The sequence below is a fragment of the Oncorhynchus clarkii genome, chromosome 16, assembly GCF_045791955.1.
Source record: "Oncorhynchus clarkii lewisi isolate Uvic-CL-2024 chromosome 16, UVic_Ocla_1.0, whole genome shotgun sequence".
Classification (NCBI taxonomy): Eukaryota; Metazoa; Chordata; class Actinopteri; order Salmoniformes; family Salmonidae; genus Oncorhynchus; species Oncorhynchus clarkii.
The window spans coordinates 28,529,183-28,601,271 of NC_092162.1; the positions used below are offsets into that span (position 1 = coordinate 28,529,183).

Genomic DNA, 72,089 nt, shown 5'->3' on the forward strand with positions numbered 1-72,089 from the left:
TGCAACCAAGCTTTAACTGATGTCTTGAGATGTTGCTTTAATATATCCACATCATTTTCCTCCCTCATGATGCCATCTATTTTGTGAAGTGCACCAGCCTCTCCTGCAGCAAAGCACCCCCACAACAAATGGCTGCCAACCCCGGAACTTCAAGGTTGGGATGGTGTTCTTCGGCTTGCAAGCCTCCCCCTTTTTCCTCCAAACATAACGATGGTCGTTATGGCCAAACAGTTCTATTTTTGTTTCATCAGACCAGAGGTAATTTATCCTAAAAGTACAATCTTTGTCCCCATGTACAGTTGCAAACCTTAGTCTGGCTTTTTATGGCGGTTTTGGAGCAGTGGCTTCTTCCTTGCTGAGTGGCCTTTCAGGTTATGTCGATATAGGACTCGTTTTACTGTGGATATAGATACCTTTGTACCTGTTTCCTCCAGCATCTTCATAAGACCCGGTTGTTTCTGTTGTTCTGGGATTGATTTGCACTTTTCGCACCAAAGTACCTTCATCTCTAGGAGACAGGACGTGTCTCCTTCCTGAACGGTATGACGACTGCATGATCCCATGGTGTTTATACTTGCGTACTATTGTTTGTACAGATGAAAGTAATACCTTCAGGTGTTTGGAAATTGCTCCCAAGGATGAACCAGACTTGTGGAGGTCTACAATTTTTTGGCTGATTTCTTTTGATTTGCCTTTGATGTCAAGCAAAGAGGCACTGAGTTTGAAGGTAGGCTTTGAAATACATCCACAGGTACACCTCTAATTAACTCAAATGATGTCAATTAGCCTATCAGAAGCTTCTAAAGCCATGACATCATTTTCTAAAAAATTTCAAGCTGTTTAAAGGCACTGTCAACTTAGTGTATGTAAACTTCTGACCCCCTGGAATTGTGATACAATTAATTAAATCTGAAATTATCTGTCTGTAAACAATTGTTGTAAAAATTACAACAATTAGTAGATGTCCTAAAGGCCAAAACTAGTTTGTTATCAAGAAATTTGTGGGGTGGTTGCAAAACAAGTTTTAATAACTCCAACCTAAGTGTATGTAAACTTCCGACTTCAACTGTATTTATATATAAATAAAATGTATAATTTTATGAGAACTAAAGAGAGTGCAAAATGTCTCGCTATTCAAGGAATAATGGGCAGTTAAAATGAGGTTGCTAAGTCACGTGAGCCATTGGACTTCTAAAGTTTCATAAAACCGTGTAAGCACTTAATGAGACCAAAGGACATACTTTGTGTGTCTCTTTGAACAATACAACATTGTTTTGAGGTGTCTCGGTCATGTGATCAACCGGATATTTAATTGTAAGTGTTTTTTATAAATATATATATATTTAATTTAATCATTTTATGAGAAAAACAAAGAGTGTGCAACATGCTGCTCTATGTGAGGAATAATTGACAGTTGAAATGAGGTTGCTAAATGACGCGGTTGAGGAGATATTGCAATTTGTATATTGTGATCATGCACTTTGTTGATGGTCCCTAAATATTAGCTTTCACGTCAAATCCGAACCCAGTTTCATAATCCAACGGAATCGGTCAAATAAAACCTGTGCAATGCTGTACACCTTTTTTCTTTCATAAAGAGCCTAACCTGAGTTATGTAGGTCAAGTCGTTTGCGAGCTGTTGAAGTTTAAACGTCCGAATGTCTGGCCAACATCGAATCTCAAACCAATTTTACCACGGTGCCACACCTTGGCAAAACCAGCGCAGCGCAGAAAAAAGACAAACAATATCACAGTGGATTATGACAATTTCGGATGTATTTTGTGTGATAATAAATAGGGACGTCTCTGCGCAGCCTATCGGATTCCAGGATGAAATATGCATCCAGATGAAAAAACTGCAGTCCTTTCGCTAATCCTTGTCTATCCTTCTTATCTCGGGACTCATAGCAGTCTGATCGCTATGGGACAGCGAAGCCGTGGGACAAAACCGTGCAAATGATATTTCAGTAAATGACAAACGCAGGTCTGTTTGGCTTCAGTGGGTGCTGACTGGGTGCATGCAGGCTGGCTGTTCAGTGCAAGCATACAAGTGGGCCAAAATGTTCCTCGCATTCGTCTTGGGACTCTACCTGGCGACAGGTGCGCTACCCCCCTCGGTGAGCGCGTGCCCGTCACAGTGTAGCTGTTTTTTTCACAACCTAAGTGATGGATCTATGGCCAGGTGAGTAGAAGAAACTAATGACAAAATCAACCAATGTATCGCTTAATGTGCATGTTTTTATTTGTTTGTGCAGACGCATTCCGTTTAATTTAAGAGACTTTTCTCGCACGATTACAGATGTTGGACCTTCACTACGAAATCAGCATGTGGACAAAGTAAATTATTGGGAGTGCATGATGTCCAATTTTATTTAATGCAGGATTATCTTGCAAAGGCACGTTGACCAACTCTCTATCTCTGACAATTTCTCTGAGTTGAGTTTATAGTGAGAGTGTTAGGTCCTACATGTAGGCTTTTGAATTCATTTACTATAATTGGCACAAAGCCTGTATGAAAACCCAATTTGACATTTCACATAAATAATTCACACCAAAAATGTCTGTTTCTTTTTACAAAAAGTTCAAATAATAATAATATTTGTGTTCCTTTCCTCCCACATTTTTTATTTAAACAACATAAGCCTAGGTATAACACATCCCGTTGTTTCCTCAGGAGTGTAATTTGCAATGACCCCGAGATCTCCATTGTGCCTGCCAGTTTCCCCGTGGACACGTCCAAGTTGCGAATCGAGAAAACAGCCATCCATCGTATCCCGAGCGAAGCCTTCAGTTACCTCCCCAATCTGGAGTTCCTCTGGATGTCCTTCAATGTGCTGTCCTCTCTCAAGCCGGACAGTTTCCGTGGGATGCTAAATCTGGAGGAGCTGCGACTGGATGGGAATGCCCTCACCGCGTTCCCCTGGGAGTCTCTTATGGATATGTCCAGCCTCACGCTGCTCGACTTGCACAACAACCAGTTGACCTCAGTTCCCGCAGACGCCACAATTTATTTAAAAAACCTGACCTACCTGGATCTGTCCAGCAACAACCTTCTGACTGTTCCGGCTGAGGTGCTCGCCACCTGGCTAACAGTTAAACCTGTGCAGGGCCCAGAGAACTCCAAAATGATACTTGGTAAGGGAGAGAGATTTGTTAACATTTCTTTTCCTTTTTCCTTTTTTTCCTCACAATTTACCAGGTGATCGCATGTACCGTTGAGATGCACTCTCATTTACAAGGGAGATGTGGCTAGAAGTCATCCCTAATATAAAACCACAAGACAATCATTCATTCAGATCAGGCATGTTTTCCATCATAAATAATTGCTTAAGTAAAGTAAGCCACATCTTTTTCAGTCACTCAGAGTTGTTGGTTGAAAAATCCCTCGAAATGGAGAAAAAAGGAGATACTGTATACAAACGAATGTGTGATATGTTTCCAAATCCTCTGAAAAAGTCAACATGATCTAAGTATTGTGAAATCACTCCCTAAATCTCAATTTAACCATCATCATCGCCGTCGTCATCATCATTGTCATCATCGTTGGCCAGCAGCATACTAACCTGCATACCACTGCTGGCTTGCCTCTAAAGCTAAGCATGGTTGGACCTAGTTGGTCCCTGGATGGGAGACCAGATGCTGCTGGTAAGTGGTGTTGGAGGGCCAGTAGAAGGTAATCTTACCACTGGTCAAAAAAAAATCTAATACCCCAGGGCAGTGATTGGGAGCATTTCCCTGTGTAGGGTGTCTTCTTTTGAATGGGATGTTAATTAAACTGGTGTCCTGACTTTCTGTTGTCTCTAAAGATCCCATGGCACTCATTGTAAGAGTAGGGGTGTTAGCTCTGGTGTTCTGGCTAAATTTCCAAACTGGCCAACTAATCATCCTCAGCTTCCATTTGGCTCATTCATCTCCCCTGTAACTATTCCCCAGGTTGTTGCTGTAAATGAGAATGTGTTCTCAGTCAACTTACCAACCCTAAAAACACTTGAGTTAAAAAAAATGGCTTAAGTAAACTACATCTATTTTAGTCACTCAGAGTTGTTGATTGAAAAATCCCTCGAAATTGAGAAAAAAAGAGATATAAAGACAAATGTGTGTGCTAAGTTCCTAAATCTTCTGATATAAAGACAAATGTGTGTGCTAAGTTCCTAAATCTTCTGAAATAGCCAACATGATCTGAATATTGTTCAATAACTGCCTAAATACCAATTTAACCATCATCGTCGCCGTCGTCATTATCGTTGTCATCACCACACCCGTCATTGTAGTTTATTCTAGAATGTAAGTAATCCTCACACAGACATCCACAGCAGTCATCTGTAGCCATATGTGTAACCAGAGAGACACTGTCATTCCTTTCATTCACGATGTGTTTGTAAACAGACCAGGCCAAGGAGTTTTTCATGACCTAACCAGGAAAAACTCTGGGCCCTTCTTATATCGTGTACCCCACTTCATACTGTAACTCTTAGGTTCTCCTCTGACCCCACCAATCCCCATTAGTATCCTTTTTTATTTTATTAATCACAGAATTCAGAGTTCAATTTTATTTTGCCATGTGATTTAATGAGTTGACCTTGAACCATCCAGGTCTCCATGACAATCCCTGGCTGTGTGACTGCCGCCTGTATGACCTGGTCCAGTTCCAGAAGTTGCCAACGTTCTCTGTGGCATTAATCGACACACGCCTCCGCTGTGCAGCTCCCGAGAGCCTGTCAGGTGTTCTGTTCAGCGATGCCGAGCTGCGGAGGTGCCAGGCGCCACGCGTCCACACAGCGGTGGCACACGTCCGCAGCGCCGTGGGAAACAACGTGCTGCTGCGCTGCGGGACCATTGGCGTTCCCAGCCCGGATCTGGCCTGGCGCAGGGCGGAAGGGAAAGCCCTGAACGGGACAGGTGAGTCAGCAAGGGATTTGTGTATGTTTGCTTCTCTTCCTTTCTCTCTCTGTCTGTGTGACTGTAACACTTCAGCTCCACTATAACGCTTTAGCTCCACTACACACGTTGCATTTCTTTGCCATCAGCGTCGTATCAATGTGCTGTTCTACCTGCTGCACAGAGCACGATGTTTTGAGAGCGGAGAGGAGCACAGGGGAAGAGCAGGTTTATTATATTATCTACTGTACCATATCCATCGATTATGCATAACTACAATATATTTTGTCCAGTGTTTTTCAAATACTCATTCAATTGTTGCTAGTGTTTGTACTAAATTATCCTCTAATTACACAAGTTGCTTTTGTTTACATTGTGAACCTAGCTAATCTACTAGCTAGCTAGTAGTCCTAGCTTCTTGACTTCATAAATCTTACTAAAATAAGCAGTGATGCATACTGCCCTACAAATGGCAAAATGCAGTAAAAGCCTTTTTTAAGCTTTTTTTTCTAGCCAGCTAAATATGTTGTAGGTAGTTAAGTGATAATGCACTCATGTATCATCTCATTATTAAGTAATTTTTATGCATATCAACTTAAAATGATCCACACACAAGTGCACGGTTGTGAAGAAGGCAAGACAGCACATTTTACCCCTCAGGTGGTTAAAAAGGTTTTGCGGCTGTACAATTTAGAGCATTTTTTTCCTGCTGCACCCATGCTTGGTATGGCAATAGCACCGCCCTCGATCACATGGTGCTACAGAGGGTGGTGCAGACAGCCCAGTACATCACTGGGCTTAAACTCCCTGCCATCCAGGGAAGTCTGCTTCCGTATGGCAACCGGTACCGGTGCATCAAGTCTGACACCAAAAGGCTCCTGAAGAGCTTCTATCCACAAGCCATAAGACTACTAAATGGCTAACTAAATAGCGAACAACTGGCTACACGGACGATCTGAGTTGACCCTTGTATTTATTTTATTTTTTTGCTCTGTCTCTATACACACTCATAGGGCCCTACACACTCACACAAACTGACACAACAACACACACAGACAAACACTCACTCCATCATTATCTAACACACACATAATATTCACATACATTTATACTGACTCACATACAATCATCATATACACTGCTGCTACTCTGTTTATCATATATCATTGTCATGATGTGACTATCATTAAAGTGAAGACTGTTATATTATCAAATCAATTCTCCATGTGTAATTATTATGTGATTAAATTAATCATGTACACATTAATTAACTAGGAAGTCGGGGCACCATGGGAAAATGTTGTTTAAAGAGTTATTATTTCCCGAATTTAACTCTTCAGATATTTTCATATCTTATCGATTACAGTGTATTAATGTATTATTACCTCATCAGTCATTGTGAACCTCGTAATTTCCTGTAGTCTGCACTTTATTGATGAATCAGCGATACACAAATTGGCTCAATTATTTATTTACTAACTAATTAAACAATTACAAAATACACACTAACGTAAATAGTCTCTCGAAGATTAACAGAACAGTTTGGTTATACACGGTGGAGATTTCAGAGAGAGGAGGGGGAGGAAAAGGGAGACAAAGGAGAAACTATGGGAGGCTACGCTAAGAGGCTAAGACTATGGGAGGCTACGCTCATGAAAATAAAACATCTTAATAATTTTAAGCACTCTAATAACCGCTCATTCGGAAAAAGGAATGCAATTTATACATTCACGATTGAGCTGTCCTTGATCGTCCAAATCCTTTGGTCACAGAGTTGTCGGGTGTACGACTCTGGTTCGGCCACCAGAGATCAACACACAGTGCCTTGCGAAAGTATTCGGCCCCCTTGAACTTTGCGACCTTTTGCCACATTTCAGGCTTCAAACATAAAGATATAAAACTGTATTTCTTTGTGAAGAATCAACAACAAGTGGGACACAATCATGAAGTGGAACGACATTTATTGGATATTTCAAACTTTTTTAACAAATCAAACACAGAAAAATTGGGCGTGCAAAATTATTCAGCCCCCTTAAGTTAATACTTTGTAGCGCCACCTTTTGCTGCGATTACAGCTGTAAGTCGCTTGGGGTATGTCTCTATCAGTTTTGCACATCGAGAGACTGACATTTTTTCCCATTCCTCCTTGCAAAACAGCTCGAGCTCAATGAGGTTGGATGGAGAGCATTTGTGAACAGCAGTTTTCAGTTCTTTCCACAGATTCTCGATTGGATTCAGGTCTGGACTTTGACTTGGCCATTCTAACACCTGGATATGTTTATTTTTGAACCATTCCATTGTAGATTTTGCTTTATGTTTTGGATCATTGTCTTGTTGGAAGACAAATCTCCGTCCCAGTCTCAGGTCTTTTGCAGACTCCATCAGGTTTTCTTCCAGAATGGTCCTGTATTTGGCTCCATTCATCTTCCCATCAATTTTAACCATCTTCCCTGTCCCTGCTGAAGAAAAGCAGGCCCAAATCATGATGCTGCCACCACCATGTTTGACAGTGGGGATGGTGTGTTCAGGGTGATGAGCTGTGTTGCTTTTACGCCAAACATAACGTTTTGCATTGTTGCCAAAAAGTTCAATTTTGGTTTCATCTGACCAGAGCACCTTCTTCCACATGTTTGGTGTGTCTCCCAGGTGGCTTGTGGCAAACTTTAAACGACACATTTTATGGATATCTTTAAGTTAATTAAGCCTACCCCCTCCTTTTTCGAACATTCTGTTAAAAATGCGCAACTTTTCAGCGTCCTGCTACTCATGCCAGGAATATAGTATATGCATATGATTAGTATGTGTGGATAGAAAACCCTCTGAAGTTTCTAAAACTGGTTAAATCACGGTTGTGACTATAACAGATCGTGTGTTTCATCGAAAAGCGCAAGAAAAACTGCTCACTGAAAGCTAAAAATAATGTCCATGCGTCACTTTCATGGATTGTTAAAAGGGCACAAAATTAATTATGGACCTGCATGCAATTCCTACAGATTCCACACGATGTCGCCATTGTCGTCATTATCCGGGGAGTTTTTTGTTGGTAAATCCAACTAACTGGATTCCATTTCTTCCGGTCTCCGCCAGGATGTTTTGAAGTGCACATTGTCGGCCATTGATTTGAAGACGAGGAGCTATTGAATACACATCGCCCTGTAATCATTTTGATAGATTATAAACGTTTACTAATACCTAAAGTTGGATTACAAAAGTATTTCGAAGTGTTTTGTGAAAGTTTATCGTCGACTTTTTTAATTTAAAAAAAATGACGCTGTGTTTTAAAACAATGTTTTTTTCTGAATTACACAGCTTCCATAGATGGCTATTTTGGGTATATATGGACCGATTTAATCGAAAAAAAGACCCAATAGTGATGTTTATGGGGCATATAGGAGTGCCAAGAAAGAAGCTCGTCAAAGGTAATGAATGTTTTATATTTTATTTCTGCGTTTGTGTATCGCCGGCTACGCTAAATCTTTTGTTTACGTCGCATTCAGGCATTTTGGGGTGTTGCATGCTATCAGATAATAGCTTCTCATGCTTTCGCCGAAAAGCATTTTAAAAATCTGACTTGTTGGCTAGATTCACAACGAGTGTAGCTTTAATTCTATACCCTGCATGTGTATTTTGATGAACGTTTGAGTTTTAACGAGTACATTTAGCATTTAGCGTAGCGCATTTGCATTTCCAGGTGCCTAGTTGAGACATCTGCGTCTCAAGTAGGATCAAGAAGTTAAGAAATGGCTTTCTTCTTGCCACTCTTCCATAAAGGCCAGATTTGTGCAATATACGACTGATTGTTGTCCTATGGACAGAGTCTCCCACCTCAGCTGTAGATCTCTGCAGTTCATCCAGAGTGATCATGGGCCTCTTGGCTGCATCTCTGATCAGTCTTCTCCTTGTTTGAGCTGAAAGTTTAGAGGGACGGCCAGGTCTTGGTAGATTTTCAGTGGTCTGATACTCCTTCCATTTCAATATTATCGCTTGCACAGTGCTCCTTGGGATGTTTAAAGCTTGGGAAATATTTTTGTATCCAAATCCGGCTTTAAACTTCTTCACAACAGTATCTCGGACCTGCCTGGTGTGTTCCTTGTTCTTCATGATGCTCTCTGCGCTTTTAACGGACCTCTGAGACTATCACAGTGTAGGTGCATTTATACGGAGACTTGATTACACACAGGTGGATTGTATTTATCATCATTAGTCATTTAGGTCAACATTGGATCATTCAGAGATCCTCACTGAACTTCTGGAGAGAGTTTGCTACACTGAAAGTAAAGGGGCTGAATAATTTTGCACGCCCAATTTTTCTGTTTTTGATTTGTTACAAAAGTTTGAAATATCCAATAAATGTCGTTCCACTTCATGATTGTGTCCCACTTGTTGTTGATTCTTCACAAAAAAATACAGTTTTATATCTTTATGTTTGAAGCCTGAAATGTGGCAAAAGGTCGCAAAGTTCAAGGGGGCCGAATACTTTCGCAATGCACTGTATCCTTAGGTAGAGCTCCTGCTCATGGTGGTGGTAAGAATAGATACTTCGACATAACCTGTACAGTAGTTCTTTTGAGTTCATCCCGTTAGAATGCTTCAGAGGTTGTTGGTGTTCTCATCCTAGGCTACAGACGTTTTCATCTTCAGACTGATAACGCAATGTCTAGGATTTGCTTCTTCTGTAGTGATCGATAGTTTCAGAGTTTATAACCATTTTGCAACATTCGGCTTATACCTCAGTCTGTTTGGTCTATAAAGTGGTAAACATTTCAATGTGGGGACCAGGGTCCTCACGTTCTCTAGTCTTGTCCTTTGGGAGAGTTGTAGTTTTAAACCATTTTGCAACATCCCGTTCACGTCTTAGTCTGCTTGGTCTATAGAGTGGTAGATTTCTTAACCATTTGTAATGTATTCAGCTGGCGATACACGTGCAGTTGAAGTCGGAAGTTTAAATACACCTTAGCCAAATACATTTAAACTCAGTTTTTCACAATTCCTGACATTTTAATCCTAGTAACAATTCCCTGTCTTAGGTCAGTTAGGATCACCACTTTGTTTTAAGAATGTGAAATGTATATAATAAGAATAAGAGTAGAGAATGATTTATTTCAGCTTTTATTTCTTTCATCACATTCCCAGTGGGTCAGAAGTTTACATACACTCAATTAGTATTTGGTAGCATTGCCATTAAATTGTTTAACTTGGGTCAAACGTTTCGTATAGTCTTCCATAAGCTTCCCACAAAAAGTTGGGTGAATTTTGGCCCATTCCTCCTGACAGAGCTGGTGTAACGCACGCAGTCAGGTTTTAGGCCTCCTTGCTCGCACACGCTTTTTCAGTTCTGCCCACACATTTTCTTTGGGATTGAGGTCAGGGCTTTGTAATGGCCACTCCAATACCTTGACTTTGTTGTCCTTAACTTCTTATTAAGGCATAGGGGGCAGCATTTTCACTTTTGGATAAATAGCATGCCCAATTTCAACTTCCTGCTACTCATGCCAAGAATATAAGATATGCATATTTTTGGATAGAAAACACTCTGAAGTTTCTAAAACTGTTTGAATCATGTCTGTGAGTATAACAGAACTTATGTAGCAGGTAAAACCCTGAGGACTAACAGAAATTCTCATTGGCAAACGATATTTCTTAGGAACTTGTTTTCAGTTCCTACCACTTCCACTGGATGTCACCAGTCTTTGCAATTTGGTTGAGGTTTTTTCATTTGTGCAATGAAGAAGTAGGGCCATCCTGGAAAAGGGTAATGCTGTTGAGAGTTGGCCAAGACTTGAAAATTAGCGTTAGTTTCCTCTCGTCCTCTAATGAAAACAGATAGACCCGTCTTCAATTTGATCGATTATTAACGTTTAAAAATACCTAAAGTTGTATTACAAAAGTAGTTTGAAATATTTTGGCAAAGTTTCTAGGCAATTTTTGAAATATTTTGTAGTGACTTTGCGCATTTTGGAAGCTGTGTTTTTCTGGATCAAACGCGTCAAATAAATTGACATTTTGGACATATATGGACGGAATTAATCGAACAAAAGGACCAATTGTGATGTTTATGGGACATATTGGAGTGCCAACAAAAGAAGCTCGTCAAAGGTAAGGAATGTTTTATATTTTATTTCTGCGTTTTGTGTAGCACCTGCAGGGTTGAAATATGCTACCCTCTTTTTTTACTGGCTGGATTCACAACGAGTGTAGCTTTAATTGAGTATCTTACATGTGTGATTTAATGAAAGTTAGATTTTTATATCAATTTATTTTAATTTGCCGCGCTGCAGTTTCCCTGTTTTTTGGCCAAGTGGGACGCAAGCGTCCCCTATACCATAAGAAGTTAAGTCATTTTGCCACAACTTTGGAAGTATGCTTGGGGTCATTTTTCATTTGGAAGATCCATTTGCGACCAAGCTTTAACTTCCTCACTGATGTCTTGTGATGTTGCTTCTATATATCCACATCATTTTCCTCCCTCATCATGCCATCTATTTTGTGAATTGCACCAGTCCCTCCCACAGTAAAGCACCCCACAACATGATGCTGCCACCCCCGTGCTTCACGGTTGGGATGGTGTTCTTCTGCTTGCAATCCTCCCCCTTTTTCCTCCAAACATAATGATGGTCATTATGGCCAAACAGTTCTATTTTTGTTTAATCAGACCAGAGGACATTTCTCCTTGTGGAGGTGTACAATTTTTGTCTGAGGTCTTGGCTGATTTATTTTGATTTTCCCATGATGTCAAGCAAAGAGTCTGAAGGAAGGCCTTGAAATACAACCACAGGTAGTGTAGACAGGGTCAGTTCGTGACACCAAAGGTGCGGACTCCGGCCGCAAAACCTGAACCTATAGGGGAGGGTCTGGATGGGCATCTATCCACGGTGGCGGCTCTGGTACGGGACGTGGACCCTCGCCGCTGACCCCGGACTGGGGACCCTTGCAGCGGGCCCCGGACAGGTGGTTGACTCTGGCAGCTCCGGACAGGAGGGCGACTCTGGCAGCACCGGACAGGAGGGCGACTCTGGCAGCACCGGACAGGAGGGCGACTCTGGCAGCACCGGACAGGAGGGCGACTCTGGCAGCACCGGACAGGAGGGCGACTCTGGCAGCACCGGACAGGAGGGCGACTCTGGCAGCACCGGACAGGAGGGCGACTCTGGCAGCACCGGACAGGAGGGCGACTCTGGCAGCACCGGACAGGAGGGCGACTCTGGCAGCACCGGACAGGAGGGCGACTCTGGCAGCTCCGGACAGGAGGGCGACTCTGGCAGCTCCGGACAGGAGGGCGACTCTGGCAGCTCCGGACAGGAGTGCGACTCTGGCTCTGGGAGCAGGCACAGGACTCACCAGGCTGGGGAGACATCCATGAGGCCTCTTGCTTGGCCGAGGCACAGGATTCACTGGGCTGCCTCTCGGGCTTCCTTGCCGGCCATTTTCGTGTCGCCAACACCATTCTCCGGTATCCCTACTCGCACTGTTCTAGAGAATCCCAGGCGGGCTCCGGCACTCTCCCTGGGTCAATCGACCACCTCTCTATCTCCTCCTAGGTTGTCTCATACTCCAGATAGCGCTGCTCATCTGTCCAGGAGTCCCTTTCACCACGCTGCTTGTTCCTTTGGTGGTGGGAGGTTCTGTCACGGCTGTTGGAAGGAGCGGACCACCGTGCGGCGTGGTGAGCGTACATGTTCTTTAATTAAGAAAAGCCGCCGAACAAAACAATACACACTACATAACAAAACCGTGAAGCTTAAGGCTAAGTGCCATAAAGAATGTCAACCTCCCACACACACACAGGTGGGAAAAGGGTACCTAAGTATGGTTACCAATCAAAGACAACGATAGACAGCTGTCCCTGATTGAGAACCATACCCAGCCAAACACAAAGAAATAGAAAACATAGAATGCCCACCCCAACTCACGCCCTGACCAAAACAAAATAGAGACATAAAAAGGATTTCTAAGGTCAGGGCGTGACACAATGCCTCGTCGCAATTAGTTATTCCCCTTTATTTGGGGCTCCCGAGTGGCACAGTGGTCTAAGGCACTGCATCTAAGGCACTGCACAGAGAGGCTGCTGCCTACATACTGTGACGGCCCTGAATTATTTTGAGCCGTCTCAGTGCTTCTCCTTCCAATAGGGTGCTTTCCCTTTAATTCCCAATTAAATAGCCAGCATCAGCTGCGCAAAAGTGGCGTTTGTGATGGAGACGTGACTGAGGATGTGTTCCCGAAGCTTCTCTATTCCGGTTGTTTTGTTGCTGTTAAACGTGTGTTTTGTAGCCTGAGAGTTTACCCAGGATCGGATCCACTCTTTGCGTCCGTGGACTACTCCTCTCTATTCTTCGTGGCCTTTCTCCGCTGGAGATCTGTTGGCGGATTGGATTGTCTGACTGACCGACTGACTACCACCTTTTTTGTATACGGTATTTCATTTGTTTTGATATGATGTATACGGTGATGATTTATGTAGTTAGATGTAGTTGAGGAATTAGTAAGAGCAGATACGCTTTAAAGTTCTGTGGTAAAATGGTTATATTGATTGTATGATTTAATACTGGGTTTACGCTACACGGAATGAACGGACCAACATTGCGTGACCAAAGTCACTTGAGTTCACTGAACTCCTTTACCGGGCGGGACTCTTTTTAGGCCCGAGGTACAGGACATTTCTGGAGGAACCAGAACTCATTGTGTTATATTATTATGTGTGTGTAATCCATTGATGTTGCTAATACAACCCACGCAAAAGAATAGTTGTTTTTGAAGTTCTTTCAATGTTTTAAGGGTTTATGAAAAGTTGATTTCCCTTCTGACGTTTACATAAGTCCTTTGTATGGTGTAGACTTGACGGACCAGATGGGACTCATTCCCTCCCAAACTAAAAGGAGAAACCAATGTTTTCTCTGGTAGGCACAACCTACCTGGCACCCCTATAAAAAAATAACCTCAAGTCAAAACCGTTACATAAAAAATGGCACCCCAGATGGGACAGCACAACATTGAGAACTAACCAAAGCAAATCTTTTGTGTGGAATTAAAACAATGGATTCACCCCAAGATAATGTGCTCATCCATGTCATACCTGTCAATGGGAATATACAGGGCCATTCTGACCATCAAGCTGACAATACAAATCATAATGTGAATGGAGATAATGGAGTTGATTTGGGCCAGAGCCCTGGGAATCTGAATGCTCGGTCTGAACCACAGGCCACAGGAGGTCTAACCAGTTACTCACTTATTGACATGGATCTGTGTGGAAGTACTGAGCTAGCCCTCCCTCTGACACCCAACCTTCTTCCATTGTCTGGTTTATCTCCAGAGGTGGGAGTCTTACAACTTCAAGGTGACATCCTTGATATTCGTCGGACTCAACAACATCTCCAAACTCTTATCCACGATAAATGTAAATGTCTGAGGGAAGAGCAACAACAGAGTGCCATGGAATTCAGAAACTCACTGAGCACTCTAACCCACACACTGACAGAGCTCAGTGAGAGTGGAAGACGGGAAATTACTGGTGCCATGGACAGGCAGTTTGACTACCAACGAAACCAACTCACTGCCACTCTCCAATGGCGCCTGCAACATCATCACACTGAGGTCCTCAAGGACGTTAATTCAGTTTTTTCTCCCATGGTTAACACTGTAGACCACTTGCAAACAGAGCTCTCTAATTGTGTTAAAATGTTGGATGACGTGTCTGTGGACATGGCCTCCATTAGGCACAACTCCTTACACAGAGTTTCTCTGGTGTCCACTTCTGTTCAGACCACTGAGGGCCAAGCTGGCACCTCTGAAGAGCCAAGACAAGGCCATGCTACAGCCACCCCTTGCAGGATGCAATCCACCATGCATCCTGGTGTTAATTTTCATTGTCCGATAACGCCCTCCCCCTCTACTTCCTCAATCCCTCCTAGCTCGTTTGTTCATGGTGAATTGAGTAGACGTCATGTGGGGGCGATGCCCATTAAATTGCAATTTCCCACCTTTGGGAAAAAAGATGACAGTCCGGATCCGCTAATGTACCTAGAAAGATGTCGTGACTTTCTTGCCCTCAATCCCCTGGCTGACGAAGAACTCCTTGCCACATTGAGGAATGTGTTGCATGGGACAGCTCGAGACTGGTGGGATGTGGCACGTCTCACCACTACCTCCTGGGCTGACTTTGAGGCCAAGTTTTCCTCTGCATTTCTGTCTGAGGACTACACAGATGAGCTGGCAGACAGAGTCAGGAATCGAGTGCAAAGCGAGAAAGAGGGTATCCGTGACTTTGCATACGGTTACCACTCCCTGTGCAGAAGGTGGAAACCTGGCATTGAGGAGGAAGAGGTCATTAAATTGATTTTGAAGAACATCAACCCACTACTAGCCAGTCAACTCCGAGAACGAGTCACCACTGTCGATGGACTGGTTCGCTTGGGACAGCAGTTTGAGAAGGACAGAGAATGCCAACAGCAATATGACCAAAGAAAGAAACAGACACCCAAACAGTTACCCAAGACAGACCATCAACAACAGCTAGAGTCTCCAGCCAAGACCCCTCTCATGTTCTGTTGGAGATGTAACCAAAAGGGACATTCTTCAGCTACATGTCCAAGACCGTATCAAGAAAACCCTTCCAGAAACCACAAATCACAACAGGCCAACACACCTAACTCTCTTCGCAGGAATGACCATCCTTCTCTGGGTGCTTTAACCAGAGCTGAAATCCCAAGAGTCACTGCCTACGCCCCCCCATCGACATCCCCTTCCTTTCAGTTCATACCGCACCAACTGGTGTTACCCCTGTCCATAGGCCCATGGACAGGAAGAGCCATCCTGGACACCGGGTCATCCTACACACTGCTCAATGAGAAACTGTGGAAGGAGGTTAAAGGTCCGCAATACAACTTGAAGCCGTGGACAGAAGGTCCACTCTATCTGGCTGATGGTGAGGCTAAACGACCACTTGGATGGAGTGAGGTAGAGTTCCGCCTGTGTAACCGCTCCTATATGATTCCTTCGGTTATCCTACAAACCAAGAACCTTGCTTTTCCTGTCGTGTTGGGAATTGATTTCATGTACTTCAGTGGTGTCCAGATTGATATCGCACACAATTGCTACTGGTTTCCATACAATCCGAGCAAGAAGCATTTCTTCCAATCAGAAGCTACGAAGTTACATGATTGGGGTTCAAATGTGGCAGTCTTCTCTGCCGTTGCTCCGTTACCACTAACCCTTGATAATCCTTTTGACGATCTCCTTTTACAGGCTGTAAGAAGAGCTCAGCTGGAACATCCAGAGGAGTTAAGGCTGTTGGAACAGCTGCAGAATAATGCTGATGTATGTACTTCAAGGCTAGGACGCACCGGGCTCCTGAAGCACAAAATATTCCTTACACAGGAAATGCCGATCAAGCAAAAGCCATATCGTTTGTCCCCAGCGAAGCTAATCATCCAAAAGGGACTCATTAATGATATGTTAACACAAGATATAATAGAACGTTCCTCCTCTCCTTGGGCTGCTCCTGTTGTCCTCATCCCAAAAAAGACTGGTGGTCTTAGATTTTGTGTGGACTATAGGAAGACCAACAATGTTTCCCAGACTGATGCCTATCCTTTTCCTACCATCCACGAGATCCTGGAGTCATTGTCTGGCGCTGTTGTGTTCACTACCCTTGACCTCAATAGTGGTTATTGGCAAGTTGAGATGGACCAGGAAAGCAAGGACAAGACTGCTTTTGTCTGTGCTGAGGGCTTGTTTTCCTTTAAGGTGATGCCTTTTGGATTAAAGAATGCACCTGCCACTTTCCAAAGACTGATGGAGATTGCGTTAGGTGAGCTCAAAGGGAAGCTCTGTTTCGTCTACCTGGACGATATAATTATCTACTCCCAGAACAGAGAACAACACTTTCAAGATCTTCAAGCAGTGTTGGACAAGCTAAGAGAAGCTGGTCTGACCGTGAATATGAAGAAGAGCAACTTCTGCCAAACTTCCCTGAAGTTCCTTGGCCATATTGTGTCTTTCGACGGCATTCATGTGGATCCTGAAAAGACCAAGGCGGTACAAGATTTTCCTGTGCCAACCACACTCAAGGCCCTTCAACGCTTCCTTGGGATGGCTGGATGGTACCATCGGTTTGTGTCGAACTTCTCCCAGGTGGCAGAACCCCTCAACGCGTTGAAGTGAAAAGGAGTGAAATTCCTATGGACGGCAGAGTGCCAGACATCCTTTGAAACCCTGAAACGACACCTCGTCACACCTCCCATTTTAGGTCATCCCAACTTTGATTCCCCTTTTGTTGTTTACACTGATGCAAGTGATGTTGGACTTGGTGCTGTCCTAGTCCAACAGACTGGACTTGGCACTGAAGAAGTGCTAGCGTTCGCCAGTCGGACATTGAATGGAGCAGAACGGAACTACTCCACAACCGAGCAAGAGTGCCTTGCAGTTGTCTGGGCTTTGGAAAAGTGGAGGTACTACCTGGAGGGAAGACACTTCACTGTGGTCACTGACCATTCCTCCCTTGTGTGGGTGTTCAAGACCAACAAACCAAGCACCAGACTCATAAGATGGGCTCTACGGTTGCAAGAGTTCACCTTTGCAGTAGAATACAGGAAAGGAAAATACAACACTGTTCCAGATGCCTTATCCAGGGCTCCTGCTTGTGATAACGGTGGCCCTCATTTTACATGTGCTACTGTCCTGTCAAGCAGTCGAGACTCGCCCAAAACAGACTTTCCCATCTCTGATGAGACCATATGGAAAGCCCAACAGGATGATCCAGAAGTACAGGCTTTGTACCAGACTATCCTGGAAGATGGAGAAAAGATGGTCAATCCTACCACAAAGCTGACCATCCTGGAAGACAAAGTCTACCGTGTTGTACAACTACCACACAGAACCCTCTACCAATTGTACATACCTGAAACTCTACGCCTACAACTGCTTCAACATTTCCATGAAGACCCATTAGCTGGTCATTTGGGCAGGTTCAAAACCTACAAGCGGTTGCAAGCGTTACTGTACTGGCCACATCTGAGCATGGATGTGAAGTCACACATCCGAAACTGTCAGGTTTGTCAAATGTACAAACCAGAAGGTAGAAAGCCTGCTGGCAAGTTGCAGCAAACGGTGGTTACCCGACCTTGGGAAATGCTAGGAGTAGATTTGATGGGTCCATTTCCTAGAAGCTCCAATCAGAATGTGTACATGCTTGTGTTTGTTGATTATTATTCAAAGTGGGTGGAACTCTTTTCCCTGCGTCAGGCCACAGCAAGGACCGTCTCTAACATCCTTACGAAAGAGATCCTGACTCGCTGGGGAGTGCCTGATTACATCCTGTCTGATCGAGGTTCCCAATTTGTCTCTGATCTCTTTGAGGAGACCTGCCAAAGATGGAACCTGAGACAGAAGTTGACCACGGCCTATCACCCACAGACCAATCTCACTGAGAGAGTAAATCGAACCTTGAAGACAATGATTGCTTCCTATGTAGGGACCCAGCACAAACACTGGGACAAGCACCTTCACGAGTTTCGATTTGCCCTGAATTCTGCTGTGCAAGAGTCCACTGGAGTCACACCTGCAGAGCTGAACCTAAGTCGTCCCCTCCGAGGACCCTTGGATATGGTGCTACAGCCCCAGCAGATTACTCCAGACGCTGCTTGCTATGACCAGGTAGTCCATCTCCATGACTTGAGAGCTCTTGTCTCAAAGAACATGACCCAGGCTCGACTCAAGCAGAAGAGAAATTATGATAAGAACAGACGAGACATGCAGTTTCAGCTTCGTGATCGGGTGTGGCTTCGCTCTCATCCTTACTCGAAAGCTGAACAATTCTTCTCTGCCAAGCTCGCTCCTAAATGGCAAGGACCATATAGGATTGTGGAGCAGATGGGCCCTTTGAACTACCGAGTGGTGAAAGAGGACACAGGTGAAGATATGCGCGTTGTCCATGTCTCACGCCTTAAGGCCTGTTACCCTCGGCTGAGGAATTGGAGGCGATTGAGCGCCGCAAGATCTTGGATATCTTTGAAGAGGAAAGTGAGGAGACTTTTCTCGGATTCCCAGACCCAGAAGTCTCACACCTTAAGGCCTGTGACCCCTCAGCTGAGGAGCGTGAGCTCCAAAAAGTCATGAGAATTTTTGTAGAGGAAAGTGATGAGGAGACCTTTCTCGGTTACCCCGACCAAGATGTGCCTTCCAGGGCAATGGTCGGCTTTTTCCAGGGGAGGGGGTGTGTGACGGCCCTGAATTATTTTGAGCCGTCTCAGTGCTTCTCCTTCCAATAGGGTGCTTTCCCTTTAATTCCCAATTAAATAGCCAGCATCAGCTGCGCAAAAGTGGCGTTTGTGATGGAGACGTGACTGAGGATGTGTTCCCGAAGCTTCTCTATTCCGGTTGTTTTGTTGCTGTTAAACGTGTGTTTTGTAGCCTGAGAGTTTACCCAGGATCGGATCCACTCTTTGCGTCCGTGGACTACTCCTCTCTATTCTTCGTGGCCTTTCTCCGCTGGAGATCTGTTGGCGGATTGGATTGTCTGACTGACCGACTGACTACCACCTTTTTTGTATACGGTATTTCATTTGTTTTGATATGATGTATACGGTGATGATTTATGTAGTTAGATGTAGTTGAGGAATTAGTAAGAGCAGATACGCTTTAAAGTTCTGTGGTAAAATGGTTATATTGATTGTATGATTTAATACTGGGTTTACGCTACACGGAATGAACGGACCAACATTGCGTGACCAAAGTCACTTGAGTTCACTGAACTCCTTTACCGGGCGGGACTCTTTTTAGGCCCGAGGTACAGGACATTTCTGGAGGAACCAGAACTCATTGTGTTATATTATTATGTGTGTGTAATCCATTGATGTTGCTAATACAACCCACGCAAAAGAATAGTTGTTTTTGAAGTTCTTTCAATGTTTTAAGGGTTTATGAAAAGTTGATTTCCCTTCTGACGTTTACATAAGTCCTTTGTATGGTGTAGACTTGACGGACCAGATGGGACTCATTCCCTCCCAAACTAAAAGGAGAAACCAATGTTTTCTCTGGTAGGCACAACCTACCTGGCACCCCTATAAAAAAATAACCTCAAGTCAAAACCGTTACAATACAGACTTGAAATAATTGGCCACTTTAATAAATGGAACAGTAGTCACTTTAATAGTGCCACTTTAATAATGTTTACGTATCTTGCTTTACTCACCTCATATAGTAAATAATACAATATATATATATATATATATATATATATATATATACTGTATTATTCACTATCTATTGCATCTTAGCCTATGCCGCTCTGACATTGCTCATCCATATATTTATATATTCTTATTCCATTCCTTTACTTAGATGTGTGTGTATTAGGTATTTGTTGTGGAATTGTTAGATATTACTTGTTAGATATTGCTCCACTGTCGGAACTAGAAGCACAAGCATTTTGCTACACTTGCAATAACATGTGTATGTGACCAATACAATTTGATTTGATCTCAGCGCAAGATCTCAGTGCTGTCACTAAAGACCCTGATTTGATCCCAGACTGTATCATGATTGGGAGTCCCATAGGGCGGCACACAATCTGCCTAGCGTTGGTGTGTTAGGGGCGGGTTTGACTGGGGTAGGCCGTCATTATAAAATAATAATTTGTTTTCAACTGACTTGTCTAGTTAAATAAAGGTTAAATAAAAACAAAACAAATTTGCAACAATGTCAATGAGCATCATCACTATCTTTCCTTTGTAGTACCTTAAACTGTCATGATTACCAGCTGAGATAGACTTTAACGAATTGATATTATTCAGAGTTTGTCTTAAAAGGTTTTAACAGGATTCCTAGGACCTTTTCTGAGACGCTTTGTGGATATGGCCCCTGCATTAAAAAACACTTTAAATGGGAATCTCCCCTGTCTTTGTATTACTTTTTAGTATTTAGATTTTTTTACTCTGACTAATAATGTGTCCATGTCTCTTCTCTTGCTCTACAGTCCAGCAGGAGAACTCCAAGGAAGGCATTATCTGGTCCATCCTCAGTGTCCCAGCCGTGTCCTACCGTGACTCAGGGAAGTATGTCTGCAAGGCCACTAACTACGCCGGAAATGCAGAGACCATCATCTCCCTGGTTGTCTCTGACGCTCCCCCAGAACCCGACAATAACAACAACCAAACCAGCGTGGTTGCTGCTACTGTAAAAAAAAACAAAGTCAACAAACCCAACGGGATGGGGAAGGCAGCATACCAGGAGAAACTGGTGGATAGGTTAGTGGTTCCCACCCCCAACCCTCAACCCCCATCTGCTGTTGTGGACTCCAGCCCTGAGCCTGAAGGTGTGGTAGTGGGAAGTGTGGCAGATAGAGCCACCCCTGGACCAGCCAAGTTGCCCAGTCCAGACGGACTCCTGGAGCTGGAGAAGACCAACCTGAGCAACCTGGCCCAGGCCCAGTATGACCCGGACCGGATAGTTCGCTCGGTCAAGGTGTTGGGCGATACGGAGAACACCATCACCCTGAACTGGCGGGCGCCCAAGGCCAAGAACACCACAGCCTTCAGTGTGCTCTATGCCGTCTTCGGCGAAAGAGACATGCGCAAGATCAACGTGGCAGCGGGTCAGAATCGGGTCTTCATCGAGGGCCTGGTGCCCAAGACTAAGTACATTGCCTGCGTGTGTGTCCGGGGCCTGATCCCCAAGAAGGAGCAGTGTGTCATCTTCTCCACCGACGAGGCGGCCAGTGCCGCTGGGACCCAGAAGCTCATCAACGTCATCGTGATTACCGTGGCTTGTGTCATTGCTGTGCCACTCACCGTAATCGTCTGCTGTGGTGCGCTCAAGAGGCGCATCCAGAAGATTTGGGGCAAGAAGTCCAAGGACATCCAGGACTCATATGTGACTTTTGAGACGCTGTCCCCCGGAACCAAGGCTAAAGGGTTGGAGGGTGAGTACCTGACCAGACTCAACCCTGAGGAGTCCAACCGGCTGCTGTCGGCCCGATCCAGTTTGGACTCTGAGGCCACGGCAAAGATAGAGGGTCAGCCCAACGAGTACTTCTGCTGACTTCATGCTCCAGCTCCCTCCCCATGCCATCTCCCACACTCGCACCCTCTGGCTCAACACATCTCCACACACACAACTCCTCTACAGCATAGCCTCAGACACACACATCATCCCCATCATAGCCCCAGACACACACATCATCCCCATCATAGCCCCACACACACACATCATCCCCATCATAGCCCCACACACACACCTCATCTTCATCATAGCCCCACACACACACCTCATCTTCATCATAGTCCCACACACACACCCCATCTTCATCATAGCCCCACACACACACCCCATCTTCATCATAGCCCCACACACACATCTCATCCTCACCATTGCTCCACACACACTCCTCTCCCTCACCATAGCTCCACACACACTCCTCACCCTCACCATAGCCCCACACACAAACCTCGTCCCCACACACCTAATCCTTTCTCTCAGCCTCACCAAAGCCACCCACACATATCCTATACTCTCCCTCACTCTCTGCACAGTCCTACACACACATCTCATCTTCACCATAGCCCCAGACACATACATCGTCCTCACCCCAACCACAGCCCCATACACAAACCTCACCCTCTCACTAAGTTTCACCACAGCCCCACACACACACCTTGTCGAAATGCTCATCACAGTCCAACACACATATCTGGTTGTCTCCCTTTCTCTCACCGTGTTCCCCCCCACACACACAGGGCACAGGACTCTCCCCCACCTCTCCCACCATGTTGGGTGCCACCATATCGGGGGTTATATGAGAGGACGCTTGGACGATGCACCATCATGGAAATATCCGTTTAAAGGAGTTTTGACATTTTTATCCTTAATTTTTTCACATCTGAAATGTATACTATTTCAACAGAGAGAATGCTAATGATGTAATTTGTTTTTACACTTCTTGGGGACTATCAGTTGTAAATGAGCCCTCAAATGAGCCCTACAGATTTATCTTAGTTAAGTTATCAAGTAAAAGTCTGAAAGAAGGACATCTGGGCCAATATTCATTAGTCTCAAAGGAGTGCTGCTCTAGGAACACTTTAGCCTTTTGGATCATAATAAATGAGATAACATGGACAGGGGGGACCTGGGGCCATATCCACAAAGTGTTCCAGAAAAGGGCCTTGGAATCCTGTTAAAACACGTTTTAAGACAATAATAAAAAAAATCCCAGCTCAGAGTAGGTTTAAACTACGAAAATCAACTCAGAAAAGTTTATCTCAACTGGTAATTACACAAAGAAAATATAGTCATGACACTCATTGACATTATTGCGAATTGGGGGAATAACCAATCACGTGTCACCGTCTGTGAAATCTATAGCACACTTCAGACCCCCACAGTGTATGTCACTGTACATCAAGTAATATGAATTTGAAATTATTTTAAAAAATGCAAGAGATACTGGTGCAGGTACTTCTAGATAATTTATGGGTTGCTTATATAAAAATATCAAAACATTCTTTCATCAACTCCAAAGCAATTTTCTGTATAGCTAGTTAGGACCGCACATATGATCTCCTAAATATCTGTCGACTAGGTAGGACTCTTCCCACTGGGCACAGGCGTCAATTCAACATCTAGTTGTGATTTAATTTTGGTTGAGTTGTCACCTAACTTGAATTGAACAAAAAATGGCACCATGTCATTGGATTTAGGTTAGGTGAAAAAGAGTTGGGTGAAAAAAAATACAAAATTCCCTTACGTTGACCACTTCATCTCATTTCTTTGTTGAAATGATGTGGAAACAACATTGATTCAACCAGTTTTTGCCCAGTGGGTTATGACTAAAATGGCTTCATGCATAGATTTGTGGATACAGCCCCTGTTTCTAGATTAGAACTCCTACTCTGAAGGGCTTTATGAATCCTGGCCCTGGGCCCGAATCCAAAAAGCATCTCCGAAAAGTTAATAGGAATCCTGTTATTTTATTTAACCTTTATTTTAACATGGAAGACATATTGAGTCCTAGGTCTCTTTTACAAATGTGCCCTGTATATACAACATAAATATACACATTATACCAAAACTATACAGTATCAGTCAAAAGTTTGGACACACCTACTCATTCCAGGGTTTTTCTTTTATTTTTACTATTTTCCACATTGTAGAATAATAGTGAAGATATCATCACTATGAAAAAACACATATGGCATCATGTAGTAACCAATTTTCTTTAAAACAAATCAAAATACATTTTATATCTGAGATTCTTCAAAGTAGCCACCCTTTGCCTTGATGACAGCTTTGCACAATCTTGGCATTCTCTCAACCAGTTTCTTGATGCATTCACCTGGAATGCATTTCAATTAACAGGTATTTGTATTTATTATGGATCCCCATAATAAATGGTGTTCTTCCTTGGCCTAGCGTTGTCCAGGCTTGGCCAGAGTAGGCCGTCATTGTAAATAAGATTTTTTCTTTACTGACTTGCCTAGTTAAATAAAGGTGCAATTTTAAAATTTAATTTAAAAAATATATATAATCAATTTCTCTCAGCCAATCATCTGTCATTTGTGTAAGTGCCATGCTTGTTGAATGTTCCCTATATGTGTGCTGAGCCAGTAAAGGTGGCTTTACTATTCTTGGGTAGCAGAATTACTTTAGCTTCCCTCCAGAACTGAGGGCACACAATTTCTAGTAGGCTTAAATTGAAGATGTGGTAATATCGTCTGCTATTATCCTCAGTAATTTTCCATCCAGATTGTCAGACCCCAGTGGGTTGTCATGGTTGATAGACAACAATTTTTTCACCTCTTCCACACTGACTTTACAGAATTCAAAAGTACAATTCTTGTCTTTCAAAATTTGGTCAGATATACTTGGATGTGTAGTGTCAGCATTTGTTGCTGGCATGTCATCCCTAAGTTTGTTTATCATGCCAATGAAAAAGTAATTAAAGTAGTTGTGCCTTGTAAAAGTAAATTTGTGGAATTTCTTTCCTTGTTAATGCATTTTAGCCTATCAGTTGTGTTGTGACAAGGTAGGGATGGTATATAGAAGTTATCCCTATTTGGTAAAAGACCAAGTCCATATTATGGCAAGAACAGCTCAAATAAGCAAAGAGAAATGGCAGTCCATCATTACTTTAAGACATGAAGGTCAGTCAATACGGAAAATGTTAAGAACTTTAAAAGTTTCTTCAAGTGCAGTCGCAAAAAACATCCAGCGCTGTGATGAAACTGGCTCTCATGATGACAGCCACAGGAAAGGAAGACCAAGAGTGTCCTCTGCTGCAGGGGATAAGTTCATTAGAGTTAACTGCACCTCAGATTGCAGCCCAAATAAATGCTTCACAGAGTTCAAGTAGCAGACTCATCTCAACATCAACTGCTCAGAGGAGACTGTGTGAATCAGGCCTTTGTGGTCGATTGCTGCAAAGAAACCACTACCAAAGGACACCAATAATAAGAAGAGACTTGCTTGGGCCAAGAAACACGAGCAATGGACATTCAACTGGTGGAAATCTGTCCTTTGGTCTGATAGTCCAGAGTCCAAATTTGAGATTTTTGGTTCCAACCGCTGTGTCTTTGTGAGATGCAGCGTAGGTGAATGGATGATCTCTGCATGTGTCGTTCACACCGTGAAGCATGGAGGAGGAGGTGTGATGGTGTGGGGGGGGTGTTTTGCTGGTGACACTGCCAGTGATTTATTTAGATACGTCATCCCATCTGGTTTGCGCTTTGTGGGACTATAATTTGTTTTTCAACAGGACAATGACCCAACACACCTCCAGGCTGTATAAGGGCTATTTGACCAAGAAGGAGAGTGATGAAGTGCTGCATTAGATGACCTGGCCTCCACAATCATCTGACCTCAACCCAATCGAGATGGTTTGGGTTGGACCGCAAAGTGAAGGAAAAGCAGCCAACAAGTTCTCAGCATATGTGGGAACTCCTTCAAAGCTGTTGGAAAAGCATTCCTCATAAAGCAGATTGAGAGAATGCAAAGAGTGTGCAAAGCCATCATCAAGGCAAAGGTTGGCTACTTTGAAGAATCTCAAATATAAAATGTATTTTGATTTGTTTGATTTGTTAGATTTGCTTAACACTTTTTTTGTTGCTACATGATTCCATGTGTTATTTAAACTCAGTTTTTCACAATTCCTGACATTTAATCCTTTTAAAAATTCCTTGTCTTAGGTCAGTTAGGATCACCACTTTATTTTAAGAATGTGAAATGTCAGAATAATAGTAGAGATAAAGCTTTTATTTCTTTCATCACGTTCCGAGTGGGTCAGAAGTTTACATACACTCAATTAGTATTTGGTAGGATTGCCTCTAAATTCTTTAACTTGGGTCAAATATTTTGGGTAGCCTTCCACAAGCTTTCCACAATAAGTTGAGTGAATTTTGGCCCATTCCTCCTGACCAGAGCTGGTGTAACGGAGTCAGGTTGTAGGCCTCCTTGCTCGCACACGCTTTTTCAGTTCTGCCCAAAAATGGGATTCACTTTGTTGGGATTGCCTTTGGAAGTATGCTTGCCGTCATTGTACATTTGGAAAACCCATTTGCGACAAGCTTTAACTTCCTGACTGTCTTGAGATGTTGCTTCAATATATCCACATCATTTTCCTCCCTCATGAAGCCATCTATTTTGTGAAGTGCACCAGTCCCTCCTGCAGCAAAGCACCCCCACAACATGATGCTGCCACCCCCGTGCTTCACGGTTGGGATGGTGTTCTTCAGCTTGCAAACCTCCCCCTTTTTCCTCCAAACATAACAATGGTCATTATGGCCAAACAGTTATATTTTTGTTTCATCAGACCAGAGGACATTTCTACAAAAAGTACGATCTTTGTCCCCATGTGCAGTTGCAAACCTTAGTCTGGCTTTTTTTATGGCGGTTTTGGAGCAGTGGCTTCTTTCTTTCAGGTTATGTCGATATAGGTCTCGCTTTACTGTGGATATAGATACTTTTGTACCTGTTTCCTCCAGCATCTTCACAAGGTCCATTGCTGTTGTTCTGGGATTGATTTTCACTTTTCACACCAAAGTACGTTCATCTCTAGGAGACAGAATGAGTCTCCTTCCTGAGCGGTATGACGGCTGCGTGGTCCCATGGTGTTTATACTTACGTACTATTGTTCGTACAGATGAAAGTGGTACCTTCAGGCGTTTGGAAATTGCTACCAAGGATGAATCAGACTTGTGGTGGTCTACAATTTTTTTGTGAGGTTTTGGCTGATTTATTTTGATTTTTCCCTTGATTTTAAGCAAAGAGGCACTGTGTTTGACGGTAGGCCTTGAAATACATCCACAGGTACACCTCCAATTGACTCAAATGATGTCAATTATTCTTTGAAAAGCTTCTAAAGCCGTGGCATAATTGTCTGGATTTTTCCAAGCTGTTTAAAGGCACAGTCAACATAGTGTATGTAAACTTCTGACCCACTGGAATTGTGATACAGTGAAATAATCTGTCTGTAAACAATTGTTGGAAAAATGGATTGTGTCATGCACAAAGTAGATATCCTAACCGACTTGCCAAAACTATAGTTTGTTAACAAGAAATTAATTGAGTGGTTGAAAAAATTGTTTTAATGAATCCAAAGTGTTTGTAAACTTCTGACTTCCAATGTAAATGGCAATTTCAACTCCAACTACAACCCCTTAGGATAACCGTCTCCCAACTGACATGCTTAAAAGGGAACTTATTGACATCATTGTTTTTTTCTTTGTTAATTGTATATGATATGTATGTGTATGATTTGTAAATCATTGTCTGTACGATTTAAACTTACATTTATAAACATATGCATCTGTATTTTTCAATTGTATGTTCTTGAAGAAGATATACAAAGGCATGGTTCATCACAATGAGGAATGGAAGAATGCTGGCTGGAGCTGGAGTGAAGTACACAACAGACTGAAATATGTAAATAAATAAGGTGAAAATTATGCATGATGAGAGTTGTTTAGGATTGAAAAAAACATAGAACTATCAAAACGATGTATTTCTACTTTACCTGTTTTGTCACCTACATTTCAATGCATAATTATCCATTGTATGTATTCCAAATATGCTATTTTAATTTAAATATATTAAAATACACTTTTATATTTATTTATTCAGCATCTGTTGTGTTTTTATACCCCACATATTTTCCGCAAACATTTTCAATCTCAATCAGTGGCCCTAACTTCCAATTTAATAATGTGAAATTACAATTAAAGAGGAATGATTCCAATGTGAAATGTCCGAGTCCTACAATTAAAGGGGAATTAATTCAATTTGAACCGTTGGAGGCCTAAACTAAAACGAATCTTCTGTCAATATCAGAATATGATTAGAGAGCTCTAGTTAGTACTGAACGTGGTTAGTAGCTTTTGACTGCATGCTGACAGTGCATTACCAGTCAAATGTTTGGACACACCTACTCATTCAAGGGTTTTTCTTAATTTTTTTTGCTATTTTCTACATTGTAGAATGATAGTGAAGACGTTGAAACTATGAAATAACCCATATGGAATCATGTAGTAACAAAAAAAGTGTTAACCTCTGACAGCTCCCCCCTACTTTGTGCAATTTCCGCCTGAAGACATACCCAAATCTAACAGCCTGTAGCTCAGGCACAGAACCAAGGATATGCATATTCTTGGTACCATTTGAAAGAAAACACTCTGAAGTTTGTGTACATGTGAATTGAATGTAGGAGAATATAACACAATATATCTGGTTTAGGTAAAACAATGAAAAAAACATACATTTTTATTTTTGTATCATCATCTTTAAAATGAACAAGATAAAACAAACATTCAGATAGGATGATGGGGACAATTTCAGTGAACAAATATAAGAGGGCAACAGTACTTGTGCAAAGTTTCAGAATGATAACTTCCAAAATGAGTGTGCTACATGACATTTATCATGAAGTCACCCAGGTGTCCCACACAAGTAGGCCAAATGTACCCAAGTGGCCAAATTGGTGAAGGTATACATTTTGAAACAAATAACTATATACAAAATACCAAATGGTATTCTAACACACCCCCCCCCCCCAAAAAAAAAACAATTTGAAAAATAAATGGAAAAAAAATAATGGAAAAAGATAATTATTGATTAAAAAAACTATGAAAAAAATAAATATACAGTGCCTTGCGAAAGTCTTCGCCCCCCTTGAACTTTGCGACCTTTTGCCACATTTCAGGCTTCAAACATAAAGATATAAAACTGTATTTTTTTGTGAAGAATCAACAACAAGTGGGACACAATCATGAAGTGGAACGACATTTATTGGATATTTCAAACTTTTTTAACAAATCAAAAACTGAAAAATTGGGCGTGCAAAATTATTCAGCCCCCTTAAGTTAATACTTTGTAGCGCCACATTTTGCTGTGATTACAGCTGTAAATCGCTTGGGGTATGTCTCTATCAGTTTTGCACATCGAGAGACTGAAATGTTTTCCCATTCCTCCTTGCAAAACAGCTCGAGCTCAGTGAGGTTGGATGGAGAGCATTTGTGAACAGCAGTTTTCAGGTCTTTCCACAGATTCTCGATTGGATTCAGGTCTGGTCAAATTAATTTTTAACAAGACACACCTGTTAATTGAAATGCATTCTAGGTGATTGCCTCATGAAACTGGTTGAGAGAATGCCAAGCGTGTGCAAAGCTGTCATCAAGGCAAACGGTGGCTACTGAAGTATCTCAAATATAAAATGTATTTTGATTTGTTTGACACTTTTTTGGTTACTACATGATTCCATATGTGTTATTTCATAGTTGGGATGTCTTCACTATTATTCTACAATGTAGAAAATAGTAAAAATAAAGAAAAACCCTGGAATGAGTAGGTGTGTTCGTACTTTTGACAAGTACTGTAATTGTATATTAAAAGCACAGTTTGAAATCAGTGTGAGTGGTTTAAAGTAACTGTCCATTGAAAATCCTATTTTAAAATGGTAATATTCCGTTAACTCATACCCAGATAATGTTGCTGACTGGTCCTTTACTTGTAGTTGTGGCCAAAGCCTAAATTAGAGAAAAACTCATCAGCAAAACCTTATCTTAAACTTGTTTTTTAAACCGTTTCAAAACATGCTTAAAATTTGCTTGGAATATGACATCATCCTCTTTGGCTCAGGCCTGTATTGTGCTTGGTCCAGCAGCTTTTTCCTTTTTGTAGACTGGTGGAGACAAAGGCTCAGGAGGGCACAAGCTTACTAGCAAGCCAAGCAATCCACAGGTGATATTATCTAAAAGGACAATATACAACAACTATCTCGCCAGTCACTTCTATTTCAAATCCTGTGGTTTGAGGAAGAGAGCGGAAACCTAGGTATCAGTTGTTGACTGATATACTGTAGATAGCAGCAGTAAATACCTAGTACGCCCAAAATGTCCTCCTGCTTTCTATTTTGCACTTTCCCTACACCCAAGACTCTAAATTCCTTCCGCCAATCATTTGCAACTCTGGCAGGTAGCCCCAATTAAAAAGACCTCTGCATGCCGCTTTTGCATCTCTGGCAAGTTGCCTCAACTCAGAGAACTGCTATAAACTCTCAGCAAGTAATCTAACCTTGAGTTCATTTGAAAAACAATAGCAAGTAATTTCTCTCATCTCAAGTTCGGCCTGCCACCTTTCAGCTAAACATGGCCAGCCAGAGGGTGCAAGCTGTTTTTGTTTTTATAAATACCTTACATTTGTTGTGATTTTAATTTGATTATATTTATTTTCAATTTAAAAACACAATACAAACACGTGGACATAATGCATTTAAAATCATAGAGGATGACACAAAAAAAGTTATACACCTCATAAATTACAGTTTAGGTAGATTAATGATATATTGATTATGCCCAGAAATATTTGTAATTTATTTGATATAGGCTACAATATTTGAGGCAATACAAACTGTTATTTTCTAGCAATAAATAGATTTTTTTTCTTAAAAGATGTCACTCCCTAAACCGCTTCAGCCACTTGAAGAAAGGTGTCATTGTCATTAAGGGTGAAATTGTCTATGGCCATGAAACCAATACTAGCCTATTAGGCCATTAATTCGTAGCCTACAAGAAAATGTCATTAGTAAATTGCATTTCTTCAAGCTAGGTTCACATCGAAGCCACATCCACATCCACAAATAAATCATTTACATTGGAAGTTTTTCAATGATGAATCCATAGCCATTTCATTGGGAGGATGGCAGCCTTTTGAACTGTGACCAATAATAGTGGTCTACCCACGTTTTACCCTCATTTGCCCACGTATGTCACGCCCTGGCCTTAGTTATCTGAGTTTTCTTAATTATTTTTGTTAGGCCAGGGGTGATTTATTGTGTTTTGTCTTGTCTAGGGGTTTATTAGATTTGTTATGGGGTTGTGTTCAGTGTAGTTGTCTAGGTAAGTCTATGGTTGCCTAGAGTGGTTCTCAATCAGAGGCAGGTGTTTATCGTTGTCTCTGATTGGGGACCATATTTAGGCAGCCATATTCTTTGGGTATTTGGTGGGTGGTTGTTCCTGTCTCTGTTTTTTGCACCAGTTAGGACTGTTTCAGTTTTCCCACGGTTTCATATTTTGTATAGTGTTCAGGTTTTCATCTTTCATTAAAGATGTTTATAAATAACCACGCTGCATTTTGGTCCTCCTCTCCTTCCCAGGAAGAAAACCGTTACAGAACCACCCACCAACTTAGGACCACGCAGCATGGTAACGAGCAGCAGCAACAGCGGCCGAAGAATCAAGACTCTTGGACATGGGAGGAAATCCTCGACGGGAGAGGACCCTAGGCAAAGCCAGGGGAGTGTAGCTGCCCCAAGGTGCAGCAGGAGAAGTGGCAGCAGGAGCAGCGCAAAGAGGAATGGACATGGGAGGACGAATTGGACGGTAAAGGACCCTGGGCACAGCCAGGAGAATATCGCCGCCCCAAAGAAGAGCTGGAGGCAGCGAAGGCGGGGAGGCGCTGGTATCAGGAGGCAGCACGGCGGCGTGGATGGAAGCCCGAGAGTCAGCCCCAAAAATGTATTGGGGGGTGGCACACAGGGAGTATGACGAAGCCAGGTAGGAGACCTGCGCCAACTTCCTGTGCTTACCGGGGGGCGAGAGAGACCGGGCAGGCACCGTGTAATTGCTGTGGAGGACACAGTGTCCCCAGTGCGGGTGCATAGCCCGGTGCGGTACATACCAGCTCCTCGTATCGGCCAGGCTAGAGTGGGCATCGAGCCAAGTGCCATATGAAGCCGGCTCTAAGTATCTGGTCTCCAGCGTGTCTCCTTTGGCCGGAGTACATGGCACCAGCCTTACGCATGGTGTCCCCGGTTCGCCTGCACAGCCCAGTGCGGGCTATTTCACCTCGCCGCACTGGCAGGGCGACCGGGAGCATTCAACCAGGTAAGGTTGGGCAGGCTCGGTGCTCAAGAGCTGCAGTGCGCCTGCACGGTCCGGTCTATCCAGTACCACCTCCACGCATTATCCCTCCGGTGGCAGCTCCCAGCACCAGGCTTCCTGTGCGTGTCCTCGGCCCAGTACCACCAGTGCCAGCACCACGCACCAGGCCTACAGTGCGCTTCGCCTCTCCAGCGCTAGTAGAGTCTCCCGTCTGTCCAGAGCCGCCAGAGTCTCCCGTCTGTCCAGAGCCGCCAGAGTCTCCCGTCTGTACAGAGCCGCCAGAGTCTCCCGTCTGTCCTGAGCCGCCAGAGTCTCCCGTCTGTCCTGAGCCGCCAGAGTCTCCCGTCTGTCCTGAGCCGCCAGAGTCTCCCGTCTGTCCTGAGCCGCCAGAGTCTCCCGTCTGTCCTGAGCCGCCAGAGTCTCAAGTCTGTCCTGAGCCGCCAGAGTCTCCCGTCTGTGCTGAGCCGCCAGAGTCTCCCGTCTGTGCTGAGCCGCCAGAGTCTCCCGTCTGTGCTGAGCCGCCAGAGTCTCCCGTCTGTGCTGAGCCGCCAGAGTCTCCCGTCTGTGCTGAGCCGCCAGAGTCTCCCGTCTGTGCTGAGCCGCCAGAGTCTCCCGTCTGTGCGGAGCCGCCAGAGTCTCCCGTCTGTGCTGAGCCGCCAGAGTCTCCCGTCTGTGCTGAGCCGCCAGAGTCTCCCGTCTGTGCTGAGCCGCCAGAGTCTCCCGTCTGTCCTGAGCCGCCAGAGTATCCCGTCTGTCCTGAGCCGCCAGAGTCTCCCGTCTGTCCTGAGCCGCCAGAGTCTCCCGTCTGTCCTGAGCCGCCAGAGTCTCCCGTCTGTCCTGAGCCGCCAGAGTCTCCCGTCTGCCCTGAGCCGCCAGAGTCTCCCGTCTGCCCTGAGCCGCCGGCGATGCTGGAATCTCCCTCCTGTCCAGAGCTGCCAGAGCCGCTCCTCAGTCCAGAGGCGCCTTTCCGTCCAGTGGCGCCCTCTACGATGATCTTCAGTCCGGGGCCCGCTGCGAGGGTCCACGTCCCGCACCTGAGCCGCCGCCATGAAAAATTCCCACCCGGACCCTCCCCTTTAGATTAGGTTTTTGCGGCCGGAGTCCGCACCTTTGTGGGGGGGTACTGTCATGCCCTGACCTGAGTATTCTTTGTTTTCTTTATATATTTTGGTTTGGTCAGGGTGTGACGAGGGTGGTATGTGTGTTTTTGTCTCATCTAGGGTTTTTTGTATGTCTAGCTGTGTGTGTCTAATCTAGGCATATTGTAGGTCTATGGTGGCCTGGATTGGTTCCCAATCAGAGGCAGCTGTTTATCGTTGTCTCTGATTGGGGATCCTATTTAGGTTGCCATTTTCCAGTTTGGGTTTGTGGATTATTGTCTATGTTATGTTGCATGTTAGCACAGAGTTTCTGTAGCGGTCACGTTCGTCTGGTTAGTTTGTTTTGTTTGTTTAGTGTACTTTTAGTGTTTTTTCGTCTTTATTAAAAGTATGTATTCACACCATGCTGCGCTTTGGTCTCCTCAATACGACGATCGTGACAGAAATGCTTACTTACAAGCTCTTAACCAATGATGCAGTTTTAATAAAAACCAGTGTTAAAGTATTTACTAAATTAAATTGAAGTTAAAAATAAAATGCAAATAGTCTGGGTAGCCATTTTAATGAGCTTTTCAGGAGTCTTTTGGCTTGTGGTAGAAGCCCGGCCCTCATTTTCCTGTTGTCCACAATCATCAAATTTTTCTTGATTACATTGAGAGGGTGTTATCCTGGCACCACGCTGCCAGGTCTCTGACCTCCTCGCTATAGGCTGTCTCGTCATTGTCGGTGATCAGTTGTGTTGTCGGCAAACTTAATAATGATGGTGTTGGAGTCATGCTTCACCATTCAGTCATGTGTGAACAGGCAGTACAGGACTGGACGGAGCACACACCCCTGAAGGGCCCCCGTGTTGAGAATCAGCGTGGAAGATGTTGTTACCTACCCTTACCACCTGGGAGTGGCTTTTCAGGAAGTCCAGGATCCAGTTTTAGTGGTAGGTGTTTAGTCCCAGGGTCCTTAGCTTAGTGATGAGCTTTGAGGGCACTATGGTGTTGAACGCTGAGCTGTAGTCAATGAATAGCATTCTCATGTAGATATTCATTTTGTCCAGGTGAGAAAGGGCAGTGTGGAGTGCAGTAGAGATTGCACTGTGGATATGTAAGAGTGGGTCTAGGGTTTCTGGGATAATGGTGTTGATGTGAGCCATGACCAGCCTTTCAAAGCACTTCATGGCTACAGACGTGAGTGCTACGGGTTGGTAGTCATTTAGGCAGGTTACCTTGGTGTTCATGGGCACAGGGACTAAGGTGGTCTGCTTGAAACATGTTGGTATTACAAACTCGGTCAGGGACTGGTTGAAAATGTCAGTGAAGACACTTGCCAATTGGTCAGGGCAAGCTCGGAGTACACATCCTGGTATTGTGTCTGGACCTGCGGCCTTGTGAAAGTTGACCTGTTTAAAGGTCTTAATGACCTTGGTTAAAGAGAGTGTTATCACACAGTCATCTGGAACAGCTGGTGCTCTCATGCATGCTTCGGTGTTGCTTGCATCGAAGCGAGCATAGAAGTAATTTAGCTCGTCTGGTAGGCTCCTGTCACTTGGGCAGCTCGTGGCTGTGCTTCCCTTTGTAGTCCGTAATGGTTTAACCCTGCCACATCCGATGAGCATCGGAGCGGATTTAGTACGATTCACTCTTAGTCCTGTATTGATGCTTGCCTTTTTGATGGCTCGGAGGTGGGCATAGCAGGATTTCTTATAAGCATTTGGGTCCTTGAAAGCGGCAGCACTACCCTATAGCTCAGTGCGGATGGTCCCTGTAATCAATGGCTTCTGGTTGGGGTATGTACAGTTGAAGACGGAAGTTTTCATACTCTTAGGTTGGAGTTATTAAAACTCGTTTTTCAACCACTCCACAAATTTCTTGTTAACATACAATAGTTTGGGCAAGTCGGTTAGGACATCTACTTTGTGCATGACACATAATTTTTCCAACAGTTGTTTACAGACAGATTATTTCACTTATAGTTCACTGTATCAGCTTGGACAAATCCAGAAAATGATGTCATGGCTTTAGAAGCTTCTGATAGGCTAATTGACATAATTTGAGTCAATTGGAGGTGTACCTGTGGGTGTATTTCAAGGCCTACCTTCAAACTCAGTGCCTCTTTGCTTGACATCATGGGAAAATCTAAAGAAATCAGCCAAGATCTCAGAAAAAAAGTGTCAACCTCTACAAGTCTGGTTCATCCCTGGGAGCAATTTCCAAATGCCTGAAGGTACCACGCCTGTCTGTTCAAACAATAGTACGCAAGTATAAACACCATGGGACCACAGAGCCGTCATACCGCTCAGGTAGGAGACGCGTTCTGTCTCCTAGAGATGAATGTACTTTGGTGAGAAAAGTGCAAATCAATCCCAGAACAACAGCAATGGACCTTGTGAAGATGCTGGAGGAAACAGTTACAAAAGTATCTATATCCACAGCAAAACGAGTCCTATATCGACATAATCTGAAAGGCCGCTCGGCAAGGAAGAAGCCACTGCTCCAAAACCGCCATAAAAAAAGCCAGACTACAGTTTGCAACTGCACATTGGGACAAAGATCGTACTTTTTGTAGAAATGTCCTCTGGTCTGATGAAACAAAAATAGAACTCTTTGGCCATGATGACCATCATTATGTTTGGAGGAAAAAGGGGAATGCTTGCAAGCCGAAGAACACCATCCCAACCGTGAGCACGGGGGTGGCAGCATCATGTTGTGGGGGTGCTTTGCTGCAGGAGGGACTGGTGCACTTCACAAAATAGATGCCATCATGAGGGAGGAAAATTATGTGGATATATTGAAGCAACACCTCAAGACATTAGTCAGGAAGTTAAAGCTTGGTCGCAAATTGGTCTTCCAAATGACCACAAGCATACTTCCAAAGTTGTGGCAAAATGTCTTAGGGACAATAATGCCCTGACCTCAATCCTATAGAAAATGTGCGGGCAGAACTGAAAAGAAGCGTGCGATCAAGGAGGCCTACAAACCTGACTCAATTAAACCAGCTCTGTCAAACTAAAACCTTTGACCCAAGTCAAGCAATTTAAAGGCTGTGCTACCAAATATTAATTGAGTGTATGTAACCTTCTGACCCAATGGGAATGTGATGAAAGAAATAAAAGCTGAAATAAACCACTCTCTACTATTTTCTCTACTATTTCACATTTTTAAAATAAAGTGGTGATCCTAACTGACCTAAGACAGGGATTTTTACAAGGATAAAATGTCAGGTATTGTGAAAAACTGAGTTTAAATGTATTTGGGTGAACTTCCAACTTTAACTGTGTCTGTGTCCAGTATGAAGAAAGTTAGAGGTAGTTTCACAAGCCAATGCTATCAGATACCATAGACTTCCAATCATTGTGCTCATTGTGCTAATGCTAGTTAGCAATTGCACTTGCGCTAGTAAGCAGTTTCCTTCAAATTACATGCATAGACATAAAATGGTATCCATAAGTTCATCTGACTCTGGGGAAGTAGATAAAGGGCTTCATTGCCAAAATCTTATAGTACCTTTTAGGTATTTCCACAATTTCCCCATACACCATTTTACCTAGCCTAACTGGCTGTAGTAGGCTGCGTAGTAAATTAAATGTCTTTGGCCCATTTCTCAAAAAAATGTTGGCACAATTTTTTCCTCATTGCCATTGGCAAGAACAAAATATTCAAACTGTTCTCTTGAGTTTCATAACCACATCTTTGTAACAATTAAATAACGACAAGACGGGAATCAGTTCAACCATTTATCTAGAAAGTGCTCATCTCACATTGTGCTGTGCAGCACAACCCCAATACACCAAATGTTTCATTGTATTTTGCAGCTAAATTTCACTAATGCTACACATAGTGGCAGATCCCGAGGAGACAGCCATACCCTCTGCCCGAGAGGATAGCGGGGAGCCGGGGTCGGTGGTGAGCTCTCTTCCAGGTACGCCAACAGCGGCGCTCGAACATCTGGGCAGAGGTTATGTTGACCTCTTGCTCCGGGAAGAGTGGGGACTGATAACGCACGGCGCACTCGAAGGGCGAGAGCCCAGTGGCCGAGCAGGGAAGAGTGTACCGGGCGTACTCCACCCACACGGGTTGCTGACTCCAGGTGGTAGGGTTGGTCGGGACGAGGCACCGAAGAGTCGTCTCCAGGTCCTAATTGGCATGCTCAGACTGGCCGTTGGATTGGGGATGAAACCCGGGGGACAGGCTGACCGACGACCCAATGAGTGTGCAGAATGCCTTCCAGGACGAGAACTGAGGACAATGGTCGAAAACCATGAACACAGAAAGTCCATGGATCCAGAAGTCGTGTTGCACCATGAGCTGGGCCGTCTCCTTGGCTGATGGTTGCACCATGAGCTGGGCCGTCTCCTTGGCTGATGGTAGCGTTGGGAGGGGAATGAAATGGGCGGCTTTTGAAAACCTGGCCACCACCATGAGGATAGTGGTGTTGCCATCAGACGGAAGGAGACCAGTGATATTTGAAGTCCAGGGATGTTTGTGACCAGGGACAGAAGAGGTTGAAGGAGGCCAGACGAAGCTTGCCAAGGAGTCTGTTCTGAGCACAGACAGCGCAGTTGGCGATGAACGTGGAAACGTCCGGAACCATCGTGGGACACCAAAAGCATTGTCGCACAAAGGTCAGGGTCCAACGGGAGCCAGGGTAGCAGGCAAGCCTGGAGGTATGAGCCCATTCCAGGACTGGGGAGCAGGCAGCATCTGGGTCAAACATCCAGGTTCCTGGACACATGCAGATGGGTAGGAGTAGTATTGTGGGTAACCCTGCCTATAGAGCACCCATCCAATGTTATAACATCCAGGGGACAGGAGAGGGAACTCGGGTAAGCTCGCAGTCTCTCGGGGACGTAGACACCGGGGACTTCCGGAGTTCCTCGTAGGCAAGTTGGGATCCTTGGCCTAGAGATTGGGATTGGAATCAAACCTCTCCCTCCTATGTTCCCGTAGCCGCCCATTGATCCAGATGGTCAAGGCGAGGAGCGACTCAAGATCCGTAGGCAGCTCCCGGGCAGCAAGCTTGTCCTTAACCTCTCTGGGATCATTCGGGACGCTAGCGTCCCACCTCGCCAACAGCCAGTGAAATTGCAGAGCGCCAACATCAAAACAATAGAAATCTCATGATTAAAATTCCTCAACCATACAAGTATTTTACACCATTTTAAATATACACTTCTCGTTAATCCAACCATAGTGTCCGATTTCAAAAAGGCTTTTCGGCGAAAGCAGAACATATTAGGTCAGCAACTAGTCACAGAAAGCATTCAGCCATTTTCCAACCAAAGAGAGGTGTCACAAAAAGCAGAAATATAGAAAAAAAATGTATCACTAACCTTTGACGATCTTCATCAGATGACACTCCCAGGACTCAATGTTACACAATACATGTATGTTTTGTTCGATCAAGTTCATATTTATATCCAAAAACCTCAGTTTACATTGGCGCCATGTTCAGAAATGCCTCCAAAACATCCAGAGAAATTGCAGAGAGCCACATCAAAGAACATAAATACTCATCATAAACTTTGATGAAAGATACATGTTTTACATAGAATTAAAGATAAACTTGTTCTTAATGCAACCGCTGTGTCAGATTTCAAAAAAGCTTTACGGCAAAAGCACAACATTCAATCATCTGAGAACCGCATTCAGCCACTAAAGCAAGCCATACAGTTACCTGTCAAATTGTGGAGTCAACAAAAGTCATAAATAGCATTATAAATCTTCACTTACCTTTACTGATCTTCGTCGGAATGCACTCCCACAAGTAATTTCATTTTGTTAGATTACGTGCATATTTATATCCAAATACCTCAGTTTTTTTCACACGTTTAGTTCACTACTCCAAAGGCACAATGCGCGAGCACAAAATCCAGACGAAAAGGTAAAAGAGTTCCATTTACAGTTTGTAGAAACATGTCAAACGATGTTTACAATCAATCCTTAGGGTCTTTTCATAATAAATCTTCAATAATATTCCAACCGGACAATAGCAAATTCATTACAGAAGAAAAAGAAGGAACGGCGCACCTGCGTGACCAAGGCAGTAAACAACTGATTGGCCTCAGCCTAGTCCACTTGTTGAAACAGCTCTTATTTGACACCCTTCCACAATAGAAGCCTCAAACAACTTTTGACATCTGCTGGAAGCCTTGGGAAGTGCAATCTGGCCCCATAGACATAGTATATTGGATAGGCAATCACTTAAATGAAACTAAAAACCTCAGATTTCCCACTTCCTGGTTGGACTTGTCTCAGGTTTTCACCTGCCATATGAGTTCTGTTATACCTCACAGACATCATTCAAACCGTTTTAGAAACTTCAGAGTGTTTTTCTATCCAATACTAATAATAAAATGCATATATTAGCATCTGTGACAGAGTAGCAGGCAGTTTACTCTGGGCACCTTATTCATCCAAGCTACTCAATACTGCCCCCCTGTCACCAAGAAGTTAACCTCTTCCGATAATCCATGAAGGAATGTTTCGAAAAGGGATTCTGGATTCCAGGCACTCTCGGCAGCAGACGTGCGGAAATCAACCGCATAGTCCGCCACAGTCTTGGCGAAGCTGGAGTAACTCCTGGGCAGCCTCTCTCCCGGACAATGAATAATCAAAAAACTTTTTCACCTCAGCCACAAACTCCTCCAGGCTGAAACGGCAAATTGTTGTTCCCACACCGCAGGAGCCCAGGCTGAGAACCCTCCCAGACATTAGTGTTAAGAGATACGCTATCTTCGAGTGGTCTGAAGGGAAGGACGAGGGCTGCACCCCAAGATGAGAGAACACTGGGAGAGAAACGCCCAACAGGTTCCTGACCCTCCAGCGAAGCATTCCAGATGAGGTAAGTGGGGTTCTCGGGAAGCCGGGATGGCCTGGAGATACATACTGCTGACAGCAGTGTTACTGGGGGCTGGGAGGCTACTAATCGTGGCCGGCGGCCTCACAGATATCTGCGGAATTGCTCCGGCAATGTAATCAAGTCACAGTCATGGCGTTCTGCCAAGGTCTGGAATCCGTTCATAAGATCTCAGAGTAACACTTTGTGTGTACCAATGGTGGCTCCTTTGGAGGAGATGGTTTTGCAGAGCTGGTGAGTCAGTTATGTTCGTACTATCAGACCTCAGGATAAGACCCAGATGCAGACCGTTCGAAGTAACAAAAGTTTATTACAAAAACAGGGGGCAGGCAAACGACAGGTAAAGGGCAGGCAGAGGTCAGTAATCCAGAGCAGAGTCTGAACGGTACAAATGGCAGGCAGGCTCAGGGTCAGGGCAGGCAGAATGGTCAAAACTGGGAAAACTAGAAAACAGGGACTAGAAAGAAAAACAGAAGTACAGGAAAAACGCTGATAGGCTTGACAAGACAAAACCACTGGCAACAGACAAACAAAAACACAGCTATAAAGGCACAGGGGATAATGGGGGAAATGGGCGACAACTGGAGGGGGGTGGAGATGAGCACAAGACAGGTGAAATAGATCAAGGTGTGAAAATACCATCAAGTAAAATCTAATGAGAATGAATTATTAGTGTTTAATTAAACATTAAATCAGTAAATAGATTTAGGCTATTGTTCCTATTACTCTATGCTTGAAGTGTTATTTTCTGAATTGCGATGATATTGTCCAGTTTCGCCTCAAGAGCATCTCTTTTGGTCTTTTTGGGGGGTTGAGTGCGGGGATTAGTGTTAGCATGAGGGTTATAGGGTGTTTTAGTAGAGGGAGAGGGTGTCAGTGTTATTATAGGGTGTTTGTGGAGGTGCTGGGTCGAGTGACAGTGTAATTAGTATTGTGTGTGTGTGTGTGTATTGATGTTGGTGTTGCAGTGTGAGTCTTCTGGGTGACAGTGTGAGTATTGCATGTGGGAAAAGATTACATAATGACTGCAGAGGTCACCATGATGGAGTAGAACTCCCACTTCCTTCTCCCCTGCCCCATCTTCTGATGCCCATCAATGATATATTTATTTATTTAACTAGGCAAGTCAGTTAAGAACAAATTCTTATTTTCAATGACGGCCTAGGAACAGTGTGTTAATTGTCTTGATTAGGGGCAGACCTCTGGGATTTGATCTTGCAACCTTTCGGTTAATAGTCTAACACTCTAACCACTAGGCTACTTGGATGGTTTTTGTAAAGCTGACTGTTTTCATATACTTTTATTTTATTTTGGATCATGCGGCTCTGTTGAGCTTAGTTTCTGTGAGTGCTGCTGTCTGTCCAGAAATCCCTCCAGAATCCACAGAGAGGGAGAGACATGGAAGCCCAGCTAGCCTAGCTGGCTTGGCGGTCTCAAATGTAGATCGCTATTGAACTTTACCAGCACTGCAGGAGCTGTGTTTACTTTTTTCCGGAACAATGTGGACCAGGCTGACATTCAATGTACTAACTGCTTGCTTGTGGAGGACTACAGGGACGAAGTGGCTACTCTTAGCAAGCATGTAGCAAACCTACACAATTTACTGCGGAATTCACGCCCGCCTCCTTTTTATTTTTCTTCCACCCCAGTTGCCAGACGCCGCTCTGGTCTTGTGGAAGTGTTGCCACCGTGTCGGCTCTCCACAGCCGACTGGCCGGTGCTCAGTAGGGTTCCATCCCCGAAGGGGTCTCCCCCTTCCCTGGAGAACAGAGCTGTTCTCCACCCAACCAACCAGCCATGGAGATACGTCATCTGCTGTGGAAGTCGAAGACAGCGTCCTCTTAGATAATACCTTTGATGATACAGTGGTAGCAATACATGGTTATAACATAACCGGAAAGACAGAAATGCCAACGATGGCGGTGTTGCGGTCTATATATAGACACATTCCTGTAAACCTTAGAGACATACGGCAATGTTAAATACTGTTGAAGTAATATGGCTACAGGTTCATCTGCTTTACCTAAAGTCCATTCTTGTGGGAAGCTGCTATAGACCACCAAGTGCTAAGTCAGTATCTGGGTAATATGTGTGAAATGCTTGATAATGTATGTGATATCAACAGAGAAGTATATTTTCTGGGTGATTTAAATATTGACTGGCTCTCATCAAGCTGCACACTCAAGAAAAAACTTCAAACTATAACCAGTGCCTGCCACATGGTTCAGGTTGTCAGTCAACCTACCAGGGTATTCACAAACAGCACAGGAATAAAATCCTTAACATGTATTGATCACATCTTTACTAATGCTGCAGAAATTGCTTTAAAGCAGTATCCAAATCCATAGGATGTAGTGATCACAATATAATAGCCATGTCTAGGAAAACCAAAGTTCCAAAGGCTGGGTCTAATACAGTGTATTAGTTTGTGTGAAAGAGGTGAAACAATTATTGTTGTCTATTAACAATGACATGCCACCGGGTTCTGACAATCTGGATGGAAAAATACTGAGGATAATGGAGGATGATATTGCCAAATCTTCAATTTAAGCCTACAAGAAAGTGTGCCCTCAGGCCTGGACGGAAGCCAAAGTCATTCCGCTACCCAAGAATAGTAAAGCCCCTAACTGGCTCAAATAGCAGACCAATCAACCTGTTACCAACCCTTAGTAAACTTCGGGATAAAATGGTATTTGACCAGATACAATGCTATTTCACAGTAAACAAATTGACAAAAGACTTTCAGCACGCTTTCAGCACCGGGGCAGCAGGTAGCCAAGTGGTTAAAGAATTGGACTAGTAACCGAAAGTTTGCAAGATTGAATCCCTGAGCTGACGAGGTAAAAAGAATAAAAATAATTCTGCCTCTGAACAAAGCAGTTAACCCACTGTTCCTAGGCCGTCATTGAAAATAAGAATTTGTTCTTAACTGACTTGCCTAGTTAAATAAAGGTAAATATATATATATACAGTGCCTTGCGAAAGTATTCGGCCCCCTTGAACTTTGCGACCTTTTGCCACATTTCAGGCTTCAAACATAAAGATATAAAACTTTATTTTTTTGTGAAGAATCAACAACAAGTGGGACACAATCATGAAGTGGAACGACATTTATTGGATATTTCAAACTTTTTTAACAAATCAAAAACAGACAAATTGGGCGTGCAAAATTATTCAGCCCCCTTAAGTTAATACTTTGTAGCGCCACCTTTTGCTGCGATTACAGCTGTAAGTCGCTTGGGGTATGTCTCTATCAGTTTTGCACATCGAGAGACTGACATTTTTTCCCATTCCTCCTTGCAAAACAGCTCGAGCTCAGTGAGGTTGGATGGAGAGCATTTGTGAACAGCAGTTTTCAGTTCTTTCCACAGATTCTCGATTGGATTCAGGTCTGGACTTTGACTTGGCCATTCTAACACCTGGATATGTTTATTTTTGAACCATTCCATTGTAGATTTTGCTTTATGTTTTGGATCATTGTCTTGTTGGAAGACAAATCTCCGTCCCAGTCTCAGGTCTTTTGCAGACTCCATCAGGTTTTCTTCCAGAATGGTCCTGTATTTGGCTCCATCCATCTTCCCTTCAATTTCAACCATCTTCCCTGTCCCTGCTGAAGAAAAGCAGGTCCAAACCATGATGCTGCCACCACCATGTTTGACAGTGGGGATGGTGTGTTCAGCTGTGTTGCTTTTACACCAAACATAATGTTTTGCATTGTTGCCAAAAAGTTCAATTTTGGTTTCATCTGACCAGAGCACCTTCTTCCACATGTTTGGTGTGTCTCCCAGGTGGCTTATGGCAAACTTTAAACGACACTTTTTATGGATATCTTTAAGAAATGGCTTTCTTCTTGCCACTCTTCCATAAAGGCCAGATTTGTGCAATATACGACTGATTGTTGTCCTATGGACAGAGTCTCCCACCTCAGCTGTAGATCTCTGCAGTTCATCCAGGGTGATCATGGGCCTCTTGGCTGCATCTCTGATCAGTGTTCTCCTTGTATTAGCTGAAAGTTTAGAGGGACGGCCAGGTCTTGGTAGATTTGCAGTGGTCTGATACTCCTTGCATTTCAATATTATCACTTGCACAGTGCTCCTGATTCTTCACAAAAAAATACAGTTTTATATCTTTATGTTTGAAGCCTGAAATGTGGCAAAAGGTCGCAAAGTTCAAGGGGGCTGAATACTTTCGCAAGGCACTGTATATATATATACGCTGCTCAAAAAAATAAAGGGAACACTAAAATAACACATCCTAGATCTGAATGAATGAAATATTCTTATTAAATACTTTTTCTTTACATAGTTGAATGTGCTGACCACAAAATTACACTAAAATGAGGGTTATCAATGGAAATCACATTTATCAACCCATGGAGGTCTGGATTTGGAGTCACACTCAAAATTAAAGTGAAAAACCACACTACAGGCTGATCCAACTTTGATGTAATGTCCTTAAAACAAGTCAAAATGAGGCTCAGTAGTGTGTGTGGCCTCCACATGCCTGTATGACCTCCCTACAATGCCTGGGCATGCTCCTGATGAGGTGGCGGAAGGTCTCTTGAGGGATCTCCTCCCAGACCTGGACTAAAGCATCCGCCAACTCCTGGACAGTCTTTGGTGCAACATGGCGTTGGTGGATGGAGCAAGACATGATGTCCCAGATGTGCTCAATTGGATTCAGGTCTGGGGAATGGGCGGGCCAGTCCATAGCATCAATGCCTTCCTCTTGCAGGAACTGCTGACAGACTCCAGCCACATGAGGTCTAGCATTGTCTTGCATTAGGAGGAACCCAGGGCCAACCGCACCAGCATATGGTCTCACAAGGTGTCTGAGAATCTCATCTCGGTACCTAATGGCCCTCCAAAGAAATGCCACCAGACACCATGACTGACCCACCGCCAAACCGGTCATGCTGGAGGATGTTGCAGGCAGCAGAACGTTTTCCACGGCGTCTCCAGACTCTGTCACGTCTGTCACGTGCTCAGTGTGAACCTCTCCCTTTTTTAAAAATCTGACACAGCGGTTGCATTAACAAACTATAGTTTTGGGAAGTCTGTTAGGACATCTACTTTGTGCATGACGCATTGTTTAGACAGAGTATTTAATTTATAATTCACTGTATCACAATTCCAGTGGGTCAGAAGTTTACATACACTAAGTTATCTGTTGGCTAGACGTGCTGCTTGCGGCACTCAACAACATCCGGTGAAATTGCAGATCGCGAAATTCAAAATACAAAATTTGTAATATTAAACATTCATGAAAATACAAGTGTCTTACATCATTTAGAAGTTTAACTTCTTGTTATTCCAGCCGCCTTGTCAGATTTCAAAAAGGCTTTACAGCGAAACCATACCATGCGATTATCTGAGGACAGCGCCCCGCGTACAAAAGCATTGAACATTTTCCAAACCAGCAGAGGCGTCATGAAAGTCAGAAATAGCGAAGAAATAAATCACTTATCTTTGAAGATCTTCCTCTGTTTGCAATCCCAAGAGTCCCAGCTACATAGCAAATGGTTGTTTTGTTCGACAAAGTCCTTCTTTATATCCCAAAAAAGTCAGTTTAGTTGGCGCGCTTGATTCAGTAATCCACCTGTTCCCCTCGTTCAAAAATAAACTTCATCCAAACAAGTCAAACAATCTTTCTAATCAATCCTCAGGTACCCTAATATGTAAATACATGAAAAAATTTAAGACAGAGAATAGTGTGTTCAATACCGGAGATAAATAACGAAGTGAGCGCCCTCATCCACACGCGCCACAACACTACAGTCAAAATGAGAGCCACCTAGAACAAATCCTAGATAATTTATCAAAAAACAAGCCTGAAACCCTTTCTAAAGACTGTTGACATCTAGTGGAAGCCATAGGAACTGCAAACTGAGAGGTAGTGTCCCACCTCCCCAAAATAGAATAAACAGGGATTTGAATGGGCTGTTACCTCCAAAAAAAAAAATCTGGATAGATTCTCCTCGAGTTTTCGCCTGCCATATCAGTTCTGTTATACTCACAGACAATATTTTAACCATTTTAGAAACTTCAGAGTGTTTTCTTTCCAATACTCCAATTATATGCATATCATAGCTTCTGGGCCTAAGTGACAGGCAGTTAACTTTGGGCACCTCAGTCATCTGAACGTCAAAATACTGCCCCCTAGCCCAAAGAAGTAAACTGTGCCTTTAAACAGCTTGGACAATTCCAAATTATGCCATGGCTTTAGAAGCTTCTGCTAGGCTAATTTATATCATTTGAGTCAATTGGAGGTGTACGTGTGGATGTATTTCAAGGCCTACCTTCAAACTCAGTGCCTCTTTGCTTAATATCATGGGCAAATCAAAAGAAGTCAGCCAAGACCTCAGAAAAAGAAATAGATGGCATCATGCAGGAGGAAAATTATGTGGATATATTGAAGCAACATCTCAAGACATCAGCCAGGAAGTTAAAGCTTGGTCACAAATGGGTCTTCCAAATGGACAATGACTCCAAAGCATACTTCCAAAGTTGTGGCAAAATGGCTTAAGGACAACAAAGTCAAGGTATTGGAGTGGCCATCACAAAGCCCTGACCTCAATCCTATTGAAAATGTGTGGGCAGAACTGAAAAGGAGTGTGCGATCAAGGAGGCCTACAAACGTGACTCAATTACACCAGCTCTGTCAGGAGGAATGGGCCAAAATTCACCCAACTTATTGTGGGAAGCTTGTAGAAGGCTACCCGACACGTTTGAAATTAAACAATTTAAAGGCAATGCTACCAAATCCTAATTGAGTGTATGTAAACTTCGTTCCCACTGGGAATGTGATGAAATAAATTAAAGCTGAAATAAATCATTCTCTCTACTATTATTGACATTTCACATTCTTAAAATAACGTGGTGATCCTAACTGACCTAATACAGGAATTTTACTAGGAATAAATGTCATTGCTACATCATTGTTTGGTTCTTGTAGAGAGTGCACATACCATTTATTCCTAAGAGGACTTTATGTTTCCCATGGCCAACATGGATGGTGCTTGTCAGGCAACAATAATATCACCTCTGGTGCAATGGTAAAAAACTATCTAGGGACAATATGTTATACTACAATAAACAAGAATACATTTTAACTTTGATATAATACATTCAGCCGCAAAAAAATATATAAAACACACCCTGTTCATGAAGTGAATATTTGCCATCACTGTGGAGAGAGATGGCTGTGGTTGGAGGAAGGGGTGTGTAGAATTCCTTGATCATGGACTTTCTGTTGTGCAAGGGGAACTTTACATGTGTAGCGACATCGCAGTAAAGCTGTTAACTTCTCAGCGAAGTATGGCTTTTTTGCAAACACAATAAAAATGGGAAAAGGATTCAATTAAGAAACGTAAGTAGGTGACAGCAAATATATCTCTGCAGATTCTATGGTGTGACAAGCCAAAAACCTCAGCTTTGATTCTACAGTAAATTAAATTACAGGGCAGACCAAAATATTGAGTATTAGGTCTAAAATGGAATATCAAACAATAGAACTTGATCCCATTGTCGAATAGAAATTCAGAATGTTCTTAAAACAGCAAAAACACACTGAGTGTACAAAACATTCTCTTTCCCTGACAAACTGACCAGATGAAAGCTATGATCCATTATTGATGTCACCTGTTAAATCCACTTCGGTGTAGGTAAAAGGGGAGGAGACAGGTTAAAGGAGGATGTTAAAGCCTTGAGACAATTGAGACATGGATGTGTGCCATTCAAAAGGTGAATGGGCAAAACAAAATATTTAAGTGCCTTTGAATGGTGTATGGTAGTCGATGCCAGGTCCAACGGTTTGTTTCAAGAACTGCAACCCTGCTGTGTTTTTCACGATCAACAGGTTCCAGTGTATTTCATGAATGGTCCACAACCCAAAGGAGGCATTTGAGGGGAGGGGGCATTTGAGGCATTTGAGTCAACGTGGATCCCTGTGGAACGCTTTTGACATCTTGTAGTCCATGCCCTGATGAATTGAGGCTGTTCTGAGGGCAAAAGGGAGTGCAACTCAATATTAGGAATATTTTGTACACTCAGTGTATTTTGACTACAGAGTAAACTCTCCTCAAAGGCAAATGCTTCCACAATTACAGACAGTGGTTGCAAAAGGAAAGACACTGTGTAAACATTCCAATAGTGGATTTGAATGAATTCAACTAAGACTATGGCAGATTGCTTCATATTAAAGGAAATGTGCAGGAAAAAACTTTGCCAGGATGTTGTTATTGCACTCCCCTACAGAAGTATTTGGACAGTGATGCTAAAATGTTGAAATTGTCTCTATACCCTAGCATTTTGAATTGCATTGTTGAGAAACAACCTGCAAGTAAGCATTTTGTTGGATGATGTTACCATCAGCATCCTGTAAATCCAAGTAATACAACTTACAACTAGCCCCACCATTTGACAATGTCATAAGTATTTAGACACATTTCATGTATGTATTAAAGTTGTTAAAAGTTTAGTATTTAGACCCATATTCCAAAAACACAATGACTACATCAAGCTTGTGAATCTACAAACTTGTTGGATACATTTACAGCTTGTTGTGGTTGTGTTTCAGATTATATTGTGCCCAATAGGAAATTAATGGTGAATAATTTACGTCATTTTGTAGTCACTTTTATTGTGAGTAAGAATAGAATATCTTGATGTAGTCATTGTGTGCAAGGAATATGGGACCAAATACTAAACTTGTGACAACTTAAACCCAGTAAGTAATACAGTGGGGCAAAAAAGTATTTAGTCAGCCACCAATTGTGCAAGTTCTCCCACTTAAAAAGATGAGAGAGGCCTGCAATTTTCATCATAGGTACACTTCAACTATGACAGACAAAATGAGAAAAAAAATCCAGAAAATCACATTGTAGGATTTTTAATGAATTTATTTGAAAATAATGTTGGAAAATAAGTATTTGGTCAATGACAAAAGTTTATCTCAATACTTTGTTATATACCCTCTGTTGGCAATGACAGAGGTCAAACGTTTTCTGTAAGTCTTAACAAGGTTTCACACACTGTTGCTGGTATTTTGGCCCATTCCTACATGCAGATCTCCTCTAGAGCAGTGATGGGGCTGTTGCGGGTCAACACGGACTTTCAACTCCCTCCAAAGATTTTCTATGGGGTTGAGATCTGGAGACTGGCTAGGTCACTCCAGGACCTTGAAATGCTTCTTACGAAGCTACTCCTTCGTTGCCCGGGCGGTGTGTTTGGGATCATTGTCATGCTGAAAGACCCAGCCACGTTTCATATTCAATGCCCTTGCTGATGGAAGGAGGTTTTCACTCAAAATCTCACGATACATGGCCCCATTCATTCTTTCCTTTACACGGATCAGTCGTCCTGGTCCCTTTGCAGAAAAACAGCCCCAAAGCATGATGTTTCCACCCCCATGCTTCACAGTAGGTATGGTGTTCTTTGGATGCAACTCAGCATTCTTTGTCCTCCAAACACGACGAGTTGAGTTTTTACCAAAAAGTTATATTTTGGTTTCATCTGACCATATGACATTCTCTCAATCTTCTTCTGGATCATCCAAATGCTCTCTAGCAAACTCAGACGGGCCTGGACATGTACTGGCTTAAGCAGGGGCACACGTCTGGCACTGCAGGATTTGAGTCCCTGGCGGCGTAGTGTGTTACTGATGGTAGGCTTTGTTACTTTGGTCCCAGCTGTCTGCAGGTCATTCACTAGGTCCCCCCGTGTGGTTCTGGGATTTTTGCTCACCGTTCTTGTGATCATTTTGACCCCACGGGGTGAGATCTTGCGTGGAGTCCCAGATTGAGTGAGATTATCAGTGGTCTTGTATGTCTTCCATTTCCTAATAATTGCTCCCACAGTTGATTTCTTCAAACAAAGCTGCTTACCTATTGCAGATTCAGTCTTCCCAGCCTGGTGCAGGTCTACAATTTTGTTTCTGGTGTCCTTTGACAGCTCTTTGGTCTTGGCCATAGTGAAGTTAGGAGTGTGACTGTTTTAGGTTGTGGACAGGTGTTTTTTATACTGATAACAAGTTCAAACAGGTGCCATTAATACAGGTAATGAGTGGAGGACAGAGGAGCCTCTTAAAGAAGAAGTTACAGGTCTGTGAGAGCCAGAATTCTTGCTTGTTTGTTGGTGACCAAATACTTATTTTCCACCATAATTTGCAAATAAATTCATAAAAAATCCTACAATGTGATTTTCTGGATTTTTTTTTCATTTAGTCTGTCATAGTTGAAGTGTACCTATGATGAACATTACAGGCCTCCCTCATCTTTTTAAGTGGGAGAACTTGCACACTTGGTGGCTGACTAAATACTTTTTTGCCAAGGCAACCAGCATTTCGCCCAGCTCCTATTTTTCCTAGTCTCTGTTTTTTCCTAGCCCTCCTGGTTTTGACCCTTGCTTGTCCTGACGCAGTATCCGCCTGCCTGACCACTCTGCCTGTTTAATAAGGATTAAAGACAAAAATGTCTATATATTCCTAACGTTAAAATAAATATGGGCTATCATGTCTGTGGTAGTTGCAAAGGCTTGTGTGTAGACCAATGTTTAAAATTGTATATTTTTGCACAAATTATGTAAAACATAAATTAGTGTATTTTCTCATGAATTAAACCACACAAAAATTCACAAAATCTGCTGAAATACGTTATGTACATATATGCACAAATTGAATCTGAGGTTGGGCTGAAAAAGCATACCTCCATAGAGACCTCCAATGTATTTATGTATAGAAGCTGCATTGACCTACTGTACTACGTGTCCCTCCTATACAGGAAGGAGGGCAAAAACTGGTGCAGGGTGAAGTTGCCTCTTGACGCTGATCTTGTGTCAGTTTAGCATTTTCCCTACTTATGGTTAAGGGAATTTATAGGCTACATATCTCTGGATGCTCCTGGAAGATTTCACTGTGCCTTCTGTTTTCACACTAAGCACTCCCTCCCTTGAGGTTGGCCTTATAGTGAAACCAGTGAAGACAGTTTGTTAGTTGCTACTTTCCACATCTATTGACTGAAAATTATCCCTAAATGTTACAATTTCCCTAATCTGGGGCCGTGCTGATCTAGTATCAGGTCCCACCTGCCTGTGTAAACTTACCAACAAACCAACAAACAAACAAGCAACGAAAAGGCAACGAAAAGGCTAAACTAATCCTAAATCATCACTCTGACTCTGAAGAGTTTGCTACAATACAGCCCCCTGCTTTTGGGTTCAATATTTCCCACAATATGGCAACTAGGAGTCCCCATAGACATACACATTTTTTTATGAATAATAACCTTCATGAAGCAAACCTCTACAACACAATATGTAGGAATTCCTGCTGTTCAATAGTAATTTAGTTTAAAAATATAGTCATTGTCTTTTGATGTTGATAAAAAACATTATGCGTTTAAGGTTCTTGCCCTATCTTAACCACAGATCTTAGGTTGTATTACTATGGTTTTGTCTGTGTAAACAAAAAATGTATAGCTTTAAAATATGTTATGTCGAACGGTCCTGTCATCCTGTCGAACGGTCCTGTTTTCTTTATTATGTTGTTTAGGTCAGGGTGTGACAAGGGTGGTCTGTTTAGTTTTTGTACTGGCTAGGGGTTTTTGTATGTCATGGGGTTTTTCTAGGTCTAGGTGTTTCTATGTCTATGGTTGCCTAGATTGGTTCTCAATCAGAGGCAGCTGTTTATCGTTATCTCTGATTGGGGACCATATTTAGGTAGCCATATTCTTTGGATAGTTTGTGGGTTGTTATTCTATGTTTAGTTGCCTGTTCTGCACTAGCCATATAGCTTCACGGTCGTTTGTTTAGTGTTCTTTTTTTATTTATTAATAAACATAATGTGAATATTCAAAATACTGAGTTATAGTTGTGGAAAATACTTGTGACTTTTATGACATCCTCACCAAGAGGATTTATTGGCCAATTATAGCTTTACTTTTTTCTAATTCAGTGTCATGTGTTCATAATGTAGTGTTGAATAATCCAATACGGATTATAATTGATGATACCATCACTATGTAGGGCATTTAATCTTGAGATATATTGTCCATGCATAGTACCCAAATAAATAAAAATATTCTAAAATTATTCTAAATATAACCATAACTTTGTACATTATGTGCATCAAATATTATCCATATCTTCACGCATTTGTGTAATACCGGGAACTGTAGTCATTGACATCCAAAAAACGCCTCATGGTGTAATAATTACGCAACAGCTTTACTTGTTGGCTGACATTCCAATTTCTTTACAAAAAATGTACAATCCCACAAGACATAAAATATGTGACAAAATAGTGAGTACAATTCAGTAGTCTGTGAGGAATAGCCAAGTCAGCCAAGGCTTCATTATAATCCCTGGATCCCCTCTGTAATTCTCTGCCCTGGCTGTATAAGGAAGGGTGGAGCTCAGCCCTGTCTCTATAACTGGATTGGCTGCATCAGAGGATCAACATTTTTGCTGTTTTCCTTGCGACTCGGCTATGACCTGATTTGAACCAAGCTCCGGAGATGCAATATCACCATGTAATCTTGTACACTTGCCAAAGTATTCCCTTGCCAGTGCAGCCCAAACCTCACATTCAAAACAGCAGAATTAATGTCACGACTTCCGCCGAAGTCGGCCCCTCTCCTTGTTCGAGCGATGTTCGGCGGTCGATGTCAACGATCTTCTAGCCATCACTGACTCATTTTTCATTTTCCATTGGTTTTGGTTCCACTCCCATCAATGTTGTGTATTTAACCCTCTGTTTTCCCTCTTGTCCTTGTCGGTGATTGTATGTTTGTGAAAGTTGTGTTGGTGCGCATACAGTTTTGTACCCACTTTAATTATTTTGGTTTTTGGAGTTTTGTTTAACTTTTATTAAACGACTCCATTTATACCAAGTTCGTTCTCCTGCGCCTGACTTCAACACGCACCCATTACAATTAATTCCTGGATGGCCTTTCAATTACTATAGAATATGGGCTATGTTTTAATGTGAATGTGAATTAATATTTGTAGAAAAATTGTCAAAATCTCTTTTCGATTTTTAATTCGATTATACCTTCTGGTAACCTGCCTCACCCAATGTGATACGGAATCGCTGTTATTTTTAATTTTAGAACACATTCAAGAACCTCCAGAAGCTAACCAGCTAACTAGCTACAAGCTATTTAGTCATTGTTAGCCACTGCTAGCGGCTTTTACCTTCTGCACAGCCAGCCCTGTTTTTTTAGCCTGGATAATACTCGCCAGTCTACCAGTATCGAACTGTCTCTCCACAACAACGCCGGATTCCTGCCGTAATCCCTGGACCACTACTTCTGATCTTCACAGCTAGCTTGCACCCAGTTCCGAAGCTATCCCTGAGGTTTCCCTCCCGGCCTACTCAGCTGTTCACCCGAACCACACTCATACACGGCTAGAGCCCAATACTCCACCAGATCCTTGCTGTAAACTCTGGACCAGGCACATCTCCCTGCCAACCCTGAGCAGACCCCCCCTACCACCCCCGGGCTACTAACTATAAACGCTGTGTCGCTAGCGTAGTGGCGGCTTCCCTGTCCCATCTACTGCTGCCCCCTGGACACTGTGATCTCTTGGCTACATAGCTGATGCCTGCTGGACACTGTGATCACTTGGCTACATAGCTGATGCCTGCTGGACTGTCCATTAATCACGGTACTCCATTCTGTTTGTTTATGTTTTTATCTGTCGGCCCCAGCTGCGAACTCAGGCTCTGTGTGTAGTTAATCTGACCCTCTCTTCTGCCTAGTCAACGCCATTTTACCTGCTGTTGTTGTGCTAGCTGATTAGCTGTTGTTGTCGTACCTGTTGTTTTAGCTAGCTCTCCCAATCAACACCTGCGATTACTGTATGCCTCGCTGTATGTCTCTCTCAAATGTCAATATGCCTTGTATACTGTTGTTCAGGTTAGTTATCATTGTTTTAGTTTACAATGGAGTCCCTAGTTCCACTCTTCATACCTCTGATACCTCCTTTGTCCCACCTCCCACACATGCGGTGACCTCACCCATTACAACCAGTATGTCCAGAGATACAACCTCTCTTATCATCATCCAGTGCCTGGGCTTACCTCCGCTGCACCCGCACCCCAACATACCCCTGTCTGCACATTATGCCCTGAATATATTCTACCATACCCAGAAATCTGCTCCTTTTATTCTTTGTCCCCAACGCTCTAGGCGACCAGTTTTGATAGGCTTTAGCGGCAGCCTCATACTACTCCTCCTCTGTTCCGCGGGTGATATGGAGGTAAACCCAGGCCCTGCATGTCCCCAGGCACCCTCATTTGTTGACTTCTGTGATCAAAAAAGCCTTGGTTTCATGCATGTCAACATCAGAAGCCTCCTCCCTAAGTTTGTTTTACTCACTGCTTTAGCACACTCTGCTAACCCTGATGTCCTTGCCGTGTCTGAATCCTGGCCACCAACATTTCTGAGATTTCCATACCCAACTATACAATTTTCCGTCAAGATAGAACTGCCAAAGGGGGAGGAGTTGCAGTCTACTGCAGAGATAGCCTGCAAAGTAATGTCATACTTTCCAGGTCCAAACCCAAACAGTTCGAACTACTAATTTTAAAAATCACTCTCTCCAGAAATAAGTCTCTCACTGTTGCCGCCTGCTACCGACCCCCCTCAGCTCCCAGCTGTGCCCTGGACACCATTTGTGAATTGATCGCCCCCCATCTAGCTTCAGAGTTTGTTCTGTTAGGTGACCTAAACTTGGATATGCTTAACACCCCAGCAGTCCTACAATCTAAGCTAGATGCCCTCAATCTCACATAAATCATCAAGGATCCCACCAGGTACAACCCTAAATCTGTAAACAAGGGCACCCTCATAGATGTTATCCTGACCAACTGGCCCTCCAAATACACCTCCGCTGTCTTCAAACAGGATCTCAGCGATCACTGCCTCATTGCCTGTATCCTCTACGGGTCCGCAGTCAAACGACCATCCCTCATCACGTTCAAACGCTCCCTAAAACACTTCTGCGAGCAGGCCTTTCTAATCGACCTGGCCCGGGTATCCTGGAAGGATATTGACCTCATCCCGTCAGTTGAGGATGCCTGGTCTTTCTTTAAAAGTAACTTCCTCACCATTTTAGATAAGCATGCTCTGTTCAAAACATGCAGAACTAAGAACAGATATAGCCCTCGGTTCACTCCAGACCTGACTGCCCTCGACCAGCACAAAAACATCCTGTGGCGGACTGCAATAGCATCGAATAGTCCCCGCGATATACAACTGTTCAGGGAAGTCAGGAACCAAATGCAAAGGCCAGCTTCTTCAAGCAGAAATCCAGGTAGCTCTAACTCCAAAACGTTCTGGGACACTGTAAAGTCCATGGAAGACAAGAGCACCTCCTCCCAGCTACCCACTGCACTGAGGCTAGGTAACAGAGTCTCCACCGATAAATCCATGATTATCGAAAACTTCAACCAAGCATTTCTCAACGGCTGGCCATGCCTTCCTCCTGGCTACTCCAACCTCGGCCAACAGCTCCCCCCCCCCCCCGCAGCTACTCGCCCAAGCCTCCCCAGCTTCTCCATTACCCAAATCCAGATAGCAGATGTTCTGACAGAGCTGTAAAACCTGGACCCGTACAAATCAGCTGGGCTTGACAATCTGGACCCTCTATTTCTGAAACTATCCGCCGCCGTTATCCGCCCCCATTACCAGCCTGTTCAACCTCTCTTTCATATCGTCTGAGATCCCCAAGGATTGGAAAGCTGCCACAGTCATCCCCCTCTTCAAAGGGGGAGACACCCTGGACCCAAACTGTTACAGACCTATATCCATCCTGCCCTGCCTATCTAAGGTTTTTCGAAAGCCAAGTCAACAAACAGATCACTGACCATCTCGAATCCCACCGTACCTTCTCCACTGTGCAATCTGGTTTCAGAGCCGGTCACGGGTGCACCTCAGCCACGCTCAAGGTACTAAACGATATCATAACCGCCATCGATAAAAGACAGTACTGTGCAGCCATCTTCATCGACCTGGCCAAGGCTTTCGACTCTGTCATGCCACAGGGTTCAATTCTCGGGCAGACTCTTTTCTCTGTATATATCAATGATGTTGCTCTTGCTGCGGGCGATTCCCTGATCCACCTCTACGCAGACGACACCATTCTGTATACTTCTGGCCCTTCCTTGGACACTGTGCTATCTAACCTCCAAACGAGCTTCAATGCCATACAACACTCCTTCCGTGGCCTCCAACTGCTCTTAAACGCTAGTGAAACCAAATGCATGCTTTTCAACCGTTCGCTGCCTGCACCCGCACGCCCGACTAGCATCACCACCCTGGATGGTTCCGACCTAGAATATGTGGACATCTACAGTGCCTTGCGAAAGTATTCAGCCCCCTTGAACTTTGCGACCTTTTGCCACATTTCAGGCTTCAAACATAAAGATATAAAACTGTATTTTTTTGTGAAGAATCAACAACAAGTGGGACACAATCATGAAGTGGAACGACATTTATTGGATATTTCAAACTTTTTTAACAAATCAAAAACTGAAAAATTGGCGTGCAAAATTATTCAGCACCCTTAAGTTAATACTTTGTAGCGCCACCTTTTGCTGTGATTACAGCTGTAAGTCGCTTGGGGTATGTCTCTATCAGTTTTGCACATCGAGAGACTGACATTTTTTCCCATTCCTCCTTGCAAAACAGCTCGAGCTCAGTGAGGTTGGTTGGATAAGTACCTAGGTGTCTGGCTAGACTGTAAACTCTCCTTCCAGACTCATATCAAACATCTCCAATCTAAAATCAAATCTAGAGTCGGCTTTCTATACCGCAACAAAGCCTCCTTCACTCACGCCGCCAAACTTACCCTAGTAAAATTGACTATCCTACCGATCCTCGACTTTGGCGATGTCATCTACAAAATAGCTTCCAATACTCTACTCAGCAAACTGGATGCAGTTTATCACAGTGCCATCATTTTTGTTACTAAAACACCTTATACCACCCACCACTGCAACCTGTATGCTCTAGTCGGCTGGCCCTCCCCTACATATTCGTCGCCAGACCCACTGGCTCCAGGTCATCTACACGTCCATGCTAGGTAAAGCTCTGCCTTATCTCAGTTCACTGGTCATGATGGCAACACCCACCCGTAGCACGCGCTCCAGCAGGTGTATCTCACTGATCATCCCTAAAGCCAACACCCCATTTGGCCGCCTTTCCTTCCAGTTCTCTGCTGCCTGTGACTGGAACGAATTGCAAAAATCGCTGAAGTTGGAGACTTTTATCTCCCTCACCAACTTCAAACATCTGCTATCTGAGCAGCTAACCGATCGCTGCAGCTGTACATAGTCTATCGGTAAATAGCCCACTCAATTGTACCTACCTCATCCCCATACTGTTTATATTTATTTACTTTTCTGCTCTTTTGCACACCAGTATCTCTACCTGTACATGACCATCTGATCATTGAGGCGGCGCACAATTGGCCCAGCGGTGTCCGGGTTAGGGGAGGGTTTGGCTGGCGGTGATGTCTTTGTCCCATTGCGCTGTAGTGACTCCTTGTGGAGGCCAGGCGCATGCACGCTGGCATCGGTCACCAGCTGTACGGTGTTGCCTACGACACATTTGTGCTGCTGGCTTCCGGGTTAAGCGGGCAGTGTGTCAAGAAGCAATACGGTTTGCCGGGGTCCTGTTTCAGAGGACGCATGGCTCTCGACCTTCGCCTCTCCTGAGTCCGCACGGGAGTTGCAGCGGTGGGACAAGACTGTAGCTACCAATTGGATATCACGAAAAAGGGGTATTACATGTTTTTAAATAACTAATGCAACATGCAAAGTGTTGGTCCCATGTTTCATGAGATTAAGCCTGATGAATTTACTGTGTTAAATGAGGCCTCACCTCCTGGTTACACTAGTGACCATATCCCCCGTGCATCCCGCAAAGGCGGAGGTGTTGCTAACATTTACGATAGCAAATTTCAATTTACAAAAAAAAAATGAAGTTTTCGTCTTTTGAGCTTCGAGTCATGAAATCTCAGCAGCCTACTCAATCACTTTTTTATAGCTAATGTTTTCAGGCTCCTGGGCCATATGCAGCGTTCCTTATTGAGTTCCCTGAATTCCTATTGGACCTTGTAGTCATAGCAGATAATATTCACATTTTTGGTGACTTTAATATTCACATGGAAATGTCCACAGACCCACTCCAAAAGGCTTTCGGAGCCATCATCGACTCAGTGGGTTTTGTCCAACATGTCTCCTACTCACTGTCACAGAATACATGTTGTGGATCTTAACCTCTGGAAACTAGGGGCACTATTTTTATTTTTGGAAAAATAACGTTCCCAAAGTAAACGGCCTATTTCTCAGGACCAGATGCTAGAATATGCATATAATTGACAACTTCGGATAGAAAACACTCTAAAGTTTCCAAAACTGTCAAAATATTCTCTGTGAGTATAACAGAACTGATATTGCAGGCGAAACCCTCAATTGTCCCGGTTGATATAGTATCGAATAGATATTTGAAAAACACCTTTAGGATTGATTATAAAAAACATTTTCCATGTTTCTGTTGATATTATGGATATAATTTTGAATTTTCTTTCAGCGTTGTCTGCGTTTTTTTCGGCGTATGTGGATTTCTCCACATAACGTGACCAACAAACGGAGGTATTTTGGGTATAAAAATAATCTTTATGGAACAAAAGGAACATTTGCTGTCTAACTGGGAGTGTCGTCAGTGAAAACATCCAAAGATCATCAAAGGTAAATGGTTCATTTGATTGCTTTTCTGATTTTTGTGACCAAGCTTCCTGCTGCTAGCTGGACATAATGCTTTGCTAGGCTATCGATAAACTTACACAAACGCTTGTCTTGGCTGTAAAGCATAATTTCAAAATCTGAGAAGACAAGGTGATTAACAAAAGGCTAATCTGTGTTTCGCTATATTTCACTTGTGATTTCATGAATATTAATATTTTCTAGTAATATTTTTGACCGTTGCGCTATGCTAATTAGTGTAGTTGATGACAATTCTCCCGGATCCGGGATGGGTAGATCCAAGAATGTTTTTCCTCATAATCCTGGACTATCGGACCACCATTTTATTACGTTTGCAATTGCAACAAATAATCTTCTCAGACCCCAACCAAGGAAGATCAAAAGCCGTGCTACAAATTCACAGACAACACAAAGATTCCTTGATGCCCTTCCAGACTCCCTCTGCCTACCCAAGGACACCAGAGGACAAAAATCAGTTAACCTGTCACGTTCTGATCTTAGTTCCTTTGTTATGTCTTTATTTTTGTTTGGTCAGGGCATGAGTTGGGGTGGGTGGTCTATGTTCTTTTTTCTATGTTGTGTTTATGTGTTTGGCCTGGTATGGTTCTCAATCAGAGGCAGGTGTCGTTCATTGTCTCTGATTGAGCATCATACTTAGGTAGCCTTTTCCCACCTGTGTTTTGTGGGTGATTATTTTTCCGTGTCAATGTTTGTTCCACACAGGACTGTGTCGGTTTTCATTTTTTTCTCTTGTTCCTTTTGTTTTCTGTGTCCAGTGATATTTCATTAAAATATATCATGAACACATACCACTCTGCGCTTTGGTCCTCCTCTCCTTCCACCGAAGACAACCGTTACATAACCACCTAACTGAGGAACTCAATTTAACCTTGTGCAATACCCTAGATGCAGTTGCACCCCTAAAAACTAAAAACATTTCTCATAAGAAACTAGCTCCCTGGTATACAGAAAATACCCGAGCTCTGAAGCAAGCTTCCAGAAAATTGGAACGGAAATGGCGCCACACCAAACTGGAAGTCTTCCGACTAGCTTGGAAAGACAGTACCGTGCAGTATCGAAGAGCCCTCACTGCTGCTCGATCATCCTATATTTCCATCTTAATTGAGGAAAATAAGAACAACCCGAAATCTTTTTGATACTGTCGCAAAGCTAACTAAAAAGCAGCAGTCCCCAAGTGAGGATGGCTTTCACTTCAGCAGTAATAAATTCATGAACTTCTTTGACGAAAAGATCATGATTATTAGAAAGCAAATTACGGACTTTAAATCTGAGTATTCCTTCAAACTCAGTTGTTCTGAGTCTGGAAAACTCTGCCAGCACCTAGGATCAAGAGAGACACTCAAGTGTTTTAGTACTATATCTCTTGACACAAAGATGAAAATAAGCATGGCCTCTAAACCTTCAAGCTGCATACTGGACCATATTCCAACTAAACTACTGAAAGAGCTGCTTCCTGTGCTTGGCCCTCCTATGTTGAACATAATAAACGGATCTCTATCCACCCGGATGTGTACCAAACTCACTAAAAGTGGCAGTAATAAAGCCTTTCTTGAAAAAGCCAAACCTTGACCGAGAAAATATAAAAAACTATCGGCCTATATCGAATCTTCCATTCCTCTCAAAAATTTTAGAAAAGGCTGTTGCGCAGCAACTCACTGCCTTCCTGAAGACCAACAATGTATAGAAAATGCTTCAGTCTGGTTTTAGACCCCATCATAGCACTGAGACTGCACTTGTGAAGGTGGTAAATGACCTTTTAATGGCATCAGACCAAGGCTCTGCATCTGTCCTCGTGCTCCTAAATCTTAGCGCTGCTTTTGATACCATCGATCACCACATTCTTTTGGAGAGATTGGAAACCCAAATTAGTCTACACGGACAAGTTCTTGCCTGGTTTAGAACTTATCTGTCGGAAAGATATCAGTTTGTCTCTGTGAATGGTTTGTCCTCACATTGTTTTCACTATATATTTTACCTCTTGGGGATGTCATTCGAAAACATAATGTTAACTTTCACTGCTATGCGGATGACACACAGCTGTACATTTCAATAAAACATGGTGAAGCCCCAAAATTGCCCTCGCTAGAAGTCTGTGTTTCAGACATAAGGAAGTGGATGGCTGCAAACTTTCTACTTTTTCGGACAAAACAGAGATGCTTGTTAAAGGTCCCAAGAAACAAAGAGATCTGTTGAATCTGACAATGTATCTTAATGGTTGTACAGTCGTCTCAAATAAAACTGTGAAGAACCTCGGCGTTACTCTGGACCCTGATCTCTCTTTTGACGAACATATCAAGACTGTTTCAAGGACAGCTTTTTTCCATCTACGTAACATTGCAAAAATCAGAAACTTTCTGTCCAAATCCATGCTTTTGTTACTTCTAGGTTAGACTACTGCAATGCTCTACTTTCCGGCTACCCGTATAAAGCACTAAATAAACTTCAGTTAGTGCTAAATACGGCTGCTAGAATCCTGACTAGAACCCCCCAAAATTATCATATTACTCCAGTGCTAGCCTCCCTACACTGGCTTCCTGTTAAGGCAAGGGCTGATTTCAAGGTTTTACTGCTAACCTACAAAGCATTACATGGGCTTGCTCCTACCTATCTCTCTGATTTGGTCCTGCCGTACATACCTACAAGTACGCTACGGTCACAAGACGCAGGCCTAATTGTCCCTATAATTTCTAAGCAAACAGCTGGAGGCAGTGCTTTCTCCTATAGAGCTCTATTTTTTATGGAATGGTCTGCCTACCCATGTGAGAGACGCAGACTCTGTCTCAAACTTCAAGTCTTTACTGAAGACTCATCTCTTCAGTGGATCATATGATTGAGTGTAGTCTTGCCCAGGATTGTGAAGGTGAACGGAAAGGCTCTGGAGCCCCCCCCTTGGGTTGTGCCGTGGCGGAGATCTTTGTGGGCTATACGCTACCTTGTCTCAGGATGGTAAGTTGGTGGTTGAAGATATCCCTCTAGTGGTGTGGGGGCTGTGCTTTGGCAAAGTGGGTGGGGTTATATCCTTCCTGTTTGGCCCCGTCCGGGGGTATCATCGGATGGGACCACACTGTCTCCTGACCCCTCCTGTCTCAGCCTCCAGTATTTATGCTGCAGTAGTGTATGTGTTGGGGTGCTAGGGTCAGTTTGTTATATCTGGAGTACTTCTCCTGTCTTATCCGGTGTACTGTGTGAATTTAAGTATGCTCTCTCTAATTCTCTCTTTCTTTCTCTCGGAGTACCTGAGCCCTAGGACCATGCCTCAGGACTACATGACATGAGGACTCCTTGCTGTCCCCAGTCCACCTGGCTGTGCTGCTGCTCCAGTTTCAACTGTTCAGCACCTGAGGTGCTGACTTGCTGCACCCTCGACAACTGCTGTGATTATTATTATTTGATCATGCTGGTCATTTATGAACATTTGAACATCTTGGCCATGTTCTGTTATAATCTCCACCCGGCACAGCCAGAAGAGGATTGGCCACCCCTCATAGCCTGGTTCCTCTCTAGGTTTCTTCCTAGGTTTTGACCCTTACTAGGAAGTTTTTCCTGGCCACCGTGCTTCTACACCTGCATCGCTTGCTGTTTGGGGATTTAGGCTGGGTTTCTGTACAGCACTTTGAGGTACGAAGGGCTATATAAATACATTTGATTTGATTTGATAATGCATGTTAGAACCAGGTATAAACGGAGCTAAATAGAGGTAGGAAGGGCTCAAGGAAAGGGTGTGAGTATGTGAGTGAGACAGCAGGTGAGTGAGCGAGCCAGTGTTACGTGTATGTGTGAGTGTGTGAAACAGAAGAGGTGTGTGTGAGAATAGTGGAGCGGGAGGTAAGGGTTGGCCATGGTGAAGAGGTGGGTTTTTAGGCGGGACTGAAGGATGATGATGGGCTGGAGGGAGGGAGTTCTAGAGCCTAGGAGCAACCCTGGAGAAGGCTCTGTCACTGAAACTCTGGACCTTGGACCTGGGGGTGAAAAGGTGGCTAACTCTGGTTGAGCAGAGATAGCATGAGGGCTGATAGGAAAGAGGAAAGTCAGAGAGGTGGGTAGCAAGATGGGGGAGAGCTTTTTAGGTCAGGAGGATCTTGTAATTAATGCGGTGGGAGACAGGGAGCCAGTGGAGTTCACAGAGGATGGGGGTGATATGCTGCCAGTATTTAGTGTGGGTTAGAAGATGGGCTGCTGAGTTTAGAACCATTTTGAGCATCGAGGGAGTTTCTGTTAGTGCCGGGGAGTAGTGAGTTGCAATAGTCTATTCGAGAGAAGATGAAAGCATGGATGAGAGTTTCGGCCCGGCAGGACAGGAGAGGGAGGGGCTGACTTTAGCGAATTAGCGTAAGTGGATTAAAAAATAAATACAGTCTGACAGATGTGGTGGTTGAGGGATAGGGTATTAAGGTAGACAAACATACATATTTCTGTCCAAAGACCTTTCACAATTGCCTCATACAACCTTTTGATTGCTGCCATTGTGAGGTCTGATTCATCATACCACTGAGGACAAAATGTTATCCTTCTTCCTCTTGCTGAGGAGTAGAAGGGGGTACACTCCTAAAATGATTCATCCCCTTGGCATTTTTCATTTTTTGTTGCATTACAACCTGTAATTTAAATAGATTTTTATTTGGATTTAATGTAATGGACATACACAAAGAAATGCCATATTGGTGAAGTGAAATGAAAAAGAGGAACTTCTTTCAAAAAAATTCAAAAAAATAAAAAACACCCCTTTGCAATGAAATCATTAAATAAGATCTGGTGCAACTAAACCTTCAGAATTCACATAATGAGTTATTCTCATTATGCATGTGTGCAATCTAAGTGTCACATGACCTCAGTATATATACACCTGTTCGGAAGGCCCCAGTGTCTGCAACACCACTAAGCAAGGTGCACCAACAAGCAAGCGGCACCATGAAGACCAAGGAGCTCCCCAAACAGGTCAGGGACACAGTTGTGGAGAAGTACAGATCAGTGTTGGGTTATAAAAAAATATCAGAAACCTTGAACATCCCACAGAGCACCATTGAATCCATTACTAAAAAATGTAAAGAATATGGCACCACAACAAACCTACCAAGAGAGGGCATTAAATCACGGAACTCACGGACCAGGCAAGGAGGGTATTAATCAGAGAGGCAACAAAGAGACCAAAGATAATCCGGAAGGAGCTGCAAAGCTCCACGGTGGAGATATTTAGCATCTTCAAAGTGGTAGGCATGTTGCGTAAATCAAATGATACAAACCCCCCCAAAAATCAATTTTAATTCCAGGTTGTAAGGGAACAAAATAGGAAAAATGCCAAGGAGTTGAATACTTTCGCAAGCCACTGTACCTGGAATCACTAATGACAAAAATAACTTCCAGAAACACAACAAATATCAGTCAAATAATGACATTTTGATTTTCAGTCTTAAATGACACAATGAGACAACAGCAAATAAGTGCATAGAGCCTATCATTTCCCTAAGCTAGAAATATTTTTAGAGGAAAACATGATAAAGCTTACCAGCTTGTTTGCTGCATTAATCAAGGTTGCATATCTTCCATGTTTCATTGTCTTATTTGCCCATTCAACTGTTGCCTTAATTTTATGGGCCTCTAACTTTCAAATACACCTTCAGCTGTATTTTTGCACTACAAAACTTGCACTTCTTTGATGCTACTCCTATTGATGTTTTACAACTTGTGCATGAAGGTGGATACGAAAGTGTCAGAAAGAATAGCCCTATACACATACAGTAACTTTGACTGATGGAATCCACCAGGTAGGTCCACTATGGCATAGGGCTTGAATTGACAAGGAGAACTAGAGATTGTGAGATAAAAACTATACTAACAATAGCAATTAATAAAGAGAGTTTGGCCAATTAAGGAGCTGACGTTGAGTTCACCATATACGTCAAGCCCGGACCCTTCTCAATCCCATTAAAGAAGTGATAAGTGTGTGTTTCAATGACTCAATCATATGGGTCAGATCTGGGTCAGATCTGATAATGGAACTCGCCTTGACTAAAACTAATCCTGAGGCTTTGACATTACCCCACATGCCACACTGTAATGTAAAAATGTGTCACACTAACTGTTGACTACTATTGTAACCTAGTTATAGGCTACCTGCCATAGCCTCAGGTGCATAGTGCAATGAGTGTTGTTAGTTGACAGATGAAACAGTACATGGGGATTTGTGGGATTTGGTTACTTATTTTATTAAGATACAATGTTTGAGTAATCTCCTCCAGATGGTTTGCATTTTTAAACTACAACCTGGCTTGGTTTTTGAAAACATGGGAAGAAAGCTGAATTAAAAGAGAAAATTCTCCACTTACTTAAAATGCAGCCAGAGGGTAGATCAAGAGATCTGTATCAAGAGGATATATAGAAAGAGAGAGAGACTAAAGGTGTCAGCCGTAGGTCTGAGTGGCCTGAATAGAAGGGTGGTAGGTGTGAAGGGTCTTTATTTGGAGCTGTAAATTAAACAGAACAAGTTTAGAATAGTATTTCACCGCTGTATATGTAGGATATAAATTAACTGAGCATTAAGATGTACAGTGCCTTGCGAAAGTATTCGGCCCCCTTGAACTTTGCAACCTTTTGCCACATTTCAGGCTTCAAACATAAAGATAAAACTGTATTTTTTTGTGAAGAATCAACAACAAGTGGGACACAATCATGAAGTGGAACGACATTTATTGGATATTTCAAACCTTTTTAACAAATCAAAAACTGAAAAATTGGGAGTGCAAAATTATTCAGCCCCCTTAAGTTAATACTTTGTAGCGCCACCTTTTGCTGCGATTACAACTGTAAGTCGCTTGGGGTATGTCTCTATCAGTTTTGCACATCGAGAGACTGACATTTTTTCCCATTCCTCCTTGCAAAACAGCTCGAGCTCAGTGAGGTTGGATGGAGAGCATTTGTGAACAGCAGTTTTCAGTTCTTTCCACAGATTCTCGATTGGATTCAGGTCTGGACTTTGACTTGGCCATTCTAACACCTGGATATGTTTATTTTTGAACCATTCCATTGTAGATTTTGCTTTATGTTTTGGATCATTGTCTTGTTGGAAGACAAATCTCCGTCCCAGTCTCAGGTCTTTTGCAGACTCCATCAGGTTTTCTTCCAGAATGGTCCTGTATTTGACTCCATCCATCTTCCCATCAATTTTAACCATTTTCCCTGTCCCTGCTGAAGAAAAGCAGGCCCAAACCATGATGCTGCCACCACCATGTTTGACAGTGGGGATGGTGTGTTCAGCTGTGTTGCTTTTACGCCAAACATAACGTTTTGCATTGTTGCCAAAAAGTTCAATTTTGGTTTCATCTGACCAGAGCACCTTCTTCCACATGTTTGGTGTGTCTCCCAGGTGGCTGGTGGCAAATTTTAAACGACACTTTTTATGGATATCTTTAAGAAATGGCTTTCTTCTTGCCACTCTTCCATAAAGGCCAGATTTGTGCAATATACGACTGATTGTTGTCCTATGGACAGAGTCTCCCACCTCAGCTGTAGATCTCTGCAGTTCATCCAGAGTGATCATGGGCCTCTTGGCTGCATCTCTGATCAGTCTTCTCCTTGTATGAGCTGAAAGTTTAGAGGGACGGCCAGGTCTTGGTAGATTTGCAGTGGTCTGATACTCCTTCCATTTCAATATTATCGCTTGCACAGTGCTCCTTGGGATGTTTAAAGCTTGGGAAATCTTTTTGTATCCAAATCCGGCTTTAAACTTCTTCACAACAGTATCTTGGACCTGCCTGGTGTGTTCCTTGTTCTTCATGATGCTCTCTGCGCTTTTAACGGACCTCTGAGACTATCACAGTGCAGGTGCATTTATACGGAGACTTGATTACACACAGGTGGATTGTATTTATCATCATTAGTCATTTAGGTCAACATTGGATCATTCAGAGATCCTCACTGAACTTCTGGAGAGAGTTTGCTGCACTGAAATTAAAGGGGCTGAATAATTTTGCACGCCCAATTTTTCCGTTTTTGATTTGTTAAAAAAGTTTGAAATATCCAATAAATGTCGTTCCACTTCATGATTGTGTCCCACTTGTTGTTGATTCTTCACAAAAAAATACAGTTTTATATCTTTATGTTTGAAGCCTGAAATGTGGCAAAAGGTCGCAAAGTTCAAGGGGGCCGAATGCTTTCGCAAGGCACTGTACTTAATTTATAAGTGGATTACATCACAACAATTACAGGTTATGTACAAAAATGTAAAGAATGTGAATGATGGATAATAAGATGACCATTGGATAGATACACATTCACTGTGGATGGGAGCATTGCTGTCTTGTTGACCCAATCCATCCATTATTTGCAATTGTTTGCTCCACAAGATATAAAACTGTCTTTAGAAAGGCTTTGCAAAGACAAGTTGAACTAGCTCTATTAGGCAGGGGTATCTAACTCATTGCACAGATGGCCGAGTGTCTGCGGGTTTTTGGTTTTTCATTTCAACTTATACCTAACCTAAACTCACTCACTTTTGTATATCGCCTTGGTCTGTACAATTGACCTTATTTTAAGCGCCCCAAAAACGTAATACTTCCAGATCAACTGTAATGTCAATACCATTGTAAAGCACAATTTCTTCCCTTTCCAACAAAATCAATGACTTGAGCTCCACGCTGTCCTTTTCTGCATAATTCAAGAAGGCAATGAGCCCCGTCGGGTCTTTTTAAAAATTGCGGGTGGGGAAGCGATACTAATGCGTGATAGTGAGAAGGACAGATGTCGTGTGGGAACTGCTTTTTTTCACTCGATCTGTCCAACTTATCACCTCTAAAATGTAAATAAAACATTATAAAGAGTTTATTAAGAATGTGTCATTTACATACCTATTTGAAGGTTTGTGTCAAATTTGAATCAGGTTTTTAGGGCGGTGCTAAAGTGATCTTCAGAAGTAAACAGCGGCTTTCAGAGTCATGATCGCATGCAGTGATGATGCAAAAAATGACTAGGTATCCCCCCTTACCCCCGTCACTGTCCATTTCTTGTTTTTAAACGATGAGAGAAGTGCTACACCTGGTGGAGAGAGATTGTAAAACATAAATAGTTGCTTTATGCGCGCTGCACGTTACGGATTGTGTTGACGAGCTGGAACGCGCTCTGCATTACATTGGGTTGAAGTTGCCTTTGTACAGTAATGATCTTGGGTCTGTTTTCCGTTATTTTCTCATAGGACTTGGGAGAGAAAGCAACATCACCCGCAAGGGTTTTGATCAGCCAACATATGTTTTCTGACTGCAATGAGCGCAACAATACCCAAACATATTAAGTGAAATCAAGCATAGAAAAAAGTATTTGCCATTGATAATGTGTTTAAATGTTACTTGGCAAAGAACCTAAAGAGTGCCATTACTTGGAGTAATCTCTGAACGGCTTCAAAATGCCTACCTGTTGAATATCCTCTTGTCTGCAGCAAATATATGTTTTAAAGAGCATTGGTTAAATGAGGACATTCATACTATAAGAGTGTATTGGTAGATTGAAAGAAATGTATTTTATGGAAAAATCACCCATAAAATAAATCTGAAGACAGATGTAGGCTATGTATGTAGGCAGGGTAGCCTAGTGGTTAGAGTGTTGGACTAGTAACCGGAAGGTTGGAAGTTCAAATCCCGAGCTGACAAGGTACAAATCTGTCGTTCTGCCCCTGAACAGGCAGTTAAATAAATTAACATTGGAACCACTCCTTGAAAAATATTATTATTAAACCAAACATTTGTTGGTATCTCAGATGACCAGAACCTTAATAATAATCACCATACTTACTTCACAAACAATAATTAGTCTAGTTGACTGCACAGACACACAGTAGGCTTCTGACACTCACTCCGTGGTGGTCGTGAATGGGTATGTGGGCTGGACACGCCACGACCCAGACCCTACTGTTGTCTATTACACATACTAATGCCTCGTTCAGGTGCTATCAGAGTTCTCAGAAATTCCTAGTTCCCGACTGGGAAGTTTCACTTGTAAATCCTATTTGGAGTGTCATTCAAGTGGGAAACTAGAAAATTATGTTGACAATCTTATTGGTTTAAGAATTGTTGCGACTTCAAAAGCACTTGAACACAATCATGTCGGAGTTACAACTTCCCATTTCCCAAGAAAATGTGAAGCCAGCATAATACAGCATTCAATTGCTAATTGGTACTAGGAAACTGACATTTCTGACTTGCTAACTGGTTGAACGCGTTACAGTAGCCTAAGTATATAACATGATTGACATGACCGTAATATTCGCCATGGAAAGGCCTTGGAAGCGCCATAAGTGTAAGCCAACATAATTCATTATTTTACATTCACCTGTTTAATATGTAATAAATGCATTATAAAAAATTGTGTAATTTAGGCTCCACGAAATATGAAATAAGTTATGAAGAAAATTTGTACTGTTGCCTAAACAAAAAAAGGGCCTTTCTGATTACAAGTACACCAATATCCCAAAGTATTAAGGGAAATCAAGCATAGAAAACAGCATTTGCATTAATAAAACAATTTTTCCAACAAATTTATTTGCATGTAAATGTGCATCTTTTCTCACAAATTCTCTTCAGCAAGTCTAAAACAGTACATGTAGGCATACAACTACACATTTTAAAACAGTGTTAAATAAAGACAACATTTATCTATATTCATAAAGTTGAATTAGCCATAAAGAAGAACAAAAATGAGGCTATCACGTCTATGGTTGTTGCAAAGGCGTGTGTGCAGCCTACTTGTTAAATATGTCTTTTCACCAGAATTAAGTAGCACATAAATGTGTCTTTTCTCACGAATTAAGCCACACACAAACGCATGAAATTTGGTGAAATGCATTATGTACATATATGCACAAATTGAATGTGCAATTGTGTTTATAATAACTTATAATAAGACAGGCTTACAGCTCCACGAAATATGAAATAAGTTATGAAGAAAATTTGTACTGTTGCCTAAACAAAAAAAGGGCCTTTCTGATTACAAGTACACCAATATCCCAAAGTATTAAGCGAAATCAAGCATAGAAAACAGCATTTGCATTAATAAAATGTTATGTGTATAAACATCAACACACTAACAATGGCTGGTATTTAGTCAAGATTATGAGATGATTATTATGCATTTAAATCTGTTATAATGTATCTCAAAGATTTAAAAATCTGCCATTTGTTAAAAACAAAACAAATATTCACACAATATGTAAACAGTATGAGGTGACTCAGCATCATTATGCAGTTAATCATTTTGCCACTAGATGTCTCCAACACTCTTCCTCTGAGTGTACCACAAACAGCAGTGGACATAGCAGCCTACACAACTTCGCCAAAGGATGGCAGCATCACCCTTCCACTAAATTTGGTGCTGTGTACTGTGCATTCGGAAAGTATTCAGACCCCTTGACTTTTTACACATTTTGTTACGATACAGTCTTATTCTAAAATGTATTAAATATTTTTTTCCCTCATCAATCTACCCACAACACCCCATAATGCCAAAGAGAAAACAGGTTTTAGTTCTTTGTTTCTGGACATTTTGAGCCTGTAATCGAACCCACAAATGCTGATGCTCCAGATACTCAACTAGTCTAAAGAAGGACAGTTTTATTGCTACTTTAATCAGGACAACAGTTTTCAACTGTGCTAACATACTTGCAAAAGGGTTTTCTAATGATCAATTAGCCTTTTAAAATGCTACACTTGGATTAGCTAACACAACGTGCCATTGGGACACAGGAGTGATCAAATCAAAATCAAATCAAATCAAATTTATTTATATAGCCCTTCGTACATCAGCTGATATCTCAAAGTGCTGTACAGAAACCCAGCCTAAAACCCCAAACAGCAAGCAATGCAGGTGTAGAAGCACGGTGGCTAGGAAAAACTCCCTGATGGTTGCTGATAATAGGCCTATGCAGATATTCCTTTAAAAAATCAGCCGTTTCCATCTCCAATAGTCACTTAGAACAATAACAATGTCTATACTGTATTTCTAATCATTTTGATGTTATTTTAAATGGACAAACTTTTTTCAGACCATGTTAATTAACCATGACTATCAAGAAATTGATATACATCTCCCATTTCACATGTTTCTTCTTTTGCAGTTTGCAGCAGTGTTGATAGACATGTCAACATGACAAATGCATTCGAGTTTTGAACAGCTGTCCCCATAGGATAACCCTTTTTGGTTCCAGGTAGAACCCTCTGTGAAAAGGGTTCTACCTGGAACCTAAATGGGTTATACCTGGAACCAAAAAGGGTTCTTCAAACGGTTCTCCGATGGGGACAGCCGAAGATCCCTTATTGGTTCTAGAAAGCACCTGTTTTTCTAAGAGTGTATGCCTTTAGGGGTGGGGGTTGGGAATGCAGTTGTGTTTTCAATCACTACATGAATATTGAAATATGGGTTATGCATATTAATAAGTTGTCAGTCTTTCTTGATATTTTTTTATTGTAGTAAAACTTGTTTTTGTAGTTCAAGCACTACCAATACTTCAATAGAATAGAGAACCATAACATGTCTTTTCTTGATGATTTTTCAAACAGTAAAACTGTAAAGGAGAGAATGTTCAAAGAGTATGCTGGCTTCAAACTTTGACAAGTAAGATGTCCAGTTCCAGTTATGATTTTGGCAAATAATGTTCAATACTGTTTGTGTGTGTGGATTCTGAAAGTACAGAATGAAGAGTAATTGTTAGTAATAACAATACCAGGATATACCGTAGCAATAAAACAATATTACAACGAAGTAAGATACCACTGCTATAAATATAAGTTTCATTGACAAAATCACAATTATGAATGATATGTTACCCGATTCAGGAAACTAGGTGTATGTCGCCAGTCACGACTTCACAGTAGAGCCGTTTGAATGTAAAATATATTATTTTTAACAAAGTGTGTTTTTTTTGCTGAAATGCCTGTGAACTTTCATGTGCCTTAATAAAACTTTTATGCTATCTGTAAATACGAATAAAGTTGTTAAATTACGAGCCTAGTTGGTTTAGCCAAAGAAAAAGTCAGGGACCTTCCCGCTAGCCATGATTGGCTGAGATAATGAGTGAGCTGGACATGCTGAGAGATGAGGTTCAGATTGGTCTGCGGTGTAGCACGTGTCTATA

At 42.7% G+C, this 72,089-nt stretch overlaps 1 protein-coding gene across 1 annotated transcript; it reads left to right on the plus strand.

Annotated features, from left to right (window-relative positions):
* Positions 1-1,911: 1,911 nt before the first annotated feature.
* On the plus strand, positions 1,912-27,882 carry LOC139368297 (leucine-rich repeat, immunoglobulin-like domain and transmembrane domain-containing protein 1). The gene is made up of 4 exons (XM_071107044.1): positions 1,912-2,182; positions 2,675-3,135; positions 4,594-4,899; positions 20,852-27,882. Exons 1-4 carry the CDS (start codon positions 2,019-2,021, stop codon positions 21,913-21,915), a joined length of 1,995 nt encoding a protein of 664 aa, XP_070963145.1. The 5' UTR covers positions 1,912-2,018; the 3' UTR covers positions 21,916-27,882.
* The last annotated feature ends 44,207 nt before the right edge of the window (positions 27,883-72,089 follow it).

What these genes read in the sequence shown, in the direction of transcription:
- LOC139368297 (XM_071107044.1), top strand. Translation starts at nt 2,019, where the DNA reads ATGCAGGCTGGCTGTTCAGTGCAAGCATACAAGTGGGCCAAAATGTTC. An exon ending in GAACTCCAAAATGATACTTG is followed by an intron (nt 3,136 to 4,593) that starts GTAAGGGAGAGA and finishes TGAACCATCCAG; the next exon opens with GTCTCCATGACAATCCCTGG. An exon ending in GAAAGCCCTGAACGGGACAG is followed by an intron (nt 4,900 to 20,851) that starts GTGAGTCAGCAA and finishes CTTGCTCTACAG; the next exon opens with TCCAGCAGGAGAACTCCAAG.